The 65,275-nt window shown below is 38.4% G+C and overlaps 2 protein-coding genes across 2 annotated transcripts; one reads left to right on the top strand and one right to left on the bottom strand.

Annotated features, from left to right (window-relative positions):
• Positions 1–17,447: 17,447 nt before the first annotated feature.
• Positions 17,448–59,544, bottom strand: LOC149252853 (cyclin-U2-2-like). Its single transcript, XM_089456731.1, has 4 exons — positions 59,195–59,544; positions 59,012–59,062; positions 58,734–58,879; positions 17,448–17,539 (listed from the first exon to the last, which is right to left on the bottom strand). Exons 1-4 carry the CDS (start codon positions 59,305–59,307, stop codon positions 17,490–17,492), a joined length of 360 nt encoding a protein of 119 aa, XP_089312857.1. The 5' UTR covers positions 59,308–59,544; the 3' UTR covers positions 17,448–17,489.
• LOC149252854 (uncharacterized) lies at positions 24,115–26,382 on the top strand. Its single transcript, XM_089460632.1, has 2 exons — positions 24,115–25,777; positions 25,902–26,382. The coding sequence occupies exons 1-2, from the start codon at positions 24,201–24,203 to the stop codon at positions 26,380–26,382; spliced, it is 2,058 nt and encodes a 685-aa protein (XP_089316758.1). The 5' UTR covers positions 24,115–24,200.
• Positions 59,545–65,275: the final 5,731 nt, after the last annotated feature.

The following is a 65,275-nucleotide window of genomic DNA, read 5'->3' as shown; positions in this document are numbered from 1 at the left end:
ATATGGGACCATACATATAATAGCAAAAAAAATAACAAAACTAACAAAGGGAAAACAAGAGAAACAATAGATAGAGACACTAATTTGCAACCCAAAAATGCATTGATGGCCAACAAAGTAATATTAAATACACACAAAGTGTTCTAAGAAATACAACAAATATCAAAACATTTTATGAAAAATCTTAATTAGAGACCAACTATATTATGTTATGCACTAAAAAGTAAAAATTATGCAAATTGTAAAATCATCAACCCCAAATAGATAAATAGCGAGAACTATTGTATTTAAAATGAGAAATATTTCTTAACAAATCATAAACAAATTTTGTACCAAAAAGGAACTCACCTCTACATCTTTATATGCCTTTGCACTCTACAAAAATCGCTCTCTCATAACAATATTTTAGTAGTTTCGTTAGTGATCCTCCACATTCGATTATATGCATCATATTGCACTCAATAAAACATTTTGAAAAATATTAAATAACACTAAAAATCATTGATCCTAGCTAGATAAGGAGGGAGAATCATATATATGTAAATAGCCGAACATATGTGGATATTTGCACCCCAAAAAAACTCACCTCTACCTTTACAGTCTGCTACAGCCTCTCCCTCACAAGTATATTTCAGAAGTTTAGTTATTGATTTCTCCATGTTACATTGTCTGCTCTGCTACAGCCTCTCCCTCACAAGTATATTTCAGAAGTTTAGTTACTGATTTCTCCATGTTACATTGTCTTCTTTACATCGTGGTCAATAATTAAATAAATGAGAAATAACGTAAGACACCTCAAATTTTGAACACACATATCACCTCAACCTCGTCTTTCATCCACTACACTGTGAAATCATGTGTTGTTAGGACCTACACTAATTTCCCACTCAATGTCCCAAATAGAAATCAAAATAGAGAATTTAATATATTATGAGAAATCATAAACAAAAATAGGAAGCCTTATGAATGATAATATGATAAAGCACATCTTATGTAATGACCAAAAATCATAATCAAGGAGAAGGAAGAACTATAGTATTGAAACCAGAAAATATAAGTCAAAACCAAAAGAGAACACATTTTTTTCCTTTACAGTTTCCTACACCTCTGCAAGTAAAACACATTTTTTTCCTTTACACTTTCGTACACATCTACAAGTATGTCACATAAACATTTTAGTAGCTTTATCAATGCTCCTCCACCTTAAGGCCTAAACTACATTTGCATAGCGCTCATTATATAAATAAACACATCTAATTTAAACATGAATCTTGCACCAAAAGATATCCCACCCTCTATCTTTGCTTCGACCTTTGCTATGGTGCCTTCTATCTCTCTCATAGAAAGATGTTCACTAGTTTCACTAGTGGTCCTTCAATTTTTTTAATCTACATTGCATCTAAATTTCAATAAAATGTTTAGCAACAAATGAGTTAAATAAATATGGGCATGAAACCATATAATTATGTAGTAACAAACAAAACCTTCCCCATACATACCTCCTTCATCTTTGCCCATAAAGAAGTAAATCCCCAATCATACCTCCTTCGCCTTTGCCCAATACATTTGTAAGCTATGCATCAATGTTAAACCCACACTATGGGTTGTTAAAGTCTTCTTCAATTTCTCATGCATTGAACCCAAAATAAAATGTGAATAAAAGAAAAATATAACAAAAGACACAAGGGAAAAAAAAAATTTATCAAACCACAAATTAGCATGGCCATGCTCACAAATACAAAGATATAACAACATCAAAAAAAACCATATGACCAACCATAGAAAAATGCAACAAAAATAACAAAAAGAAAACATAAAAAGACAAATAAGAGGTAGACTTTGCACTGCAACTGCAAAAAGCATCCATGGTCAAACAAGGGCACCCTGCACATCAAAAAATAAATAATAAATAAGTATTGAATAGAGACTAGAAAATATTATGAGAACTATTCAATACACATTAAATATTGTGAGAAATATGCAACAAAATTCCAAATATTTTATAAGAAATCTTAAATACAGAATGAAAATCTTATGAATAATCTTATGCACTAAAAAGTACAAGCACATATTAAGCAAACACCAAAAATCATAATTCCTAAATAAGTAAGAAGGGGGAAGAACTATACTCTTTGCAATAAGAAAGATTAAATAGTAGATCATACATGGATTTCACACCAAAAGAAAACTGACCTCCACCTTTGCCTCTTCACTCTACTACAATGTCTCTGTTATTTCAATAGCTTCATCAGTGATCCTCCACATTCCTTTACCTACATAGCATTATAATCAATAATTAAACAAATGATTAATATTGTAGGATGAAGAAAATTTAAACAAAAACACATATGGGACCATCCATACATACCATCGCAACATAGATTTATATTGCAAAGCATACATCGGTTTTACACCGAATAGGAACCAACAACAAAACTTACAAAAAGAAAACAAGCAAAGAGAAATAATATATACAGACACTTTGTTGGGTCCCTATAATACTAGTGATTACCCCATTACTATTGTAGTTATACCCCTTATTTATACTGTTGTGCCCCTATTACCCCCATATTGTTACTATTGTGCCACATAGAAGCCCACTATTGTTATTGTTGTGCCCTACAATATTATTGTTATGTAGGCTTGGATTGTATTGGGACCACTTAGACTCCTATATATAGAAAGGAGGTATTTTCATTTGTATCATCCAAGAATTGTTCATTTATGTAATGTAAAGGAGGTTGCCCCCTCGAAGAGGCTGAATTCTAAGGCTTTGATCTTTCTTTTCTATCTTTTCTTGAGCTGGTTTCATAACATTTGGTATCAGAGCTTTGGATTCTAGGGTTTCGCTGCTCCAAACAGGTCATCGTGGCATTTTCGCTATAACTTTTTTTCTGTGACGTTTCAGAAGTCGCAAAAAAAAACCCATTTGAAAAGAATTGGCGCCGAACCTTGGGTCTGAATTTCAGAGCTTTTCGCGTGATATTTTCGGCGATATGATCTGAGGAAGTTGGCCTTTTTGCAGACTCCTGAATTACATTCAAAACAGGTGACCTGGGGAAAATCTTCATAACTCTCTCTCTGAGGATCGGATTGAAATTTCGTAAAAGGGTACAGAAAGAGGACGGACTGTAGTTTCTTGTCTGTGTGTTTCAGATTCAAAGGTTGAAACAGTGACTCGTGGCACGTCGTACAAGTTCGCTCTACTGAATCAGTCTAAAAGCAAGTCATTGTGGGAGATTTCACATAACTCTTCCTTGGAGAATCCAATTGGGCTCAGACTTGTGGCATTGGAAAGAGGACGCAGAAGGCTACTACAGGTTGCAACTTCAGAATTGGATGATCTGAAATTACAGAGATACATCAGATTCAATATCAGGCTTCTATAAAGTGAAAAAAGGTGTGTAGTTTTTTTTTAATTTTTGTGTAAGCTTGGTTTAACGGAATTCAAAGGGCATAGTAAAGCATTATTATCGGTAACTGATGCCCCGAGAAAAGAAAATGCAAACACCTAGTAAGGAACCTGAAAGCTCTAGCATGACTCATGAAAAAGAGGAAGAAATGCTACATGATATATCAAAATTACAAGAACAAGTGCAACATATGTCACGCTCACAAAAGCTAACAGAAGCTAAGATAAATGGCGTGGAATCTAAGATGAAGGGCATGGAAGCTAAGATGGATGATTTGAAGACAGATTTGAAGACAAACATGGCAGATTTGAAGACAGACATGGCAGATTTGAAGACAGATTTGACAAATTTTCTACAAGAAATACTTACTAATGGTGAAAAGGTAGTAAAGGAAACTCATGATGAGAACAAAAGAAATGTTAATCATGATTCCATAGACTCTAATGTTGGATCGAAGACTCACCATGTTCCAAAAATCGATATGAGGAAGTTTGATGGCAAGGATCCCGCCACATGGATATTACAGATGGAGCAATTCTTCGATCTCAATAATGTGCAAAACACACAAAAGGTACGTATGGCAACTTTATATTTGGAACCAAATCAGTTTGTATGGTATCAATGGCTTTGTTCTCGTAAACAATTTATCACTTGGGCAATTTTTACGGAAGAATTGATAGCACATTATGAGGATACAAAAAGCAACACTTTTTTTAGCCAATTGATAAGTCTCAAACAAAAGGGTTCAATAATGGAGCACATTGAGGAGTTCCAAAAATTGAACATAAGGGTAAAAGATATTCCAGAGGAGCATAGGATTGATGTGTTCATAGGGTCTTTAAAGGATAATATCCAACATGATGTGCGCCTTTGGGAACCTGATTCATTAGAGAAGGCATTCAGGTTAGCAAGAAAAATGGAAAGCAAAATTATGGCAACTAGGAAGCATACCATTCACAACTATAAAGACGGAAGTGTTGCCCATAGTCTTCCACAACCTACAAGGTTGACACCACAACAATTGGAAGAAAAAAGAGCAAAAGGGCTTTGTTACAATTGTGATAGCAAATACACAAAAGGTCATAAGTGTGCTGAGAAGAAATTATTCTACATAGATTGTGAAGAGGAAGAAGAAAAGGAGCAAGAAAGGTCAAAAGAAGAGGATATATTCCAGGAACAAAGCCTAGATGAAGAACAAATAAATCCGACCATATCTTGTAATGCATTGGCGGGAATTACCACTCCTCAAACCATCAAGATAGAAGGACAAATCAAGAAGAAAAAGGTAATAGTGTTGATTGATTCAGGAAGCACCCACAATTTTATTCATTGTAGGGTAGCAAAAGAATTGAATTGCTTCCTATATCCAGCACCAGAGTGTCAAGTGATGATTGCAAATGGAGGAACAATAAATTGCTCTGGAAAGTGCCATAATATCAAGCTATCCATGGGAGAATATGTATTGACTAGCCCAATGCTTTCCATTCCAATGGGAGGTGCTGATGTTGTACTAGGAGTCCAATGGCTACAATCCTTGGGTACAATAGCTTTTAATTTTCAAGAACTTTTCATCAAATTTTCTGCAGAAGGAAAGGAAGTTGAATTAAGGGGTATTGCAGGGAAACCAGGAAAGATAATCAGCTCTAATGGTATGACAAAGCTTCTAAAAAAGGAGCAAAGAGGTGTAATTGCACAATTATGTTCGCTAGATGTTTCCACATTGGAATCATCTATTTCTCCAGATCTCCAAAAAGTCTTGGACAATCATTCCAAGGTATTTGAGACTCCCAAGGGTCTCCCACCTATGCGTGATCATGATCATGCTATTCATCTGATTCCAGGAAGTGTTCCTCCAAACATCAGGCCGTACAGATATCCCTATGTCCAAAAAAGTGAAATTGAACGTATGGTTGCAGAAATGCTAGAGGCTGGTATAATTCAACCGAGTCAAAGTTCTTTCTCAGCTCCAGTAGTATTGGTGCACAAGAAGGATGGATCATGGCGCATGTGTCCAGATTATAGGGAGCTCAACAAGCTCACTATTAAAGATAAGTTCCCCATTCCTGTTATTGATGAATTACTGGATGAATTGCATGGATCAATTTACTTCACCAAGTTGGATCTTCGTTCGGGATATCATCAAATCAGAATGAAGATTGAAGACATTCCAAAAACGGCATTTAGAACTCATGAGGGTCATTATGAATTTTTGGTCATGCCTTTTGGCCTTACCAATGCACCTTCAACATTTCAAGGTTTGATGAATTCAATTTTCAAACCATTCCTTAGAAAATTTGTGTTAGTATTTTTTGATGATATACTAATCTACAGCAAGTCTTGGAAGGATCATGTTGAACATGTTGACAGGGTGCTACAACTATTGGAGGAGAAACAATTATATGCAAAAAGATCCAAATGTTTCTTTGGAGTCCAGGAGGTGGAATATTTGGGTCATATTGTATCTCATGAAGGAGTTAAGGTAGACCCTAGCAAAATTAAAGCCATTAAGGAATGGAAAATCCCCACATCCATAAAGCATCTGCGAGGATTTCTTGGGTTGACAGGGTATTATCGCAAGTTTGTTAAGAATTATGGGAGAATAGCAGCACCTCTAACAACATTATTGAAGAAAGATTCATTTTCATGGACTCCGGAAGCAACAAAGGCCTTTGAACATCTTAAAGAGGCAATGTGCCAAGCACCGGTCTTAGCTACACCGGACTTCACAAAAACCTTTATTGTGGAATGTGATGCTTCAGGAAATGGAATTGGTGTTGTTCTAATGCAAGATGAAAGACCCATTGCTTTTGAAAGTCGTCCAATCAAGGGAAAGTTTTTAAGCAAAGCTATTTATGAGAAGGAAATGTTGGCAATACTCCATGCACTTAAGAAATGGCGACCCTACCTAATGGGAAGACACTTCAAGGTAAAAACGGATCATGATAGCCTTAAATACTTTTTAGAACAAAGATTATCCTCTGAAGAGCAACAAAAGTGGGTCACAAAGATGTTGGGTTATGACTTTGAAATCATCTACAAAAAAGGGAAGCAAAATGTGGTGGCAGATGCACTCTCAAGAAAGGATGAGGATGTGGAAGCATTGTTGTGTGCCATTTCTATTATCCAACCAGATTGGATAAACGAAGCAAGGGAGGAATGGAAGAATGACGAAGAAGTGTGGGCACTTATTCGAAAGCTACAACAAGATTCCAGTACTTCTGATACATTTAGCTGGAAAAATGATTCGTTATGGTACAAAGATCGCTTATACCTCTGTAAGAATTCCCAGCTAAAACAAAAGATTCTTATGGAATTGCACACTTCTCCCTTAGGAGGGCACTCAGGATTTTTAAAAACTTACCACAGGGTTAAGAAGGAATTTTTTTGGGATGGCCTTAAATCAGATATTCAAAAGTTTGTGGCGGAATGTTTGGTTTGCCAACAAAATAAAGTTGAAACAATTAAGACACCGGGTCTATTACAACCTTTATCCATTCCAAGCCAACGTTGGGAGGAGGTTTCAATGGATTTTATCACAGGTTTACCCAAGTCTGAGGGAAAGAGTGTCATCATGGTGGTAGTTGACAGACTTACCAAGTATGCACACTTTTGTGCATTATCACATCCATTTAAAGCCAGTACAGTTTCTACTGCATTTATGGAAACAGTTCAAAAGCTACATGGAAACCCAAAGATTATTGTAAGTGACAGAGATCCCATTTTCACTGGAAATTTTTGGACAGAATTATTTTCTTGTCTTGGTACTCAGTTAGCTCATAGCTCATCTTATCATCCTCAATCTGATGGGAAAACTGAGATAGTAAACAAATGTTTGGAAGGATATCTTCGTTGCTTTGTATCTGATAAACAGACACAATGGGTCAAATGGTTGCCTCTGGCTGAATGGTGGTATAACACTTCCTTCCATACAGCAACAAAAATGACCCCATTTATGGCACTTTATGGGTATCAACCACCATCCATCACATCATATTTAAGAGAAAATTCTAAGGTTCAGGCAGTGGAACATCACATCGAACATCAACAACAAGTCCTCCAACTCTTAAAGGATAACCTCGTGTTGGCACAAAATAGAATGAAACAACAGGCAGATCAACATCGCAGTGAAAGAAGTTTTGATGTAGGTGATTGGGTATTCCTACGGCTACAACCATATAAGCAAATGTCCCTAAAGCAAGCTAAGAAGGATAATAAATTATCACCAAAGTATTATGGTCCGTACAAGGTGTTGCAAAAGATTGGTACTATGGCATACAAATTGGAGCTTCCTGCAGCTTCTCGATTGCACCCAGTTTTCCATGTTTCATGTTTAAAGAAGGTTATAGGTGACAAGCTCCCAATTCAAACAATATTGCCAGAACTTGACGAGGAAGGAAAAATTATATTGGAACCGGAAGCAGTCACAGAAACAAGAACTCGACAGCTACGAAATCGATCAATTTCAGAGTATCTTATCAAGTGGAAGAACTTATCCGCTGAAGATTCCACATGGGAGGATGAGAATTTTATGCAGAAGTATCCAGAACTACTCAAGCGTTGAGGACAACACTTTTTTGAAGGAGAGGGGCATGTTGGGTCCCTATAATACTAGTGATTACCCCATTACTATTGTAGTTATACCCCTTATTTATATTGTTGTGCCCCTATTACCCCCATATTGTTACTATTGTGCCACATAGAATCCCTCTATTGTTATTGTTGTGCCCTACAATATTATTTTTATGTAGGCTTGGATTGTATTGGGACCCTTAGACTCCTATATATAGAAAGGAGGTTTTTCATTTGTATCATCCAAGAATTGTTCATTTATGTAATGTAAAGGAGGTTGCCCCCTCGAAGAGGCTGAATTCTAAGGCTTTGATCTTTCTTTTCTATCTTTTCTTGAGCTGGTTTCATAACACACTTATCTGAAACCCTAAAATGTATCAATGGCCAACCATATCAAAAACGCTAAAACGTATCAATGGCCAACCAAGGACAGCCTGCACGCCAAGAAAACTATTATGAGTAATATTAAATACACACAATGTTTTGAAAAACATGAAACAAATATCACATCTTCTGAATAATCTTAATTAGAGACTAACAATATTATTATTCTTATGTACTAGTAATGTTTTGAAAAACATGAAACAAATATCACATCTTATGAATAATCTTAATTAGAGACTAACAATATTATTATGCTTATGCACTAGAAAGTACACAAAATGTTTTGAAAAACATGAAACAAATATCACATCTTATAAATAATCTTAATTAGAGACTAACAATATTATTATTCTTATGCACTAGTAATGTTTCGAAAAACATGAAACAAATATCACATCTTATGAATAATCTTAACTAGAGACTAACAATATTATTCTTATGCACTGGAAAGTACAACTTACGTAAACACTAAAAATCATCAACCCTAAATAGATAAAATGGGAGGAGAAATGTGGCATTTGAAATCAGAAGAATTTATTAACAAATCATACACAAATTTTGCACCAAAAAAGAGCACACCTCTACCTTTGTATCTACCTTTATATATGGATATTTGCACAAAAAGAAAACTCACCTCTACTTTTGCATATGCCTTTGCACTCTGCTACAACCTCTCCCTCACAAGTATATTTCAAAAGTTTAGTTAGTGATTTCTCCATGTTACATTATCTGCTTTACATTGTGGTCAATAATTAGATAAATGACAAATAATGTAAGACACTATCATGTTCCTTTTTCTGGTTTCCATTATGGCATGATCAGGATGGAGTTCCAAGGATGGTGGCAGCTAGGTCACAGGAGTAAGTTTACTCTATCAGCGAGCCCAAGGGCTTATGGAGGGGCTTATGGGGTTTTGAAGAGTTTTATGGAGTCCGACAGCATTCGTTTGGCGCATTCCATCATCCGCACAGCTTGCATTTTGTTCTGTTGCATTTCGACAACTTTCGAAAATCGGATTATTATTGAGCTTAACTCACTTAATTATGCTTAAGGTGGCATTCTGGGAGGAATACTTGACGGAATACCTTAGTGTAATAACTCATTGGAACTAGAATGAACAGATCTACAGGAAGAGGTGGTGGAAAATGAATTTCAGTGGCCTGAGGAGGGATGGTGGTCGATTTACCATTTTTCCAAATTAAAAAGGTATTTTAATTAAATAAAAGGAGGGAAAAGGTACTAAGTGATTAAACTAATAATAAAATAAAGGCTTCTAGAGGAGTCCATGAGATCTATAAAAGAGGAGGAGGAGACCATTTGAGGACATCATGGATTGTTGATATTTTTTGTTGATGAGGTTTGGAGAACCTAGTTCCCAGCTTCTATAGCCCCAGGACGGAAACCCTCGGGTTTGTTGTTGGGTGTTGGATGAAAACCCAACACTCTTGAGGAGATTTCACCTAGAAATATCACGGTGCTACAACGGAGTTTTGGAAAGAGCAAGTTTGCAGTAGCAGTAGCAGGTTTGCAACAGTCTTCTCACTAGGTCGTCTACATCATTACTAGGGGTCATACATCATTTTGGTCAAAGATCTATTTTTGGGGTTTGCTTTGCTTGCTTGGAAAGCCTAGGTTCCACTATTCCTTCATGTTGATGTACTTTTTCCAATGGATTAATAAATGGCTCACTTTTTCCAATGGATTAATAAATGGCTCAATGATATTATTGGCATTTATTTGTGTATCAAATTGCTAGTTGTGAGTCTATTTGTGATTATTTTGTTGTTCAAGTTCATTTCTGGTATCTACTCTTTAAATTTTCTATTAGGGATATTACAATGGTATCAGAGCCTTGGCTCAGCCTATGGGTTTTTCAATTGAAGCTATTATTAAAGGGTTTTGCCGAAGATGTCAAAAACCCTGTTCCTGCAGCAAAATAAGAATTTGTTAAAAGAGGCCCAACAAATTTTCTTATTAAATGTGCAACAATTTTTAGTGAGATTGTTGCATGAATTAATAAGAATTTGTTAAAAGAAGCCCAACAACTTTTCTTATTAAATGTGCAACAAATTTCAGTGAGATTGTTGCATGAATATTAATTCTTGGACAAAATTTATTATATGGTGGCCAATAAGGTATAAAGTCAAATTTTAATTTCTAATTGGGCCCGAGGAACTATTCTAAAGGGGTGGCCAAATTAAATTAGTGTGAGCAAATTATTGTGGGTCATGGCAAATTTTACGGGAGCCAAATGTTATTTGTTTGAATTGTTGATTTGGGTAAAAGGAATTCAAGCAAAATTTGTTCCCAAGTCCGAGTCTAATATTCAAGCCGCTGCATCACCGTGAGCACCTCTTCCTTCAGATGAGTTATCTTGCTAAAATTTTGTCAGAGGGTCGTGGTTTATTTCTATAGTAGCGTTCATTCTCCCAATATGACAGAGATCTTGAGCAACTATATCAATTTGTGTTGATCTATTGTTGATTGCCTGCATGAGATAGTTGGTTTATTTCTGTAGTAGCGTTCATTCTCCCAACCAATATGACAGAGATCTTGAGCAACTATATCAATTTGTGTTGATCTATTGTTGATTGCCTGCATGAGATTGAAGTAGTTGAATCATCCTCCGAAGACTGAGATCCAAGTGTGATACCAGATCACGGTACCAAGGGTTATTTGTAGAGGCCAAAGTTTTATTACCGCACTGCAGGTTTAATTATTTGAAAGGCGGCAAAGGTTTCAAGGAGACAACTGAAAGCCGAGAGATTTTTTCCATTGCAGATCGAGGACAGGATTCACGTGAAGCTTAAGCGTGAACAGAGCTCAACATTAACTCCGTCACCAGGGCGGATTTCTTCATAATAAAAGGGAACGAGCTTCCTTAAACTTGTGACTGGGAGAACCATCAATTTCTGGGTTGTTTCGCTGCATTACAAAGACAAGATTACTTGCTATTTGGTGACCAGATTCATCAATTCTTGTGCTTGCTGTGGGACATTCTGGCTGGAAGTGATCATAGTTTCCTAGATGAATGTCAACTGTGTTGAGGTAGGGCGTGTTGGGGCCACAAGTTACTTGTTAGATTGCTTGTTGAATGGAGGGTAAACGTTGTCCCTTGTAGCTCTGCTGGACATACCTAGAGTGTATGGGTATGGTTCATGGGTATACGTGGTCTCTGCTGGAAAGCGTCCTAACTACTGGTGTATATTTGCTCTCATTTTGAAGACCCTTTCGTACTTCTAAAAGAAGTCAGGTTCCTCTATATGCTCAAATGATGTGCTTCCTTACTAAAGACTGATATTACTAAAGTTTATGTGCTAACTAGTTTACTTCAGCAGTAATATGAATCCATGCTCTATTGTCATTTTCAAAGTTCTGCACTTAGACAGTGAATATCAAGAATTCTAGTTTTTATTTCTTTATCATTGTGTGCCATATTTGAAGGAGAAAAATTAAATATACAACTACAGTAATGGATCTTGGAATTGTTTGACCCAAACATGCACATGAAATAATACTTCAAACTTAGTAAACAGTGTAAAAATTGGAAAATTTCTAGCCCAGAATTTATGGGGCTGAATTCCCTGTACGTGTCATTTTATCAGCATTATTGGAGGTGTTGTAGCAAGGAAGCTTAGTGATCAGAATTCCAATCAAATTCTTGAAGACCGAGTGGTTTTATATGAAGGTTTGGACGCCAAGTCACAGTTGGAAGGAAGTTTGATCTGTGGGTTAAAGACATATCTTGCACCTATAGCAGCTTCTCTTTTGAGGCCTGTAGCAGCATATTGACAAGGGATGGGTTGGTTTTCATCATAAATTTGAAGGCCGAATTTATCAGACCAAACTTCCTTGGCAAGGAGTCAAGTACTTGTTTTTCCTGTGTTTGGGCTTGTTGTGCACATATCCTCCAGTTGAACGTTCACCGGTACCTTCCACTGGGATGTAGCAAAGGTTTAAGAAAGAGGAACGAGAGATCAATTGCCTAAAGTCTCCTATAGCAGAGGTATAGGAGAGGTTGTCAACCATTTTGAGGAAATGTCACTATATCTATAATAGGTTTCTCTATTGAGCTATTATAATGCATTCTCCTTTATCAGACTTGTTATTATGAGTAGGTAGCTTCTAGTTTGTTGTAATTCTGAATATTATATGCTATCAAAATTGATGATCTGAGTTTGGTCACACAAACACATCACCGTGCATTGATGCTTAAAGCAAACAAACAAAATAATACACCCATAGTAGCATGCTCACAACATGATTGACGGAATTTGCCTCTGAAAGAGTTCATTACTCAGAAAACCATGGCTTCATAATCACAAATGTTGTTGTCATCATTGGGATAAGCCACGGGAACTCCTAAACAAATTGAAAATATTGAATAATGCAGAAGTTAGTTCCGTGAAATACCATGCATCCAAACAGAGCATCAGACCCTTCTCTAGGAAGGTACATAATTTGCTCCAACGGAGGCATCCAAGGGACTTACAAAAGGTAAAGGAAGTGAGGAATTGGCTTTTTGTACTTGGGTCAGACTTAAACGCTGGAAAATCAGGAGATGACCTCACATTGGAAGAGATGGAATCCTAACATTGCAAGGTGGAGCAATCTGATTACAGTTTAAACTTTAAATTGGGCTCTGGAGCCAACTATGCTTGCATTGGTACAAGCCAGATTCTTGGAGCATCCAGGTGAGAGAATCAAGCTTATAATTGCCTCTTGTTTCAGCGATATTTTGAGGATAGTAGCACCCTTTCCTCCCTATGATGATGTCATCATGAAGAAGGCCTTTCAATTGATTGTTGAATATGATGTCATCATGAAGAAAGCCCTTCAATTGATTGTAGAATGTTATTCAAGGTTGCATGACACCCAGAGCTCAAACTTTGATAGAAGGTGTGTGATCCTAGACACTATGGCCAAAATCAGATCCTACGTAGTCATGCTTTATCTAGCGCAGGATGACCTGATCCTTCAAATGTGCCAATTCTTCTCCACCAACATCATAGAGCATCACCATGAGGTAAAAGCCAACATGCAAGATATCTTATCTTCATTACTAGTTGAAGGTGATGTCATTCACAAACAGTTGCGAACAAAATTGTTAGTCATTGGAGGAAGACAGAGGTTGTCCCACCAGATGCCTATGAGCTAGCCAAAGGGGTGGTTGAGCAAAACTTGAGATTTTTCAGAAGGCAGCTAACCCAGGAGGAGTTGACGACGATGAAGGATACAAAGAGCCAAGCTTGTAGCAAGCATGAGCTGAAAAGGAAGGGTCTTTACTTCATTTGCAAGGAAACTTGGGGGCCTAACCACTCATGCTTGAGTAACACAGAGGAGATGACAGAGGGGGGTCAGGAGGAGATTCCTTCTTACTTTCCGGATGAGGATTCTCCATCTATAGCAGAGTTTGTGGGTATTTATGAGGATACCTTTGAAGAGCGTGAGCAGACAAGTGATGACGTTGACAGCAGCCCACATATGCAACCACGTTTGACAGAGGTGTATGATGAGCAATCGATAGACCCCATGGGGGTCATTTAAGGAGATGAGTTATCTGTGGTGATTCAACATGAGCAACGTATGGCGGGGCATGAGTCATAGGATGATATGCACAGTGTGCGTGACGGGCCATTTGTTGAGAGTCAGCTAGTGGCGCATGTTGAGACCATGATGGAGGAGGATGAGCAGCCATCCTTGAGACCAGCCATTAGCGGGAAGAAAACAAATGCACAGGCAGCCAGCGGGGTTGTCGAAACTTGTCAACAAGAGGTGCTAGAGCCTAACAGGGCAGCTTTGCAGGAGGTTGGTAAACTGGAGGAGCGAGGAGTTTCCTGTCGGACAAGGGAGTTAATGGTGCATCCATATTTAGACCTACCCATTAATGAGGTGCAGCTAGATGCAATGGTAGCCAACGGAACTGTAGTATTTCCAGGCAACAACCCTCTCCAAGAGTACATAGTCAGGGCTTGCAACACAGGTTATCCACTTTGGACTATTACAAAGAGAGACGCAGGATTTCTTAGACAGATCTAGTTGGTTGTCCAGGCAAAGTCACATGATTTAAGCACAGTGTAGCATAGGGAACTTATCCCATATATAGGTGCCTATGCATCCAATCTTTCCCACAAGTCGGATTAGCAGGAGATCATGAGTTGGTATCCTGTTGATGGTGTGATATTCTTAGTCAGGGGCATAGTACAGCAGGGGCACTTAGACATGAGGAGTACTACATGCTCCAGTTGGCAATGAGTTGCAAGTCGACAGCTCTCCAACATTCCATCCCAGCATCAACAGAGTGGGGTTGGAATTGGTTTGTGTCAAGGGTTGGATTGGAGAGAAGTGATGAGTTGGTATTCGATTTTGGAGCAGGAGATAGAGCACAATTGGAGCCATGGGATAGGGGTGATGATGATTGGCCATGGTGGCATTGGGATCCAAGAGGATCTATTGATGGTAGGACGAGACAGAGTTTAGTCTGGGATCCAGGCACTAAGGGATCCGTTCATGGTTGGGTGGCACAGAGGCACGGTAACATCCAGTGGTTTGTATGGGATCCAGGTATTGGTCCTCAGTTGCACGGGACCGCCAGATTGGCTGACAGATATGAATTGCTAGACAGCAAACAATCTTGGGGCGAGAGGATTTGTCATGTTCCTTTCTCTAGTTTTCCTTATGGTGTGATCAGGATGGACTTCCAGCATTGGTGGCAGCTAGGTCACAGGAGCAAGTTTACTCCATTAGCGGGCCTAGGGGCTTATGGAGGGGATTTATGGGGTTTTAAGGAGTTTTTATGGAGTTTGACAACATTCGCTTGGCACATTCCATCATCCGCAGAGCTTGCCTTTTGTTCTGTTGCATTCCAACAACTTTTGGAAATCAGGTTATTATTGAACTTAACTCAATTACGCTTAAGGTGGCATTCTGGTAGGAATACTTGACGAAATACCTTAGTGTAATAGCTCGTTGGAGCTAGAACAAATAGATCTACAGGATGAGATGGTGGGAAATGACTTTCAGTGGCCTGAGGAAAGATGGTGGCCGATTTACCATTTTCCCAAATTAAAAAGGTATTTTAATTAAATAAAAGGAGGGAAAAGGTATTAAGTGATTAAAATAATAATAAAATAAAGGCTTCTAGAGGAATCCATGAGATCTCTAAAAGAGGAGGAGGAGACCATTTGAGGACATCTTGGATTGTTGATATTTTCTGTTGACAAGGTTTGGAGAACCTAGTTCCCAGCTTCTATAGCCCCAAGATGAAAACCCTCGGGTTTGCTATTGGGTGTTGGACGAAAACCCAGCACTCTTGAGGAGATTTCACCCAGAAATCTCACAATGCTTCAGCGGATTTTTGGAGAGATCAGGTTTGCAGCAGTCTTCTCACTGGGTCGTCTACATCATTACCAGGGGTCATACATCATTTTGGTCAGAGATCTGTTTCCGGGTTTGCTTCAATTGCTTGGCAAGCCCAAGTTCCACTTCCTTCAAGTTGATGTACTCTTTCCAGTGGAATAATACATGGCTCAATGATATTATTGGCATCTATTTGTGTGTCAAATTGTTGGTTGTGTCTATATGCAATTATTTTGTTGTTCAAGTTCATTTCTCGTATCTATTGTTAATACATGGCTCAGTGATATTATTGGCATCTATTTGTGTATCAAATTGTTGGTTGTCTATATGCAATTATTTTGTTGTTCAAGTTCATTTCTCGTATCTATTGTTAATACATGGCTCAGTGATATTATTGGCGTCTATTTGTGTATCAAATTGTTGGTTGTCTATATGCAATTATTTTGTTGTTCAAGTTCATTTCTGGTGTTCAAGTTCATTTCTAGTATCTACTGTTAGAATTTTCTATTAGGGATATTAGAGACACCTCAAATTTAAACACACCTATTTCCTTAACCTTGTCTTTCATCCACTACACTGAAATCATGTGTAGTCAAGACCTACCCTAATTTCCCACTCAATGTACCAAACAGAAATCAAAATAGAGAATTTAATATATGATGAGAAATCATAAATGAAGATAGGAAGTCTTATGAATGATATTATGATAAAGCACATCTTATAAATAAACACATTTGCAAAGCACTCATTATATAAATAAACACATTTAATTTAAACATGAATCTTGCACCAAAAGATAACCCACCCTCTATCTTTGTTTCTACCTTTGCTATGGTGCCTTCTATCTCTCTCACAGAAAGGTGTTCAGTAGTTTCACTAGTGGTCCTTCAACTTTTTTAATTTGCATTACATCTAACTTTCAACAAAAGATAAAGCAACAAATGACTTAAATAAGAATGGGCATGAAACCATATAATTATGTAATAACAAACAAAATCTTCCCCATACATACCTACTCCGTCTTTGCCCATAAAGAAGTAATTTCCCCATGCATGTACCTCCTTCGCCTTTGCCCAATACATTTCTGAGCTCCGCATCAATGCTAAACCCACACTATGGGTTGTTAAAGTCTTCTTCAATTTCCCCACCCATTGAACCCAGAATAAAATGTGAATAAAAGAAAAATAGATCAAAAGTCATACAAGGAAAAAAAGTATCAAACCACAAATTAGCATGGCCATGCTCGCAAATACAAAGATATAACAACATCAACATTATAAAAAAAAACAAAAACAAAATAAAACAACAATAGAAAAATATATGACTAAAAATAGAAAATTGGAACAAAAATAATCAAAAGAACACATAAAAAAACAAATAAGAGGTAGACTCTGCACTGCAACTGCAAAAAGCATCCATGGCCAACCGAGGGCACCCTGCACATCAAAAAATAAATAAGTATTGAATAGAGACTAGAAAATATTATGAGAACTATTAAATACACATTAAATATTGTGAAAAAATGCAACGGAGATCAAAATATCTTATAAGAAATCTTAAATGGAGAATGAAAATCTTATGAATAATCTTATGAACTAAAAAGTACATCTTAAGCAAACAACAAAAATCATAATCCCTAAATAAGAAGGGAGAAGAACTATATTTTTGCAATAAGAAAGATTAAATAGCAAATCATACATGGATTTCATACCAAAAGAAAACCAACCTCTACCTTTGCCTCTGCACTCTACTACAATGTGTCTGTCACAAAAATATTTCAGTAGTTTCATCAGTGATCCTCCACATTCCTTTACCTACATGGCATTACATTCGATAATCAAACAAATGACGAATATTGTAAGATGGCTCAAATTTAAACAAAAACACATATGGGACCATCCATACATACAGCAGCAACATAGGTTTATATTGCAAAGCATACATGGGTTTTACACCAAATAGGAACCAACAACAAAACTCGCAAAAAGAAAACAAGCAAAGAGAAACAATAGGTACGAACAATGATCTGCAACCCTAAAATGTATCAATGGCCAACCAAGCACACCCTGCACACCAAGAAAATATTATGAGTAATATTAAATACACACAAAATGTTTTGAAACACATGAAACAAATATCACGTCATCTTATGAATAATCTTAATTAGAGACCAACAATATTATTATTCTTATGCACTAGAAAGTACAACTTATGCAAACACTAAAATCGTTAACCCTAAATAGATAAAGAGGGAGGAGAAATGTGGTATTTTAAATGAGAAGGATTTATTAACAAATCATACACAAATTCCGCACCAAAAAAGAGCACACCTCTACCTTTGTATCTTCCTTTGCACTTTACAACAATCTCTCTCTCATAAAGAAATTTTAGTAGTTTTGTTAGGTAGGCATCCGATCAAAAGATTTTGCAATTGGGTGCTTATGCTTGTTTGTATTTGTTTGTATTTGGGATTTTGACATGGATTATGGCACGACCTAGAAGAAAGAAAGGTTTTAACCATGATCTTGCTCCCTCACCTTAAATGGGAGGTTTTCTTCAATCTTAGTCCAATGGGAACTTCCTTAATGGTCCAATGGGTGTAGAAGGGGTTCTACTTGGGAAGCCTTGATTGAGAATGCCAAGTAGCCAATTCATCACCTTTAAGGCCAAGCAGCAAAGCTAGGGCTTCGTGTGAATTCCTAGGGAAGAGGAATTTGCGGGATTAGAGAGTCTAATGTTGAGGATATAGTTGGTTGCCTCAAAATCAACACCCTTCATAGGAATTCACTTCAATTCTATGCATAGATTTTCTTGCCCTAGTTGTTTGCCCTAGGTTAAACCCTAGTTTGGTTTTAGCTTCAACTTGGAGCTTCTTGAGGGTTTCATGTGCCTTGACCTTGTAGGAATACATTGTTGGAAACCCTTTTCTCTACACCATCACCTTTGGCCATCCAACTATCATTTCACCAATAAAGCCCTAGGTCTTCTGTCACATATTTTAGGTCTCTCTAAGGAAAGTATATAGCCTCCTCTTGGAGGCTTTATGCCTAAATTGTGTCTTTCCATTGAAAACCTTTTGGGTCACCTTGTCCCTAAAACCTTAGAATAATTATTAGGTGACCTATTCATATAAAAGACTCCTCCCATTGTTGAAAGTCCATAAAGAGTTGGGACTTTTGGCTGTGATGATAGTGGACCATCACCCCATTGTTCTCACTTGGTCTAGTATTTATGTAACACACCCCAATACCCAATCTAATTCAACAAGGGTGGTTACCAAATCACCCGAATCTTGTGTTACAGTTACAAGAATAAGGTAAGCATTTTTTTTGCCTGTAGGAAAGCACTAACAAGACCATTGTCGGAAGCAACTTCACATGCTGCATTGTCTTCCTGTAAAAATTAAATCCAAAGCGTGTGATGGTATTATCTTGTCCACGATCCAAAGAACAATGCCTCAGATGCTCTGCGTGAAATGATATAACCTTAGCTCTTCCCTAGCTAGCAAATCCTTCAAGGAACATGGAGCAACTTAATGCAAGTGGAGGACTTCTCAACAATAGAAGAAGCTTGTGCTCTTTTTTGTCAATATCCATTTTGGTTGGTCACCATCTCTTCCTTAGCTAAAGGTTTTGTATTTCCAATGAAAGAGCCAGTGCCCCAAAAGGTTCATCATCTTCCTACAAGGGTTCTTTTGCATGAGTAATTAGCCATTCCATTACTGACTCAAACCAATTTGTGTGTACATTCCTTAGGGCTTCTTTTACCCTTCCCCTTTGAGAATCCCATTTCAACAATTATTGCAATGGTTGAATCATCAAGGGGTGGTATAACAGCTTGCGTGGATGCATTACTGCCTCCTATGATTTTTGTCATCAACTCATGGATAGACATACTTCATTATGGGACAAATTGAAGTAATGAATTCCACCCTGCTCTGGGAAACAGGGAAGATTCCTTTTCCCAAGAACTAACGAGGTGAACCTTGCCCCAAGTAGAATTTCAAAGTAATTGGTGTTTGTGCATTTCACTGACACTTACATATTTTACAATTTACTAATTGAGAGCAATAAGCTCAATAGAGACAGGATTTAATATAAAAGAAATCCAAGCATGGGAGGGAGTTAACCCCAAGCTTAATAAGGTCAATAAGGTTGACTACAATGGACAGAGAATGTAACAGAGGCATTAATTAAAACATTCTCAATAAACACAATACTCAACCATAAGTAGGCTATCCTATTGTACATATGACTGATTTGATACAATAGCTAATATCTTAACTCCATTGTATTCTTGTATTTTTTAATGTCATACACGACACCAACTCAGCCTTATAACATCTAAAGCCCAGCCTGAGACCAACTTCAAGGGTAGGATTTGACATGCATGATCCCAAACGCATATCAGTGCAACACAGGAGGCTTGTATACTATCTAGCCATAGTATGTGTGGTTTACTCATTGGTGAGAGTGTATTGATATCATCATTATCCCTTATTCACTTGAATCATTAAAAAAGATGAGCCTGTTCAAAGTGGGTTTTCCTTCCTTCACTTACCTTCAAGCCACCACTTAAAATTATCCTTTGATCATCATAGCTAGCCTGAAATCCAAACTACTCAGCCAATTCATTCACTGAAATCATATAGAGAGAGCCCTCTCTAAAGCTAGAAGGGCTAGATTCTAGCTTACAAGTGGTTTGTGATTACCTCTGGATTTCCTTCCTATAGCCTAAGGAAATTACAGAGTGCTAACATATTGGCGTCGTTGTCGGGGGCTGAACGGTTTCATCTTCCCCGAGAAAAAAAATTGAAGTTTCAGATTTGGTTGTTGATGGTGAACGACATTCAGAGTTAGGAACGCTGAACCATTCACCTGGCGACTCCAATCAAGCAGAACTCAGATTTTCAAGTTCCACTGGTGTCTCCACATCTTCAAAATGAATTCAACTGCAAGGTATGCTCCCATGAATTGAGATCACATCCCAGGATTTCCAAACCGCATGCCTTGTGTAGATTGGCAGACTTATCTACCAAGGTTCAAAGATGATGACGGAGAGGATGTTGCTCTACATCTGGTTAAATTTCATATGCATGCACGCAAGTTGAAGGTTCAATTTCATGAAGATTGTCTCATGAAGATGTTCATGGCTACTCTGGAAGGAAAAGCGTGGTCTTGGTATGAAGGTTTGCCATCTAGTAGCTTGTATTCACTTAAAGATTTTCATTTAGTATTTTTTGAGAAATACAAAGAATCTCATCCTTTTTTGTCATTTTTTGAGAATCGTTGCGACCATGTTGAGAATTTCATTCAAAATCTAGAAAAATTTTATGGCGATGAAGAGCTCATGGATGAAGAGATTTTGGAAGCTTTGCACGAGAACCCTTTTCATCACAAAGAAGATATGGTAACTTCTCTCTTGCCCAAAAATGAAGTAATCAACTTTCTAATGCAGATAGTTATGAATCAGCTTTCAAGTTTGATGAAAATTTGCAGCAACCTTGTCAGTCTTTTTATGATCAAAAGTATGAGAATTATTTTAAAGAGCAGAAGGACATAGTAAATGATGAGGACAGTTGCCATGATATTCAAGTGGATTCCCGGCAGGCAACAATTTTTTCCTTAGCTGAAGATGAAACTAATCAAGAATTTGATGTAAATGTTCATGTTCATTTTCTTGAGGTCAATGAAGAAATGCAAAAGGTGTATCCTCTTGAGCCTGATCAATGTATTCAACAGACTATTAATGATCAAGAAGAGGAGAGCAGTGAAAAATAAAAGATTGATCTAGAGCGTGTTGAAAATGAAGACTTTATTCAGGAAAATATGCCTCTTGAAGTAAGAAACACAGAATATGTTGAAGACCAAGATCATATTTTTGTTGATATACATGAAAGGTTAACTCTTAACACTGCCATTATACATGATGCAGCGGTTCCATCATATTCATTACAAAGGTCACAGAAAAATTTGCAGCCCTGTGAGGACAGATATAAGTTGAAGTTGTAGGGAAGTAATGTTGCAGATCAAGATTTATCCAAACAGAATTGCAATCTACCAGAGGAGCTAGAATTCAATGTGCATTCCTATGATGATGCTTTTGCAGCGTTCTTGAAGTCAGCTAGCGGGCCCATGTTTTTTAAATCTCATCATAGTTGAAATTGTTAGTGAGTTTTTATGGGAGTTGTCATTCATTAGTTTTCCTTTTTTGATTGGGAGCAAGCACATGCATAGAATTCAACCAATGGATAAGGTGCTTGCATGGTTGCATTGGTTATTTGAATCAAGTAGCTTGTGGATTAGTTGAGCAAGCAATATAGCATGTGTGGGAAGCTATCATCAGAGTTTGAAGCCCGAGGAGAAGGCCCTGAGATTCTAGTGATCTGCTGCCATATGTAAGTTTAGTCAGTCAGTCAATAGTTATTTTTTCAGTCTGTAAATCATATTTTTAGTCATATTTTAAGTGTATCAGTTGACTCCATTGCCCAATGGTTAGGCACATGGTCTGCATTTTTGTTCTTGGTGCCTCACAGGGAGGCTGCCATCCCCAATGTAGTCAATGTTAGGGTCAGTAAGTTTGCATTTGTCAAATGTCTCCAAATGACTCAATGGTTAGTTTGAATAAAGTCGAACTTAATGTCAGATGTTGTCATAAGTTCGAGTGTCACTATCCAAAATGTCGCCATGGGTGTGGTCATCAAGAGGTCTGGTCAAAAACATGAAAGTTGTTGTGAGTTATTAGGAAAAATTGTCAAAGTCTAGAATAATCGAGTCATGAGTTAGGTGTTAATAGTGGGAGTTAGGTGTCAATAGCATGATGCAGCATATTGAGAGGGAGCTGCAGTCTTAGTCACCGCATTCGGCGAATTTAATCGAAAAAATTCGAAATTCGGCGTATTTAATGGACAGTCGAATTTATTCGTTTCAATTCGGCGTATTTAATGGCGTATTCGAATTTGAATGCGTATTCGAATTTTTGTCGAATAAATTCGACATTAAAATCGATTAAATTCGTTTTAATGCGTTCAAATTCGTTTTTCGGGCATGCGTGTTGGTAACTTAGGCTTTAGATTAGGTTTTATTGTTGTTTTCATTGCCGCCGCACGACAGAGACAGAGAGACTACACTGTAAGTCTGTAACACGACGCGTCGACACCTTGACGGGCTCGGGCTAGGGTTTCATTGCCGCCGCAGGCCCGCACACGCTGTAACTTGTAAGTTTTTCATGAAATACATATATTAGCTACCCATTATAAATGATCAAGGCTCTTAGTATGAGTTTGTTTCAATATGAGGATCGAGGCTCTTGCTACGAGTTTGTTTTTTATCGAGATTTATCAAATGCACCCTTCCGAGGAAAAAACAAAGATGCAAATGTATTGTCGTCTTGCTATATAGAGTATACACAGTGAAGCACGAACCTTATTACACTCTTAAAGGTTTGCAGATATTGACGAGTCATACGCTGAAATGAGACAATCTCATAGAAGTTTATACGGATATACCCACTGGAACAGCATCCTAAATAGCTTTGATGAAATAGATATACGGTATACCCATTAGTAATTACCCACTGGAACAGCATCATTCGGGAGCTTTGAAGAAATAGATATACCCATTAGAACATTATTATTCAAGCTCATGCTTTTAAAGTTTTAACTTAATAAAATAGATACACGGGTGTATGCAAGAGATGATTTTTGCTCAGTTTCTTTGTTTTCCATAAGTATTTGCTCATATTGAATCAAAACAAATCTTTGCACTTAAAATTTTAACTTGTAGACCCTATTCGTGTGGAATTTTATGATCTGTAATTCATATCACAGCATTCAAGTTCATCTACGCGGAGGGAAAAGAAGACTGATAAATTTAATAACTTTTGAGCCCAGAAAACTTTATAATTCAGTTTTGAGAACTTGAAAGTTGAGGTAAGGTTCACCGAGGAAAAGGGTTGAATGTGCTAGTAATTGAAGTAACATTTATCTGGAAAAATATTCAGCAGATTAAACGTGGAAGTAGCTGGAAACTAGCATCCCATATCATACACCCACAGTCCACTAGAACAGTATTAAATCAGGCTCATTCTATTCACTCAATAGACAGAAAGGTAGTTTATTCTAGGCTCAATTCCAGGCTCATTCTAGGCTCAAATTTCAATGTATTCTATTACTAATTTACTATATAGAAAGCCTGAAAGGTAAGCCAGAAACAAGCTGAACAGAAAGGTAGTGTCCAGTTCCACTGTCTTTCATTGTTATTTCAACAATCATAACAAGATCAAACCTCTGTAATTTTATGTCAAGCCACTGTTCTGTAATAAATTATAATGATATCAGCCACTGTAATTATGTTCTAACTTCTCACTGTGTTGAAGGCTGAAGCCTGATTTGACTGTGTTGAATATGACTAACGAAAATGTAATTTCAACACGAATTGCAGGCATTTCAGACATTGAACAGACTTCTAAATTCCAATGGCACCCCCAAAGTCAACTGCTGTAGCTTGGACTTTTATCCAAAAAGATGGTTCTAATCTTTCATGTCAGCTGTGTGGACATAATTTCAAGGGCACTTTGACTAGAGCAGTGGATCACCTTCTCGGTATTACCAATGGAAGTGGAGGTGGTGTTGAAGCCTGCAGTAAGATCACTGATGAACAAAAAGCCAAAGTGGATAAAGACCATTCCAGTTCACAGATGCAAAGGCAGAAAATGGTGAATAAGAGGCAGCGAATTGAGAGGGAGATTGCCATGTCTTCCTCCACCATTAATTCAGTTTCAAACATTGGTGGATCTAGTTCTACAGCTCCTCAAGCAAAAACAGGTGTGCCGAAAACATTAAATCAATTCTGGAAACCTGTTGAGAAACAGGAAGTTGATGACGCTGTTGCTGAGTATTTTTATGCATGTGCAATTCCCTTTAATGTGGCGAGGAGTCCATTTTTTACAAATGTAATTAAAAAGGCCATTGATTTTGGGAAGGGCTATGTTCCTCCTGGATCTGAAGCTTTAAGGACAACTTTGCTAAAGAGAGCGAAAGACAGAGTGACAGAAAAGTTGGCTGATATTAGAGAGTCCTGGAAGCTTACAGGATGCACAATTTTGAGTGATGGTTGGTCAGATTTGTGTCATCGCCCATTGATCAATGTGCTTGTTTATTGTCCTCAAGGGGTAGTTTTCTTGAAGGCAGTGAATGCAATGGATCAAGTGAAGACATCAGAATTCATTTTTGGAATTTTGGATGAAGCGATTCAAGAAGTTGGGGTGGAAAATGTTGTCCATGTTGTTACAGATAATGCATCAAATTGTGTTGGTGCAGGGAAGCTGATTATGGAAAAATATGGGCAGATTTATTGGACCCCTTGTGCAGCTCATTGCTTGGATTTAATGTTGCATGACTTAGCCAAATTTCCTTGGGTCAATGAAACAATCCGAAGAGCCAAATCAATTTCAAACTTCATCATCAACCATCGTCTCACTTTGAGCATATACAGGAAGAATGCATCAAAAGAGTTGTTGAGGCCTTGTGATACAAGGTTTGCCACTTTTTATATTACTCTGAAAAGAGTTGTTGAGGAAAAAGCGAGCCTAAGAGCTGTTTTTTGCAGCACTGAGTGGGAGAGATCTACTCTCTCAAAAGAAACTAAGGGGAAAAATGTTGAACAAATAGTGCTCAGTAATGGCTTTTGGGAAAATGCAAACAAGGTTTTAAAAATTTGTGGCCCAATTGTTAATGTGCTCCGCATGGTTGATGGTGACAAACCTTGTATGGGTTTTGTTTATGAAAGCCTTGATCGTTGCAAAGAGGCCATTGCAACTGCTTTTGATAATGTGGAAGCTGATTACAAGGAGATATGGGATTTAATTGATAATAGATGGAAGAAGATGCATAGTCCATTACACGCAGCAGCATGCTATTTGGACCCTAGATTGTTTGGGTTGCCAAGACATAGGGACGAAGAAATCATGAATGGACTTATCCAATCTATTGAGAAGCTAAATCCAGATCTAGAGATTGCAGGTTTGATCAGAAGTCAGTTGAGAGCATACAGGTAAATGTCTATTGAATTATATTCCTTTGCATGCAATTATATGAATCTTGTTGTTAATGTCTTGCAATTATATGAATCTTGTTGTATATGAACTGATTGAGACTCTCAACTTGAATGCATACAGGTTAGAAGAAGGATTATTTGGAACAGTATCAGCAAAGTATGATAGGAGCAAAAGTGATCCAACACTATGGTGGGAATGGTATGGTTCAGGGGCACCAGAATTGCAAAATTTTGCAATGCGTATCTTAGGCCAAGGAGCAAGTGCATCAGCATGTGAAAGGAATTGGAGTTCCTTTGACCACATTCATTCCAAAAAAAGAAATAGACTGTCATCTCAAAAATTAGAAGATCTTGTTTATGTTCGTAGTAATTTGCAGTTGGCATTGAAGAATGTGGCTAAAGAGTCATCCAATTCTTCTACTCCGTGGATCGATCCTGTTCCAAATGCAACAATGGGTGATGCTGATTTGTACATTGATAGTGACAGGGAATTCGCTGATGAATCTGGTGCTGAAGCATCTTGCGGATCCATATCTCATACTGCTCTTGATGACATAGAACTTTTTGATATAACAAGTGGGCAACAGGAACGTCAAGAATAAAACTTGTGTTCCTGTTTTAGAGTTCTAGTTTAGTTTTTGCATGAACAATTTGCTAGAGCCTAAAACTGCCAAGCTAGCTGCTACTTTAAAGTTTAAAGTTTAAACTCTCTTTTTATCTAATGTGGAAGCTGTTCACTCTTATTTGATGACTGTTTACTCAGTACTGTTCTATTCGCTTTGATGGTTACATGGTACATCATATTTTGGTTGGTGATCAAATGGTATCTTTTAGAAATTTTCATTATTTCTTTGTCAATATGGTTGACTCATTAGAAATTTTCATGTGCTACATAAGTTATAACTTGCTGATTTTTCCTATACATTTCAAGCTTTTCATCGAATTATGCTTTGACTCCATTATTAATATAATTTCTAACAATAAGATAGTCTTTATAATTGTATAAATCTGCCCTCTATCTTTAATATACATTTTTTTTTTCGAATTTCTATATGTCGAATTTTATGTCGAATTTTATCGACAAAATTTGAGTTGCCGAACTTTATTCGAATTTCAAGGTCCTCGAACTCGAACTCGAATTCGAACCTGGTGACTAAGGCTGCAGTATAGATGCAACAGTGACAATGGCAATGTCATGGGCAGCAGTACAGATTGCAGTAGCGCAGTGGATGAAGGGCAACGGGCCGAGCATCAGCAATGCAGAGGACCAATGTCGTGGAGCAGTGTGATACTTCTGCTGGGAAGTATTGTTATAGCACATTCCTCACCAAGAGGAAGTGATGAATTTTGGGTAGCATCGGATGTGCTCTAGCTCCGAAATTTTGTGGAGGGGCTAGAACACATGAGATCTCCAAGACCCAGAAATCGTTTGGAGAAATTCCACCCGGAGTGCATGTTATTCAAATAATTAATTATTTGTAATGGTGCCTAAGTTAAAACTTATGAAATTAAAATAATTAAAGTGAATTAATGTAAATATGGGTGAGAAGCTTAGAGATTAGGTCGCAGGTGTTGATTTCTCAATAGGAAAAGTATAAAGGAAGGCTTGGGGTCGGTTGGAGAACACACACAGTGAGAGCAGCACTTGAGCTAGATCGAAATTCTGGGGCGTGGTTTGCTGAGAATTTCGGAGTAAGCTTCTAGTGCAGAGAGGGGCAGTTCGGCAGCGGGACTTTCGTCCAAGGCCGAGAATACATAACAAATAGGCAGTGCAGCACCAAGGAGAGACAATGCAGCTCCAGGAGGGTGACGCAGAAGCAAGAGGGGTTGACGCAGTCACGCAGAGGCAACGATGGGGTTTTTGTGAGGCAGATCGGGCATCAGTTCAACAGATCGATTTCTGAGTCGGGAAGGCTCACTAGGAGGGTGACGCAGCTCCTAGAGGAAGTGACGCAGTTCCAACACAGAGCTGGGAGCAACCATCGCTGCACAGCACTGGGGACAGTGCAGTCACCTGTGGGGTTTGTTCATCCAGTTGCTGGATTCGCCAAAATATCCGTCTCCAGATAGAGGTACTTCTGCCGAGTTTATTCTCTGTTGGGTGAGCTAGATTTGGCACCCTAGTTGTATTCAGAAATCTTCTTAATAATAAAACCCTCATATCTGTTGCACCGATTTTCCTGCATTGAGTTTTTCCGGGGACGTTTAGTCCCAAAATAAGTGTGTCCTTTGTGTGATTGTCTCATTTATTTTTTAGTACTTGATCTGTATATTGGTGTAGGCTGTAGTGTATTTGCATTAATATTTTTTGAATATTTCTGAAAATAAATTTTTAAAATGAAGAACACAAGTAGGTAACGCAAATCAATTCACTGCAGTAGGATTTCTGGTTTGTTAGATTCAGAAATTTTCACATGGCATCAGAGCAATTGCAGATCAAGGAGGATTGAAGCCATCAGCGAAATGACAAAGGAAAATCTGTGCGTGAAGACAGTTGTCCTGATAGACAGCGCAGTTTCAAGCCAAGATAGCAGAGGAGGGGTGACGCAGTCACCAGGGTTGGCTCACGTAGAGCCTGTGTCAGCCTGATTGGGTGACGTTGTTGCTGCAGAGGGCAGCACAGTGGTTACTGGGCCAGGGCGAAGACTGTTGAGTCTCGTTTTTCCGATTATCGTGGCTAGAGGTGCAGCGCAGATTTCATCTGGAGTTGCTGGTGGGGTGTTGATTCTGTTGGTGCAGAACAGTACCTAATGGGGCAGAAGCAGAGGGAATCAGTTCCTCAAAAGATTTCTTGCCAAGAAATCTAGATCCGAGTTTTGTTGGGGCAGCAGCGAAAGAGGGAGAAGAGAAACAGTTCGACATTCATTTGAGCATAGATGGTCGTTAACGGACTGAGGGATCAGGACAGGTTGGATGGAGCATCCAACTTCGTCATCTGGAAGGCCAGGATCCTGGCAGTTTTGGATTTAAATCGCATCAAGGATTATGCCTTGAGGATGGTTGTTGTTCTGGTTGATGCTGATCATCTCAAGAAGTACGAGGAGGCTCAGGCAAAAGCAAAGTGCATGATCTTGGACGGGGTCAAAGATCATGTGATCCCACATATTGCTGAGAAAGACACAACAAGGGAAATGTGGGAGGCCTTGACCACATTGTACAAGGGAACTTCCATTCAGTGGAAGATGTTGCTTGAGAGTCAGTTGAGACAGTTTCAGATGCAGAAGGGAGAAGAAATCGATCCCTTCCTTCTCAGGTTGCAAAGGATCCCTGACCAGCTAACTTCTGCAGGGGCTACACCAAACGCTGAATTTATGGTCAGGACAGCTCTGAATGTAGTCACTGAAGACTGGGAAACCTTTGTCCAAAGCATCTTGGGCAAGGCTTCTCTTTTGAGTTGGGAGGAGATGTGGGCAGCTCTTCGATAGGATGAGATCAGATGATGGACCAAGGCGAGAAGCAACAAAGGGATCAGAATCAATAAGGAGGAAGAGGAGGATGCAGTTCTCGCATCAGCAGGACAGCAAGGGCAGCAGAAACGAAAGGACCTATCCAAAGTCAGATGCTTCAAATGTGGAGAAATGGGTCATTTCGCCACGCAATGCCCTCGGAAGAAGGGCAAAGAAGAGAAGTCTGACTCAAAGGTTGCTCCAGCGCAAGCTGACAAAGAGGACGATGATGATTGTGCCATGAATGCTCATGCACCTTTAGAGAAGAGGTGGGGCGATATTGAGCTGTAGTCAGGAGGACTACATGACGGGCAAGATCCTTGAGGTGCCCAAACTCTTGGATCACATATGGCTATGGGAGCCCTTAAAGACAGTAGCAGAATGACGGGAGTCAGTTGGTGTGAATGATGATGGAGCAACAGTGGCAGAGCTAGAGTGCCAAAGTCTAAAGCAGCGCAGTGGAGTGTTGCAGCAATGTGGAAGGCACAGAGCAGATACAACAGCAACGTAGTAGCATCAGAGGGTCAGCACAGATTAGCAACAGAGGTAGCTTCAACGTCAAGGGGCATCCAGACTGACCAACATGTCAGCTTTTGGGTTGGATTTTCAGTTGCTTACTTCTCAGCAACTGAGTTGCAGTGGAGCAGCTAGCAGTGTCATTGCTATGGGCAGCATGATGAAGAATATTGAGAGGGAGTTGTAGTACAGATGCAGCAGTGACAGTGGCAATGTCATGGGCAGCAGTACAGATTGCAATAGCGCAGTGGATGAAGGGCAGCGAGCCGAGCATCAGCAACGCAGAGGACCAATGTCGTGGATCAGTGTGATAATTCTACTAGGAAGTATTGCTAGAGCACATTCCTCGCTAAGAGGGAGTGTTGAATTTTGGGTAGCATCAGATGTGCTCTAGCTCTAAAATTTTGTGGAGGGGCTAGAACACATGAGATCTCCAAGACCCAGAAATCGTTTGGAGAAATTCCACCCGGAGTGCATGTTATTCAAATAATTAATTATTTTTAATGGTGCCTAAGTTAAAACTTAGGAAATTAAAATAATTAAAGTGAATTAATGTAAATATGGGTGAGAAGGTTCTAAGTGACAAGGATCAAGTCTAATTTAATCTTAGCCATTGATTGGAGATTATATCACAGTCGTTGATTTCTCAACGGGAAAAGTATGAAGGAAGGCTTGGGGTCAGTTAGAGAACACACACAGTGAGAGCAGCACTTGAGCTAGATCGAAATTTTGGGGCGTGGTTTGCTGAGAATTTCGGAGTAAGCTTCTAGTGCGAAGAGGGGCAGTTCGGCAGTAGGACTTTCGTCCAAGGCCGAGAATACATAATAGAGAGGCAATGCAGCACCAGGGAGAGACAACGCAGCTCCAGGAGGGTGACGCAAAAGCTAGAGGGGCTAACACAATCACGCAGAGGCAGTGCTGGGGTTTCTGTGAGGCAAAACAGGCATCAGTTCAACAGATCGCTTTCCGAGCTGGGAAGGCTCACTGGGAGGGTGACGCAACTCCTAGAGGAGGTGACACAGTTCCAGCACAGAGCTGGGAGCAGCCATCGCTGCACAGCACTAGGGACAACGCAGTCACCTATGGGGTTTGTTCATCCAGTTGTTGGATTCGTCAAAATATCTGTCTCCAGATAGAGGTACTTCTGATGGGTTTATTCTCTATTGGGTGAGCCAGATTTGGAACCCTAGTTGTATTCAGAAATCTGCTTAATAATAAAACCCTCATATCTTCTGCACTGATTTTCCCGCTTTGGGTTTTTCCGGGGACGTTTAGTCCAAAAATAAGTGTGTCCTTTGTGTGATTGTCTCATTTATTTTTCAGTACTTGATCTGTATATTGGTGTAGGTTGCAGGGTATTTGCTTTAATATTTTCTGAATATTTGCCTTAATGTTTTTAATTTTTTTTGTTGTAAGATATGGCTATCATGATTCACTAAGGATAGGATGCATTATGGCATCATAGAAGCATTAAAATCAAGAGCTCATGATCATAGAGAAAAATAGTTGAAATAGAAGTCTATGATAGTCACCCTTGGAAGGATATAGCTCTTGGTAACCTCATTAGAAGCATAAGTGGTACTTATGGGAAAAGAAAAAGTCATCTCCTACAAAAGCTCATCATACAACAGTCAATAGGAAACATTTGTTGGATGAGGATACTCAAGATCCTCTATTGGAATCTTCATCAGAAGGTTCACCAATCAAAAGGAAGCAAGTGTTTCATCAAGAATTCCATCTTGTGGGAATTCTTGGGATGATGGTATGATGACAAAAAAAAGGTGAAGAAAATCAAGGGATTGAAGTTTTTTCAATCAAGGAAGTTGTTGAAAGAAGTCTAGATGACCTAAAGGAAAATGAGGTATGTATGCTTGTATTCAATATTGTAGAGTCATGTCATATGGTTGCAGGTAACATGGATAAATGCTCTATCTCGAGAGCATGATCAAAAGAAAGGATCTCCTCCTTTGAAAGGATGCAGGAAAGCATGGGTCACACATTGTCTAGATAAAATCAACATAATATGTCCTCATATGAAATATAAGGTGGTTGACAGTGATTGGAGGAACTCTGATTAAAAGTTCCTGGGAAGAGAAATGCGTGAAGAAAGAAGGAAAGAGATCGTGGAATATGCAACCATGAAGAAGGAAATCAACATCCGAGAACTAGAAGATTTGACTAGGATATCTCCATGAATGATATGATGACTCTGATGAAGTCTGAAAAAGAAAGAGACCCTTGACAGTATATATCTTTTGGAGATGTGTCAATGTGTATGTAGGATGCTGATGTGAACTAGAAGATGTCATGATGAAAGACCATCACAAAGGTAATTTTGATTTAATGTCCATTCCTTATTTTTGAATGATATTTGGATGGGCTTATGCAGGGCTGCCAAGGAAAGAGCTATGAATATCTTCCACCACTGATGTCCATGTAGTAAGATGAAAGATCCTTAAGGAAACATGGCATGAAGAAGGCAGCATGGCATGAAGGAAGGCCAGATATGAACTGATGGATCACTTTCCGATGAAAGGTATAATGACATGACTAACTCATGGATAAAAGTGATATATGGTCTATGCCCTACGAAGAAGTCCCAAAACATGAAGACTCCTGAATAAAAAAAAGAAGTTCATGACATCGTGAGGAGTTGTTCTTCAAGCAGTTGGTTGTCCCATCATCTCCACCTAAAGAGTTGTTGTAGGTCCCTAATTAAGAGGGAGCCTAGAAACAAGTTTCTAACTCAGTAGAAACTTGGAAGAAAATTCCTAAACCAAGAGGGAGCTTAGGTACATTCCTTCTATAGGAATGAGTACATTCCTTTATTGGAATAGGTATGTCCTCCCTAAGTTGAGAGGGAGAGATAGACACGTCATTCTTGTCTTCACTTGGGAAGACAGAATGGAGGATTGGGTAAACATTTGGCACCCGATGCTCTTTGAGGATGAGTTAGGGCATCCAAGATAAGGGTAGTCGTAGAGGACTAATATTCTTTGAGGACTGGGAATCCAAGATAAGAATAGTCCTGGTGGAACATACTCTAAGAGAACCCGGGTGGGGTATGTTCCGAGAGAGACGATGAGGGTGTCTATACATCATTGGTCTCGCCAGCATTGAGCTCAAATCTTGTGGAGAGATAGAGTTGTTAGTCAAGGCCTTGCTATATGACTATTGGTTGATATGATGCTATACAAATGGGTTACCAATCCAACTCTTCTTATGAGAATTCTTCAGATTGAGAATGTACAAGTACTTGGTGTGGATTATGAATACCACCCTAGTTAAGAGGGAGTGTTGAAAAGTGTAACTAGGTTCGGTTTTCGTAATGAAATGTAATTATGATTTTATGTAATGGATGTAAAGAAGAAAAATAAAATTATTTTTGTAATGCTTGAATCATGGGTATCATGGTCAAGGAATTTTATTTTTAGTTAAGGCTCCCATTGTGAGCCTTTAGGATGAGTCATTCAATGTCATGTATGGAAGACCCTTATTGGGCATGTTACCTATGTAAATGAGTCATTAAGAAATCCTCCAAGACCAAGCTCAAGCACCTCCTTCAAATCAGCCTAAAGATATCTCTAGAAAGGCATGTCGGCCTTGGCTCTAGGAGATGTCGAATTAATTGATGGGCAGATCACTATAAATAAGGCAGCTCGACTTTCATTTGAACATCACATTTTCGGTCAAGGCAATCTGAGTGAGAAAAGGTGTGAAGAAGTTCGATCAAGGGGTCAATAGAAGCCTTATATCCAAGTGAAGGAGAAAGATCTATCAAGATCGAAGGGAAAAATCGAAGAAATTGCGGTCTGTTTTGGGAAAAGTTTGTCACATGTGCGAGGAAGGGTTAGGGCATACACATATTGCAAAGAAGTCGAATTGCAGAACTTCGAGAGTCCGAGTTAAGGCAAGAAACTTATCTATACTTCATGCCAAGTTAACATAGAGATCCTCTCTAGTTAAGCGAAGAAATAAAGGACAAAATTTACCCTAAATATGTCACACATGCGAGAAGAATAGTCCACTGCAAAAGGCTGAAAAGTTCAGATCTGTGTTGGAGGAGTGAAGGCTAAACATTGAAAAAGAAATTGCAGCTAAATCATCAAAGGATTAACTTTCACTTGAAGTAAGTTGACTTGGTCTTGGAGAGGTTGTTGAGTCAATGGTCTTGGTCTTGGTATTCGTCAATTGAAGTCTCTATAAGAAGAAGAATTCGTTTGGGTTTTGGTTAGGCGAAGAAATAAAGGACAAAATTTACCCTAAATATGTCACACATGCGAGAAGAATAGTCCGCTGCAGAAGGCTGAAAAGTTCAGATCTGTGTTGGAGGAGTGAAGGCTAAACATTGAAAAAGAAATTGCAGCTAAATCATCAAAGGATTAACTTTCACTTGAAGTAAGTTGACTTGGTCTTGGAGAGGTTGTTGAGTCAAGGGTCTTGGTCTTGGTATTCGTCAATTGAAGTCTCTATAAGAAGAAGAATTCGTTTGGGTTTTCCTCTCAAGTTGGAGAGGTTTTGGCCCTAGCTGATCACCTACATTTTGTGTCTCTTATCTCTTTATTGTTTATGCATTGGTCGTTATTTGATGAAAAAGAACTCAATAATAATCTAAGTAAAGAGAAGATCCTAATCTAAAGAACTAAAAAGCACTCACAAGCAGTTATCATTAGAAGAGAAATCACCTAATCTTGATGCCCTAGATTTCTCAACATTGTGCACCTCTTACACATTTTAATGACTCATCATAAAAAGATTCTTATTACACCTCTTTAATGCATAAGTTACACTTCTCTCCTAAATGCATAAGTTACACTCCTCTCCTTTATGGCATAAGTTACACTCCTGTTTTGGCGTATGTTACTCCTCTTCAAGGCATAGGAGTTACTCCTTCATGATTTCAACCTCCTTGCCCTTCCTATATATTTGTGCCTCTCATCCTCACTTGACACACTCACTTGTGCTTGTGGAAGGAGAATTCGAACTTGAGAAAGAGAGAGTTTGAGGGTCTAGAGGAAGATTGAGAGAGAGAGAGAAAGAGAGTCTTGAAGAGCAAGAGCAGATCTTGGAGAGCCAAAGTGATTTAGTGTTTGCATCAACTACTACTATCAGAGATGTTTAGATTTGGGTGAACTTCTTCATTCTGTCATTGTACTTTGTATCTCTGTTGAACAATTGATTTCTAATAGAAGATGAATCTGGTTGGGTTTTCCCCTTGTGGGCAATTGGGTGAACTTCTTCATTCTCTCATTGTACTTTGTATCTTTGTTGAACAATTGATTTCTAATAGAAGAAGAATCTGGTTGGGTCTTCCCCTTGTGGGTTTTGCCCTGGTCATTGACCTAACTTCTCTGTGTCTCATTAGTTCTTCGTTGTCTTCCATTGTAAAGAAGGCAATGTTTAAATTGGTCTCCAAGACACCAGGTGTGGTGGTCATACACACTCATTGTGACATGAGTAGACTGTAAAGGACTAGACCAAAACAGGAATACATGCTAAACCAAGTTCTAGAATTGGGAGGGGACAGGAGAGGGATGCTTAGAGCTACTCGAAAACTTCCAATGCATCACCAATTGGGCAAGAGTCACACATTTTCTCAATGCATCATTAGTTCCACCTCTTCTAGCGGGGAAATCAATGCTCTTGCTTGTCAGGGAACATCTCCCTTCTACATCTACCATGTGGGGAGTAGGTTATGCCACTTGGAATTATTTCTTGGGGCATTATCGCCTAGCTCACTGTCTTAATGACATTTGTAGAAATTCTAAAAAACAGCCACCTCATTTTAAATGAGGTCGTGAATTTATCACACATAACCTCTTGGGCAATGTTTGCATGACAATATCCGAATTTGTTTAAATTAAAATAAAGTTTGCTCAATTCCCATTTAGAGGAATCATGATAAATTGTAACACCACAATGCCCTTATGTTTTGGGATAATAAGGATAATGATGTGCTGGATGCACTTCTAACAGGTGCATCCTGCCGCTATAAGGGAATGCTCTACTCTGTTATCTAGATCAGGTTGCTTAATATCCTCCTTCCATGTTAACAAAACTGTGTATGTAGGATGTGCACACACAGACACACAAATATATTTATATGTGTAAGTAAGGTGGAATATTTTATACAAGAGAAATATCAGAAATAGTGGACAAAAGTGGATAGTGTGACAGTGAAAAATATGGTATCCATGCAGTTGAATGTAGAAGACTAAGGAAGCTATTAGGCACTGCTTTGGATGAAGGGAAATGCCTATTGCTATGCTGTTTATATTGGCATGGCATTTGGGATTTTCTTTGATACTTGAGATGGAAATAATCTTAAATTTTAATAGGTTGCTGCTTGCATATGATGTTTAAAGAAGATTTTAGCAACTTATTGGATATGCCATCTTTACTAAAAATAAGTTAAGTGAACCATCGTTGTGTGTACAAATCACAAGATGATATAATCTATGGCTAAAACAAAAGAGCCGTTGCCAGCAATAGCCTAGGTTGCACACTTAATCATACAGCTTGACATATCTTTATCCCAAGCAGATTTTTAATGGTCTGATGTAGAGGTTGTGTAGGGTTGATGTCAATTCTGTTAATAATCGAGTCTTGCCATTATCTTGCTAATACAACAGCCAGGAATTTCAGACCATACGATTAGTTGTCCTCAACGAAATCTACAGCAGTTGTTGCACGTTCATAGCTGGGTTTACATTCCCTGCCCTTAAACTTTGCAATCCATGCCAACATTTGACCTTGTCGTTACATGACTGGGGTCATTACATTTTGTTTGGAAAAAATGGGGGCCGGTGAAGCCCATAGCTTAGACAATATACTCAATGCTTATTGAGTACCCGATTTCTCAACGTGGTTTCAGAGGTTTGAAACAACCACTTACAAATGTGGAGTATGTAAATGATTCAATAATAAATTTCCAGAGCAATTTGGTCACCGATCAGATTTCTATGAGGTTTTCCATCTTTCAAGAAGGTAGTTATGTTCCAAAGATCAATTCCATACCAGAGAATCCACAAGGTTATTATAATGGAGGTCAGGGACGCCATTCTTTCCAGGTCCTAAAAGAATAAGAGAAATTGCACATGCACCCACACCATGATTGCCTGCACTATTTCCACCATCTGACTTGTTAGAGGTGCTGCCTCAGTAGTGAAAAAGACTTGATTTAGTTTTTGGATTGTCGTGAAATATAATTTTTTCTGGAATATTTTAACATGGGGCTCAAACACTTAGTTACATGTTTCTCCTTGATTTCAACTGATACATTACCTACATATAAAATTGAAGAGGGGAATCAATCATTATCACTCTGAACATTTCACAGAGAAAAAAAAAACAAAAAATGCATAGATCAATAAGCCAATCGAGAGTAGCACTGATTCATCCACCGACAAAGTCTTGAGTTCTTTGCAGATATCCTTGAAACTGTAACAAGACCAGTATGGAGTCATCCACCTAAATGTTCTTGGGCTTTTTGCAGATACCCTTGAGATTAGAACTAGCAACTCAAAATGTCTTGTGGTGATCTTGCCTAACTATATTAAAATAGAACCAGCAACAATTCAATTGGAGAAGAAAAACTCCAAAGTAAGTTGTTTCTAGAATGCAATAACAACGCAGCCCTGAACAGGAGTCTGGCCCAACTGATCGTTTAGCGTAATTGAAATAACTTGCCTTATTTCTTCAAGTTAGGGTCCATTAAGGCCTTACCTAAGATCTGTGAACGTAGCAATACCAATTTTCCTTATTACCTCTATTTGTATGTGTCTTGCCTCTAGTAAAGAAGTAAACACGCAAAACATTTAAAGTTGGAAAAAGCAGTGTTGTTAAAATCGCGATAAAATCGCGATTTTATCGGAAAATCGCGATTTTTTCCTCTGCCCGATCAAATCGCGATTTTTATTCGTAAAAATCGCCACTTTTTTTTATACCGATTTTTATCGAAAAAATCGCGATTTTTAAGGAAAAAATCGTGGGGGCTTGGGACAGCTTAGTTTTATAACTTTTTTTGGGTTTTTTCATGCAATTTTTTTGAAAGAAACAAATAATTTTTGAGTGGGGCAACTTAATGATCAAGTCTATGCCCTAGTATGGATATGCTATTCATGGTAATGTTAAATTCTTAAAGTAAAAGTGACATTCTCCTTAATCTTCATTTTCATCCTTTTACTTAAATTTTTAACATTACCATGAAATGACTCAGGATGTTTGAGAGTGGTTCCAGCCTCATTGGATTTCATATGGAGAAAGTAGAATTTTAGATTTCATTTAAAATCCAACAGACTTATCAGTTTTTCAGGATTTTAGGATTGGGAGATTGTAATGTTTCGAGGTGACACCATCCGCCCAGCCTACCCCTGCCACCAGTAGAGGACGTGGTCTACCTCCTATAGCTCCTACTTCTAGTTCTTCAGCTTCTAGAGCACGTCAGACTCCACTGCCATTTCCACCAGCACAGGCACCAGCTTCTACATCTAGAGGGAAAGAGAAAGCTGTGCCATTTTCTCGCAAGAGGGGCAGAGGAAATCAATAGGATTAGACTTTCATTTTATTGCATATGACATTATGACATGATGAGATACATTATCATATTTTTTGTTGATATTTTGAGGCTGAGTTGGACTTGGGACTCAGGACTTACTATTCAGGACATGATTCAATGTTATGTGTGATTTTAGCACTAGAAATGATATTAAACATCTTATATATTAGTTTTTTTATCATATTTATGTGTCAATGTATTTATTTTATGTTGTAGATGGTTTAGATATTAAAAAAATTGAAAAAAAATGAATATTTTTGTGCCAAACGCTTTTTTCCCGCTTTTTTCCCGCTTTTGTCGATTTTTTCCGCTTTTTTCCCGGCGCCGATTAAATCCCGATCGCGCTTTGTGCAACATTGGGAAAAAGTAATTCCATAGATTTAACATGTTCATGAACATGCTAACAAAAAGAATGCCTCTTGAAAAGTTCAGAGTGGCAGTAGGTTGAGAGAGCTTTGATAAGAAACCATATGTCATATGGTGCATGGCACCACCGCAAATGGGTGATAAACATGGGCTATTCCTCTTGAGATCAGTTGCTTAAAGCTGATTCACGCAGTTTTCATGGATGGAATCACCACAGACTTGTTGCAGACATGAAAAGTCGTGATGAGGACAAGTTAAAGTTTACGGAAAAGAAGATCAATGAGAATTTTAGCAACTATTCAGCATGGAATAACCAGAATTTCTCAAGATGCCATGAAATGCTTTTGAGTAGAATAATCTTAGATACATAAAACTGTGCACAGAGGTAAGGCTGGTGAATCCTTATCCTGGTGTAATATTTGGAATCTAATAATCAAGTACCCAACAAAACAATGTACACCATACAATTTAGTAGCTAGTCCAGTTCTAAGGTACCCCACAGCAACCAAAATAGTTCATCATGACTTCCTGTTAACATTGCCCCAAATAGACTCTGAGCAATGGGGTTTCAGTATACTTTATCAATTCTGGCTGCAGTGGTTCACTAGATTTTTTCCCCATGGTCATTTGATGATGTTATACAAGGGAATGCCATCATTTTTTTTTCATAGAGATTTATGAAACAAAAGAAACTTCCCCCTTGAGATGCTATTTATGGTTGTCAATACATAGACTGCCATTCTGTCATGGGATTAAAGGTTCAGGTGGGATTTCTTGTCTATTCCAGGATAGCCTATTGCCCTTGATATGAATTATGGGACCCAATATTATGATAAATTCTTTTGGGTATCTGTCAAGAGAAACCCTCCCTTGAATCAACTTTATGTTGCAGGTTGCAGCTTGCTACTTTCATCTGGTATTATTCTTATGCCTTGACAATAAATGGAGTCAATCTCTCTGTGGACTTGCATCTAAAACTCATAAAGTTCTTTGCAGAAGGGGATATTCTCTTAATTAGTGACTTCAATACTGGGACTGGTCAAACTCAATGATATATTTCTGTGATACCGTGGTAGTTACTTGCTGCTCAGAGAATGTTTGACTTTGGCTATTAGAGGGATCAACCAGCGGGAGCGATCTCATGAGAATGAATTGCCTCATAGCCCCTTATCTATTTTGTTGACAGTTGGAGTTAGTTGGACTAGGAAGGCACACTACTTATGTTGTTGCTTAAAAATTTGTAGAATAGGTTCTTAGCATAAATGTGGCACGCTACTTGAGTTAATTACTTGGAGAAGCATGTTCAGCTATTCCGAGATAATTAATGTGAAATACAAGCTCCTCTAGCAAATCCTGCTTGCTGCGCCATATTTGCCAACCAATTCCAGCATAGAATCATTCATTCAAGACTTCTAGACACTAAAAGGCCAGAGCATCAGAGGGTAAAAAAAAATTGGCTCCTCATAAAAATAGTCTCTGGTGCATTCAGACTTGGCATCAGGACAGTAAGAATAAAAAAATATGGGTTAGGTGCAATTTCCTAGCTTCATTACTGTGCTTGTATTCTTCAGCTTTATTTCCAGACTTGGCAGCAGGCCTTGATCCACCAAGGCAGCATTCTAACAACATACTTTTGTGTCAAAGCCAAGAACACTTTCCCCAACAATGATAAACAGAACAGGAATCAAACATTCCCCCTTAAACTGGGTTAGAGTCTGTGGCCATTGGTTATACCATTTGGATCAGGCACCCACAGCAACTAATAACCATGTGCGTGTTTACAAGGATAAAGGAGTCACTGGAATTGGGTGATATGTTCCTCTTCTTGCCAACATGCCAATCCTATGTAATATATTTTAGCTGTTACCAACGTGTGTGCCCTCATATGCTGGTGAAAATAGCCCCTTCCAAGTTTCTGATATGGAATCTAGTGATAGTGAATAGATCTCTCTAGAAGGTTAGTTCATATATAATAATATTATTCAACAGAATCCATATCAACATATTGTCTCTGCATATACAAATCACAACCATACATAGTCAGGCAACAACCAAATCCATCACTTGGCACATAGCCCTAAAAACTCATTTGCACCCTGATGTCCAGTGTTGGAACCTTGATACCACTTGTAACACACCCCAATACTATAACCAATCTAATTCAAGGAGGGTGGTCACCAAATCGCACGAATCTTGTGTTATGGTTACAAGAATGGGGTAAGCATTTTTTTATTTTTTTTTGCCTGTAGGAAAGCACTAACAAGACCATTGTTGGAAGAAACTTCACAAGCTGCATTGTCTTCCTGTAAAAATTAAAGCCAAAGCGTGTGATGGTATTATCCTGTCTAGGATCCAAAGAACAATGTCTAAGATGCAAATTCGTGTTATGGTTACAAGAATGGGGTAAGCATTTTTATTTTATTTTTTTGCCTATAGGAAAGCACTAACAAGACCATTGTTGGAAGCAACTTCACAAGCTGCATTGTCTTCCTGTAAAAATTAAAGCCAAAGCGTGTGATGGTATTATCCTGTCTAGGATCCAAAGAACAATGTCTCAGATGCTTTGCGAGAAATGATATAACCTTAGCTCTTCCCTAGCTAGCAAATCCTTCAAGGAACATTGAGCAACTTAATGCAAGTGGAGGACTTCTCAGCAATAGAAGAAGCTTGTGCCAGCTCCTCTTTTTGGTCAATATCCTTTTCGGCTGGTCACCATCTTCTTACTTAGCGGGAAACATGGAAGATTCCTTTTCCCAAGAAGGAATTGAGGTGAACCTTGCCCCGAGTAGAATTTCAGAGTAATTCGTGTTTGTGCATTTCACTGACACTTGTGTATTTTACAATTTAGTAATTGAGAGCAATAGGCTCAATAGTGACAGGGTTTAATATAAAAGAAATCCAAGCATGGGAGGGAGTTAACCCCAAGCTTAGTAGGGTCAATAAGGATGACTACAATGGACAGAGAATGTAACAGAGGCACTAACTAAAACATCTCAATAAACACAATACTCAACCATAAGTAAGCTATCCTACTGTACATATGACTGATTTGATACAGTAGCTAATATCTGAACTCCACTGAACGCATATCAGTGCAACAACAGAGGCTTGTAAAATATCTAGTCATAGTATGTATGGTATACTCATTGGTGAGAGTATATTGTCCTTTGAAATGGCAGGCTGTATTTAACACTCATTGTGCTATTAGTCCATATCAACCTACCATGCATACTCAAACTAGAAAACAATCCAGGCATGTTTGATTATCATAGTCAATGCATCAGCCCGTATTGTGGAATTTAGTATGGGCACCGGAACATAGCCAACAATTCTCCTCCCAACCATTGACAGGCTGCTATTGCAGTTGTCGCCCCCGAGCTCATGAAGACTATCCCAATGACCAACATTCAAGGATTCCAGAGATCTAATCTGACATCCACCCTTTTGGCATAGTCGTGTTCAGATACAGGGAGTCCAAAGGTCTAATCTGACCTCCACCCTTCTGGCATAACAGTGTTGAGGTACAAGGATTCCAAAGATCGAACCCGATCTCCACCCTTCTGGCATAACAGTGTTTAGGTACACAGAGTCCAGAGATCCAACTTGATCTCCACCATTCTGACATAATAGTGTTCAGGTACAGGGAGTCCATAGATCTAACCCAATCTCCACCCTTCTGGCTTAAGAGTGTTAAGGTATAGGGAGTCTAGAGATCCAACTTGATCTCCACCCTTCGAGCATAACAGTGTTCTGATACAGGGAGTCCAGAGATTAACCCAATCTCCACCCTTCTGGCATATCAGTGTTCAGATCCAAGGAATCCGGGGATCTAACCCGATCTCCACCCTTCTGGCATAACAATATTCAAGTACAGGGAGTCCAGAGATCTGACCTGATCTCCACCCTTCCGGCATAATAGTGTTCAGGTACAAGAAGTCGAGAGATCTAACTCGATCTCCACCCTTCTAGCATAACAATGTTCAAGTACAGGGTGTCCAAAGATCTAACCTGATCCCCACCCTTCTGGCATAAGAGTGTTCAAGTACAGAGTCCAGAGATCCAACCCGATCTCCACCATTCTGACGTAATAGTGTTTAGGTACAAGGAGTCTAGAGATCCAACACGATCTCCACCCTTCTAGCATAAGAGTGTTCAGGTACAAGGAGTCCAGAGATTTAACCCAATCTCCACCCTTCTGGCATAACAGTGTTCTAGTACACGGAGTCCAAAGATCTAACCCAATCTCCATCCTTCTAGCATAACAGTGTTCAGGTATAGGGAGTCCAGAGATCTAGCCCAATCTCCACCCTGCATAGGGAATCTGAAGTCTACTAACCCCCTCATCGAGGAAGGCTAATCCAGGGCAGTCAATGGCCTCCACCCTTTAGCCAATGAGGGGTTCCATAGGTAAGGCCTCAACCCTCAATCAATTCCAGATCTACTTATCCATTGATCATAAATTAACCAACCCTAGTTCAGGAAGCAGTACCTGGGCATTCACTTCAATAGATGCAATCACAAAAGTCAGTCAAGTTGTCTCGTTGAAATCAAAGCCCGATATCCTAGCTACTACAATGAAAAGGCTATACAGTTGTCTGTCCCTACAGCACAGTGTCTCAATGATAGTTCCAACAGGGAACAACATCAATGCAATGACAATTGATTTAGATGCACACACAACCGGTTTAGAATCACAACAGTTGGTTTCTTAAGTTAAGAAAAGACGTGGTTTGCCCAACCAAGCCACCTACACCATTGCAAGCAAGCATTGCAAAGCTTGTTGAGTTGAACATGTCCTAACTATAAAATCCCTTCCTGGAGATTCCACGGTCTTGGGAATTTTCTAGAGTTTTATTGTTAATTTTCTCAGTGGCAGGTTATGTTGAATAGTTTGACTGTAGAATGTTGTAGGTACCCCCCTTTTCTTCACAAGTTTGACTTCATAATGAACACTATGAACCCTAACCATCGAACTAAGCTCTCAAGGTTTCAAATTTTATGCTCAATGCTTCTTCCATATATTCATGTGAAACGTAAATGCATTATATTTCAGACCCAGAAAAATCATACATACTGGTATTTGGAGATGTCACCCATATCATAGTTCCTACTCATATAAAACTTGAATATAAAAGAACAGAGAGGAAAGATGGCACCTGGTATTAGATAGCAACTCCACTGTATTCCCAAAGACTCATAAGAGAAATGCCTTGTTACAAGCCTTTGTAACGTCCAGCAGCAAAAACGCAGCTCTAAATTGAGAGAGGTGAGGTTTTAGCAAAGAGTATATGCTGTCCATCAACCATTATGCAACCCAGGGAGGTGAAAATACTTCGACCGACAATGGAATATGAAGATTAGCCTTGATTAGAGATTCAAATTGCCTTTCTACAAGCAAACTAGGCCGCTAGCATATACAGCTAAACACCAAACATAAGAAGACACTTCAACACAAAATTTCGGCCTTTATTTTGGCTATATAGATCGACCCACCACCAGAAATACCTTAAGCTTGGAATCAGTAAACTTGTGCTACTAAACACCTTGAACTCGTCACTTTTTCTTCTTTAAAAACTCGGTCGTAGTTCTGGGAGATTCAACCATCAAAATCTAGGGAAGAAACTCGTCCTTTCTCCCGCAATGAGATGGCTTCAAATTTTGAGTATGCCTCCAACCTTCTGCACTAGGCCCTCACAGAGAAGTTGGCTCACCCTTTTTTGCTTGGTGTTACAATACGCCTAACCCTGCTAATGCATCTTTTTCCTCCTGCGCTCCTACTGCCAGTTCTCCTCCTATACCTTCTCTTCCTCCACCGTTTTTTTTCTACTCCTCTCCTCACTCCCCTCTCTCCTTTTTTCTCCATTTGAATCCCCTTTTTTGATTAGTTAGGGTTCCCTCCCTAGTTATCCCCAACTTGTCTCGCATTAAAAACAAAAACCACCAAAAAAAAACTTGAGTGCAAATGGAGTCTTCAAAGGCCAAGTGTAGTTATTTTCCTTAAGTTCACCTTAGCTATATATAATCTAAAATAACCAACTACATTCACATTAGTCACTTGTGAAGTATAAAGTAACCAAATACATACATTTTCTTGATATAGCCATATAGGGTTTACAAAAACCATGTACATGACTTATATGTATTTACCTTGTTTCCAATTAATAACTAAGCATTTAAGCATGTTCATACATACATATATGGATAGGCACATATATTAACTCTTCCATATGTATACACTGACAACCAAATAATTACAATGATTCTACCAAATGCAAGGTGATCAACTGAATGTACCATGACTGGGACCATCAACACAACTTCTACCTACTTGCAAGATGACTAGGGTTATTACAGTTTGCCTTGCACAATTCCCCTCTACAAGGCCTGCTAGATTTTGCGGCAACATTTTTGGCATTGTTGCCAGGGAGGAAGCAAGTCTACATTCCCATAGCTTGAAGCATTTAGCTTCTTTCATTCGAAGAGGGAAAATATCTAACGAGAAGATAGATCCTCTTCTGGCAGCTCCTAAACCAACCCATTCTAAATCCCCGAAAGGTCCTCCTCAAAGAATCATAGCTCTAAGGACAAGGAACACTACTAAAAGAGTAGTTAACATTGGCACTTCCCTTGTCAAACCAACTACCCCTATAGCTAGACAACTCTTTGGCACTAATCCCAATCCTACTATATCCATGGGTAGACCTTGGAATTTCATTACCTTTAGGCCTTTAGACTTCAGTAACCACCCTGATGCCCCTCATCCTTTGTCTGATAAATATCATGAGTGGATACCCATGTTCAATGGCACCAATGTCACCACCACTAAGAGACATGTTCACAATTTCTATTGCGCAGTGGGTTCTAGGCATATTGAGCATGACGATATTATCATGATGCTCTTTGCCCTCTCACTTGATAGTGATGCTAGGGACTCAAATTTTAGCCTACCCCAAGGAAGTATCACTGATTGGGATACAATCCATGATACATTCAAAAAAAGATTGGCAACAGAGGTAGATGGAAGCATGGCCCTTGATAGATTCCTATCTATAGCAAAAATTAACAAAGAGAATGTCAAAGAGTTCACTCAAAGGTTTGATAGCCTTCTTAGGAAATTCATAATAGGTTTAAACCCTCTGAAACTATCATCCTTGATAGGTATATCAAGGCTTGTCGAGGACATTTAACTTATGTCCTCAAGGACAAAAACCCCAATACCCTAGCCAACGCCAAGAAGATAGTGGTCGAAGTTGAACAAAATGTGAATGTTGCACCAATTAACATGTTCAATTACCACACAGTTAGAATTGAACCTAAGGCAAAACCAATCTCTCAAATTGACCCTATCATTCAAGCTTTTGCCCAAAAGATAGAAAAGTTTACCACTGAAATCACACAAGGTCAAAAGGCTCTTATGAATAGAATGACTGCATTAGAAAGAAAGTGAGGGTATAGGTCTAATTTTCCATCTAAGAACCAATTTAAGAACAAATCCTTCCCTAGGAAGACCATCGAAGGAGATCGTAACGTGCAACAGAATGTTCTGAAAACTCTTGCTCAAACCAACCTGGTAGGGCAAGGAGGGTCACTTTGGGATCAATCTTCTAAGGAGCCTCAAGAGGATATTCCTTATGAGCAAGATGAAGAGGAGGAAAACCCTGAGCATATGAATATAGTAGGTGAAACTCATCCTTTCAACATCTTTCTTGGGGATTCCTACTTTCACTCAGAGCCTAGCCAAGCCCAAATCAATGCCAACCAAATGGATCATGTCCTAGTTGTGGAGAATAGTGGGAGATTTAGGGGTCTGCAATACTCTACAAAGAATAATGACCAAGCCCAAGCAAGCTCTAATCCATCTAAGGGAAAGATAATCCCTGAGTGCAGCCTCAAAGCAAACCCAAGTCGAAACCCAAAAATGATGAAATTGAATTAGATGTTGACATGGGTAGTGTTTTGGCTACGTTTAATGTGCAGGTTTCCATTAAAGAGATGGCTAAGCTTCCTCCCCATAGGAACCAAATCAAAAAGGCTTTAGGTCTTGATGATGAGCCTAATGGCCCACCCGTCTTATTACAAAATGTAAACCTTAACAAGAGGAATGAGAGTCATTAGCCATTTTTATTGCCCATAGTGATTGATAAGCTTATACTTGCCCATAGTGATTGATAAGCTTATACTTCACAATTGCATGCTTGATTCAAGGGCATCCGCCAATGTCATGCCATTGAAGGTCATGCACCAACTAGAGTTGGGAATCACTAGGCCATATGAGAATGTGTGTGGTTTTGATTCTAGATCAATTGCCATCGATTGTCTTATCAAAGATTTAAAGGTCTCTCTGGCAGCTAACAAAGATATGTTGGTGCTAATGGATATTGTTGTCGTTGATGTACCTGATGCTTGGGGGATGATACTATCAAGGAAGCGAAGGGCCTCGATTGGTGGACAATTGCAAATGGATCTATCACATGCCACCATTCTTGAGCCTGACGGTACCCCATTTGTCCTCTATAGGGAGCCCCAACTCTCAAGTCATATATAAGATGTGGACCCCCTTCCATCTCCCACCCATCGTAGCCATGGAACTATTAGTGAAAACCCTTTAAGTAAACCTTCAAAACCTATTAAGCCTCCCACTTCTCAAGAATTTTGCCATATCAAAAAGCCAAATCCAAGGCCAACCATTCTTAAGAAGCAATGAGTTCAAAAACCAAAGAGATATTTCCAAGTTGGGGATCTTGTTTTGATCAATAAGGACCTTATTCCTGTCAAGATCCATGGGAAAGTAGGTGTTGGACACTTTTACATTGCCAAACTTGATGGTGAACTTTTTTCTTCACTGGTGAAAGGGAGCCGCCTCACCTTATTTATTGGAGATTGACTTTCAGATACCAAGCATGGTAGTGTAGGTGCATTTCATATTGTGTGAGCATGCTAAATATCATTCATATCATGTATCATATAGATTAGCTCGCATTTAGATTGGATTTTATTTTCTGTAAGGACTTATACTCTCATATAAAAGATGGGCAATACCCTACACCAAGAGCACATGCTCCCAAACAAGTTTGATTGCAACAAGCAAGTTACAGATCTGCAATCCCAGGGATTGTTGGAGTTCACATGAACTCCCCGTTCAAGTACATGGATCATGCGCTCTACAGTGAGCTCATGTCCCAATTGGAGGCAGATGTTACCCATCAAAATGGGTAACCCTATAGAAGAAAAATTTGCTCCCATCATCTCTTCCAGTCGGCCAGCCAGCAACTTCTGACACCACCAATAGTCGATGATGATGTGCCATTTGTACCTACACCACATGCATTAGTCATAAGTCACCCATCTGGTAAGAGCACATGAACGAACGTGAGCCTCCAATCAAAAGGTGATTTATTCATTTTGCAATCGGGTGCTTATTCTTGTTTGTATTTGGACTTTTAAGATGGATTATGGGATGACTTGGAAGGAAGAATGGTTTTGACCATGACCTCGTTCCCTCACCTTAAATGGGGTGTTATTATTTGATCCTAGTCCAATGGAACCTCCCCTAATGGTCTAATGGGTATAGAAGGGGCACTACTTGGGAAGCCTTGATTGAGATAGTGCAGTCCAATCAATCCCTATTCCATACTTACCATTTTCCATCTTACGTTACAAGTACTTCTTCCACTTCCATTCTTCAGGTTCAACTTGTTGCACCCATTTTTTCAACATTTCAAGGCAGCAAGATCTGGGGACTTTAAGGAATTTTTTCAAAGTCAGAATCATTAGCCAACAATCTGTTCTGTGTCATTGTAAACCCATTCTGCAAGTTTGTAATGAAAATAATGCTAGTAAGACCGTGTATCTATGTAACAACCTAGTTGGCGACGAATTTCATCCTAGAAAGTTTTTCGTCTCACTGATTCGTCTGTGTTTCTAAACACGGATGATTAGCAGAGTTTTTCCCTCCAGCCTCACCCCAAAGCTAGGGTGGAATTTATCGTTTAAGTCTTTAGGTGAGTCCTAGTGTTTTAGTCGAGTCTTTTGTAAAGTGATTTGGAAATAATATAAGCTATTTGGCTAAATTATTTTATTATAGATCACTTGGTCTACTAGATCATAGTGTCGCAGAATTGGGTCTACTAGATCATAGTGTCGCAGAATTCAGTAAGTATTTTGAGGGTCTATAACAAACGGGTATCCCCCCTTTGAGGGTTGATTTCGTAAAATCTTATGTAAAAAATATTTTAGCGCATGGTCCCTCATACTTAGACACCATGGCTAAAATATTAGAGGGTGGAAAAATAATTAATCCCCTCATGAGTCAATTAATTAATTTTTCTGGAAAAAATATAATAAAATCCTAAGCCATAAAATTAATTAATTAGAGTCAAAAATTAAAATGTTAGAGAAATAAAATTCTCCAAGTGGAAAGATTTTTGGTCTAAAAGAAATTAATTTTTGGAGGTCCCCCACCAAAGCAATATTGGAAATTTCAAGAAAAATTGGACCCTTGGACCTTGGTGGTTAAGTCGAAGTCAATTTTTTAAGAAATTAGCTCAAAATAATTATCTTAAGCGAATAAAAAATGGTTTTAATGAGAAATTCGAAAATTCCTCAAGAATAAATATTTTTGACAATGGAGATTAAAAAATCATCAGAGTTTTATCAACGGTCGAGATTATTTTGACGGGGATCAAACCAACTAGCCGTTATTTTCCACTTGGAAGAATTTCTCTATAAATATAAGGCATGTTGCTTCTATTTTTCATCTGGATCTTGAGCTCTGGTCTAATGTAACTTTGTAAATGCTGGTGTAAAGCCATTGTCTCGCTGGGAACGTTTTGATCATCATAATAAAAGACCTTGGGGTGCAGTTCATGGTGTCTTTGTCTCGCTGATTTGTGGTATGTGCTAGGTATTTGCATTCCTATATTGCACTTTAAATAATAATTAAATCGTTATTTCATTGTAGATGATAGGAACAATCTATTGGTAAGTTTTGGGCTTATCTTAGGTGATCTGATTCATTGTATGTTCTAATGGTTTCTTCTTGAGAAAATATATAGAGTTTGCAGGTTCCCCGGCCATTGGGCTCCAATTTCACAAGCTGTGGGCACAAGCTAACCATGTTTGAATTCTGAATATTTTATGTTTAACATTTATCTTTCGAAATACATCTAGCCATTACCAAGGTCTATAAAATTTCTATTCTTCAAAAGTCTTTTTAAACATTGTACACTTGTATATTTTGTAACTATATTTTGTATAGTAATTTTTTTGTAAATAAATTTTATTTTTCTAACCCTTGTTTGCAGTTGGGGTTTGGGGTTTTGGGATGTTTTGAATTTTTGTATATATTGGGGTTTTAGGCACTTGTAAATTTATTTGTGCAAGTGAGATCCAAGGAAATTTGTTGGATTAGAGCTAGATCTAGGCCCTTGAGGGTAAGATCGTCTCTAGAATTTTTGCAGGGCCAGCTATTGAAGATTTCGCAATGAAATTGAAAATCTAAAGCAAGATTCGAATTTTGGCGAGGGTTTCAATTTTTTTCAAGGCTCCTAGGCCCGACGTCCTCCTTTTCCCTAGCTTTCCACCCTTCCAGGCCTCAGTATCAGCCTTTTTTAGCCTCCTAGGGTTAGCAGCAGGGATCTAAAGGCCTCAGCCTGCCTTTTGATCCCTTGTCATGGTGTTTTTACGCCTTGGTAGGCCTAGCTATGGCCTCTAGGCCACTCGGCCTTCCTTCCAGCCCTCTGTCTCCCCTCTTCTCGGCCTACCCTGCTTCTGTCTAGCCCTTCTCTTCCCTACTTCCTCCTCGTTATCCCTTTGTCTCCTCTTGTCGTGGGTTTTAGGCATCTAGGCCTCCCCTAAACCTTTTTTCACAAGCCTCTTTGAGGCCCCAACCCTAGGCCACACACCCTTAGGGCCTCTCAACCCCCTTTTCAAACCAAGGGGCAGCCCTCTTGGGCATGTTGTGAGCCCCTTTGGGCTCCTTCCCTTGTGTAGTAGGCCTTTGACCTTAGCCGCAGCCTCTAGGAGGCTTGCTGCCCCCTCATTTGCCCTCATCCCTTTGTCTCATTTCCCTCCCCTTGCCTCTGTGGGTAAATTTTGATTTTCTGAAGCTAATCATCGGTGAATATTGCAGAGAAGTTGAAAATTTGTGTTTTCAAGTGCTGGAAAAATTTGGCAAGTGATCTTCAAGGCGTAAGGCCTTTGGTTTGACCTCTAAACCCTCGCTCATTTCATTGTTTTACCTCAGCAATTTAAATAACTCATAGCAGTGGTAAAAAAACACATTTAAGTAGCATAAAATTCATATCTAAGATCCCTAGCACATTGTTGAGTCATTTAAGCAATTTAGGCATTAATCTCTTGGCATAGATCTAGTTGTTTAATGACTGTTATCTCTACATAAAAAGTGTAATCAGATCTGATATAACGATGAAAAGTGCATCTTAAGAGGGCTAAGATATCATAATTTCATTTGGGTCCTTATTTTTCATCTCTGGCTAAGTATATGCTTTTCATTTTGCATTTGAAAGAGCTTTGAATTAGAATTTACATACTATTGTCCTAAAGGGTTTAATAATTGCTCATTTGAATGTGATTGGGACATAAGTAACATAAAAACTTTCCTTGCTCATGCTCTATAAATCATAATTGTTCTTGTTTCATGGTTTTATAGCAAGTTGGCTTCTAGTTGTTTTAAGTGCACTAACACATTTGTGGTCGTGACTCTAATAAATTCCTCATAAGATCACATCTAATAGTTTCACTCTAATCTTAGATCACATCGTGTTGAATGGTTCAAGTTTCTTTGGTGCATCATTGAAATAGCTCTCTCTCGAGTTGTATTGAGCATCTAATCGTCTAAAGAACTTTGCTAATCTCAAAAGGAATCATTGGATAATAGCTCTTTTTCTCTTTTGCCATCATTGGTTTGTGGTAATTTTAAATCCTTGGTATATTGGCATTTACCTTGTCTAAATATCTTGAAAGGTTTTTAATCTCATTGATCATCTTAAGTATTGGCACCTTGTGTTGGCTAAATGTCATAATTGGTTAATTATAATTTATTTGGGTGAATATCTGTGGGGGTATCTTGAGCAAATTATATCATTGGCATATCTTGTTTATCGTTGGCAATTGATAACTTAGCACATTCTCTTGTGGTTAAAGATCGTCTCTTAGTTTTCATTAATAAGTACTTATTGTCATAATTTAAAGATTGAATCATAACTAAGTACTTAAACTTAAACAATCTTAAACTCAAGAATCACTCAATCCATCTTGCATTGCATCCTGAGTCTAGCTGCATTAATAATTTACCTCCAAGCATAAGCTTGGTTGATAGAGATAATAGGATAACCCTTTCTCAATTTAACTTGAGGGACTCAGCACCTCTTTAGTGGTTAACACAGCGACCTTGCAGTGGTTAGAACCACAATCTCTGCAGTGCCGGAGGCATCGAGTGAATAGAGCCTAACAGAAGGTATCGTTAATCAAGCTTTCGTTTGCTTCCTGTTGACCTTTGTATCACAACCTACTCTAGAGACTAGTTCCGAAACAGTTAAGAGGAAGGTTACACCTAGAATAGGCATCTAACTTAAAATTAACCAAGATTTTGCATTTCACCTAGTTGATAAGATATGCACTTCATTCAGGTTAGTTGAGCATTTAAGCATCAGTCGTTCATCCGATTACTTGACCTCTAATTAATATAAAGCAAGAAGTTGACTTGATAAGGCACTGGTCTCACATTCAAATCTAATCTAATTGTTAAGTCTTGCTAAAATTAACCAAGTAGCTAGGCCATTCATTCATGTCTCCCGGACTTGTTGGTTGCCAACTTGTCTTCCATCTTCACATTTCCATAAGGACTACCCCCATAGCCTGTTGTTGGGAGACAACTAGAACAGAGAGGTCAGGGATCAGAGTGACAGTCCCTGACCTGAGTCATTGTCGCAGTGCTTGTACAATCTGAGCGACAACACAATTAACCATTGGTTCTCTAGGATTGGCACCCATACATCCTCATACCTAGGTAGGGCCCAAAACATTGCCCTAAGAGGTTGATGCAGCTAAAAGAAAAGGAAAGAGCAAATAATGGCCACAATGTAAAACAAAAGAATATCAAAATGCAAAAATATGGTTGGGACATACACATTAGCACATGGGAAAAAGCCTAGCATGAGCTCTACCTTACTCATTATGGCCATCACCTAATTCCTGAGCACATGTTGCTCCTTCACGCCGTAAAGAAACCCTTGATGGGCAACAAGATGCCTCATCATTAAGGAGGTAATAACTATTATACATCATACAAAGGAAGCTCTAACCCTTTGAGATACAAGCAATAATACAAAGAAAAATCAAGAAATAGTAAAGGGCGCATAAGAGGGGTTAACTCATGCATCCATGATTGCTCCCTCCTCACACCTATACACCAAGGATGAGGATCCCCATCATGCTAGTCCCTTTGACCATCGCACTTAACCATGAAGTCTTCTCCCCTCTATTCCATCATTATTATTCACTAACACATGACCATGGCAATTAACCATGAAGTCTTCTCCCCTCTGTTCCATCATTATTATTCACTAACACCTATCGATTAAAGGTTGGACCAGGGAAATGTTACTTCCCCTTAGAGGCTGAAAACGCCTAATAGGGTTATCCATTAGCCACTCCTGCCTAGGGAGGTAACACCATTACGAGTTCAAAGCCTTAATTTTCGAAGGAAAGCCTTATTTGAAGTGTTAAATAGCCCTTTTCTTTCAATCTTGGTTCACTTGGATGCAAAAAATGATTATTGTACCTAATGACTGGTTGCTTTCACCAGACTTTATGTTCTGATTGTCAACTGGTATAGTAGCCCAAGTCTTGGGCACCTTAATCACAAGTACCCAAGGCATTGGAGGAACATATTGACACCCACAGGTGAGGCGTTGAGAGCCTTGGGTCTCTAAGCCATACCAACATGATTTTTGCACCCATGGACACCTCTTGCACCAAGATGTTCTGCCACTTTGCAGGGTATCTGATGATTCTTCAATATGAAATACACTAAAACCCAGCATGCCCATGGTCGGCCACGGGACTCTTAGAGATATAGAAATTGATCCATAGCCTATATGACGATGGTCTCACCTTCTGAGCACCTAGAAAGCCCTCAACGTTGGAGCAGATGTGGGCACATTACCCTGTTGGAAACTCAAGAGACCACATTCTAACCCACAAGGTGAAATTTGGGGCCGACAGAGAGATTTTGACATAAATGTGAAGGTAAACCTTCACACCATGATTTTAGAGAGCTTCTACACCACTCATTGCACTCTAAAGCCTCAATGCATACCTCATATAGCCCTACGCATGGAGGACATCAGCATTCGGCTCACACATGTGGGCATTTCACTTGATTTTATATTTTGGCTAATGGGTTGGCTTGTAACCCAATTTATTATTGTAATTTTACTTGAGATTTAGGGACTTTTAGGCTAATTAGGCATTGTTCCTCCTCATATAAATAGAGAAGATCATCTTGTTTAGCATCATCACTTAGTCTTGGATATTTTGACCTCTTGAGATTTTTGGCCTCTTGTTCTAATGGGAAAAATGTGATCTATGAAGCGAATTTTGTCTTGAGCATTTGTTCTTCTCTTTGGAGAAGTCACTTTAGATCAAGAATTGGCACTAATAAAAATTGAGCCAATTTTTTACAGTCATTTGTCATTCTTTCGGTGAAGTTTCCACACTATAACAACAAAAGGAGGTCTCACATCCATCATTTCAGGTACTTTTGTACTATTGACATTTAAACAATCGTCAAAATTCTGACCATTGTTATCGTTTGATATCCGACATTGCATCGTTGGAGATCATCGTCGACAGTTGTTATTTTCATCAGATATCCGATGAATTTTCATCAGAATGTTCGTCGGATATCCAGCAAATGTTTCTCAGAATGTTTGTCAGATATCCAATGAATGTTTGTTGAAAGGTTCATCAGATATCTGATGAATGTTTGTCAAAAGGTTCATTGGATATCCAATGGATCTTTCATCAGACATCCGAAGGATATGGGTCTGTCAGATATTTAATAAAAAAAATTACAGTCTCAGTTGGCTCTCTATCTCCATATTGAGAAAGGGATCTTTTGCACCTACTCCCATTTCAAGTAATAAATTGGGGTTCAAGTATGAAGTACCTTGGCTTTGTTCTCAAACCAAACGCTTATTGGATTTGTTCTCGGTGGATTTCCTTAGTTGGCACATTGACCTTATTAAATGTGTACTTGAGGCAAACCTGGTATATTGGTTTTCTTTGTCATATATTGCTGTGGGAATTTTGGAAAAAATCAAAGAGAAACGTTTCAATTTTTTATGGAAAAAGAATAAAGGAAAGAACTCAATACCTGTGTTACAATGGGATAGACTGGCTAAACCAAAGATGTTTGGAGGATGGAGACTGCAGAATACACATTAATTTGGCAGGGCCCTCACAACAAAGAAAATTTGGACGATTATTAAAATGATGGTCTCTGGAAGCATGTTATTCTCGCCAACTATATTGTCCCCCTGTTGATAGAAGATTGTATAACGGTAACAATCAAACCTACTGCTAATGTATCTATTACTTGGAAAGTCCTCGCATTGGCCCACCTTGTTGAAAATTGGCTTTGCCAGAAATTTGGCAATGGAAGAAGTATCAGATTAGGGTTTGGTTGAAATGTAGGTTGTAACTTGTGAGGGTCGACATAGATTATCAGAGATTTCTTGGTTTAGATGGTCCAATACTAGAAGAGTGATACCTTTTCATCAAAAATTTGCAAAGAAACGTCATTAGCTGGACATGGATGAAAACTTTTTGGTCAAAAGATCCTGCAGGTGGAGATTAAACTGCCAAGTTAGGAATCAGGATACTCAACTAGTTTTTTGGATGATCCAGAAATGGCTACCTGGTGGTGGAAGCCTGTTTGGATGCTCAGAAGTTGATCCACAAGTGGCTACCTGGCAGTGGAAGCCTGTTTGGAAGCTCAAAGCTCCTTCAAAATCTAGGATTTTCTTCTAGCTTGATTTAGCAAACAAGATTCTCTTTTAGGATGTGCTCCAGAGGAGATCATGGCAAGGTCCCAGCTTCTACATTCTTTGGAGGAATAACGGAAAATCTGCACAGCATATTGTTACAAACTGCCCATTTACTAAGGAGGTACAGAAAGAGTTTATAACTCTAACAGGAGACAACGGAAAGTGAGAAGGAGAATACCTCACTAGTGTACTTAAATTCCAGGTGGAAAACACTTTAGTTGCAGATCATAAGGCCCTTCCTTGTATTGCAGCATGAAGAAAGGAATGCCACTATTGTTGAAGAACACTCTTTCACCCCTTTCTATAAAATTAGGTATTGTTTATGATGAGATTAAATTGGTTCCAAGCCCAAAGCCTGTGAGACAGAATGGGACTTTAGAAATACACATAAAGACACCCTAGAGTTTCTTTGATGGTAAATGTAAAGGAAACCCTTGGGGTGTGGTGCAAGGGGTGCTTTATTTCTTTCTCACTCTCTTTACTTCTCATTCACATTGGTTCTTGGGCAGGGCTCAAATAATTGGACAGAACTGAAAGCCTTGGCAGCCTTGTTAAGAACTGCTATAGAGCAAGTGTTGAACTGCTCCAAGTCTTTAAAGTTTCAAATTTATCAATTGATTGGATAAATGGGAAAACAGAAATGCATAATATCTGCCTCCACCCAGTGATGGAACAGGTCAATCTTCTCAAAGGAAATTCCAATCAGATATCATTCACTCGCATATATAGGGAACATAATGATCTGGCACTGGGCAGACAAGCTTTCAAACCTGTGAGTTCATGTTGCTGAAATTTTCTTAAAAATGGCAGTCGACAGGACAAATGGGGACCAGCCCCAAGAAACTTGGGCTTCTCCTACATAACCTTGATTTTCACTGTGGATCAAATTGACAATAGCACCAGTCTTCTCCTTTCTCTTTATAGCATGTTCTGGAGGTGTTCTGCTTATCTCATGATAATAGCACTTTTTTCATTTGATCTTTCAAATAGCTTTATTTCAGCATTATAATAGGCGTTTTTGATATGTATAAAATAGAATCATGCTATACAGAATGTTGGTTTTAAACTTTTTTTGGACAGTATTAGGGACAGTTATGGTCTATTCAGTTTTTGTTCTCAGAAGCAAGTATAAGATGTAACTTCTTTAATCTTGAATATAAGTGTCAAAACCGGTGCCACGTGTGTCAGGTTAAGGGACATCCAACATACATACATCCCCCAAACCATTCAGAGATATCTTCCATTTCAGTATAAAAAAATTTAGGTGATATAAAGCAGATGCCTCTGTGTCAGGTTAAGGGACATCCAACATACATACATCCCCCAAACCATTCAGAGATATCTTCCATTTCAATATAAAAAAGCTTAGGTGATTTAAAGCAGATGCCTCTGTGTTCAAACTTCAGATAAGTTATAACATTTTTATTAGAGCAAGTTTCTCTATTTTCTATAGCAGAATTTCCAGGTGCTGGAAGTGCTTCCTGTTTGATAGTCATATTGGAATCATTTCCAGACCAATCTAACCTGTCAGAATCATTTCTAGTGACTAGATCCAGTGCCAGTTAGATCAAAATTGCCATTAATTATGAATGAGCAACTCAGATGATTATTCTGGAGACATTTGGTGACTACCAGATTCCAAGCCATATCAAAACCAAGGTCCAAAACTACCAAGGAGGGATCAATTTTGGTTCCTTCGTTGGTTTCCAGCTAGGTTACTCATAAACAAAGCAAGAAGAATATTAAGGTTCACTGGAAAATGATGCAACAGGACGAAAGAAAAATGAGAATCCATAATGTTTCTCACTTCACATTAACGGATAAGAAAACGAAACATGAAATATGAAAGATTGAAATCTAAGGTATCACAAAGATGGCAGGCTCAAATGAAATCTATAAGAACAGAGTTAGGTTAGCATGCATCTCAACAAAGGCAATGGAGTAGTGCCCCTTCCACGTAATCCTAGGCAAGATCATATGGCGCGCTCCAATGCAAGGAGTCCACCACTCATGAGTCCTACCACACAAGGTCAAGGAAAAGAAACTCTGAATTGATGACTTGCTACTCAAAAGAAGCATGGAGACAGGAACAAAGGACAGAGGAAACCTATATGTGTCTCTACGCTCTACTAGAGCTACACTATCTATTAGTTCTATGACGTCCAATCTAAGCTCTGGGACAAGAGCTCTTCAAGAGTCTCTCAGAAGAATGACAACCTGTCAGGACGATGTCGAAGGATGTCGAGAAGAAGTTCAAGACCTTACCAATCTGATAGCTAAAGAAGTATGAATCTCTCATTGTCATTTCCAGCCCTCAGTAGGCTACAAAACAAGATTGAAATGATCCACCTGGAAGAGTCTAGAAGCGATGGACAACATAGGACCTATTGCTTGCACCACCAGAAAATTGCTGCACCTGATTGGTATGTCTGAGTACATCCCTAAAAGGGCTGAGATTTGTGCCCTAACGCTTTCCTCATAAAAAATGATAGGCATCTCTGGTCTGGTTATGGGAAAAAAGAAGTGAGGAAGATTCTCAAGTTCCTGTAGAAGGTGACAGCACTTCCCTTCAATTGTGTAATAGATGGACATCATAAGAGGTAATTGTGACAGCACTTCCCTTCAATTGTGTAATGCTCATCATATTGTTACGAATTGGGTGACAGCCAAAATTATACAGCATAATTTTGTTGAGCATGAGATTTTAGCACTTGGAAACCTAGTGAAACCAATAAACCAACTCTTTTAAAGACTTGGGGTGAACATGTAAGAAATGTGCAGGTGAACCATAGACCCTAATTCCCTTAGTTACTCTATCTGGAAAAAAAAGAAAAATAATCAAGTACCAGTGGGCCTTATAGATGTTGATTGACACATGGACGGAAAAATGCAAGCCTAATAATTAAATAAGAACACAACTAAACACCTGACAAACCTTGATCACTTCTAGATCTTCTGGTTATCCAAACATGCTCGGAAAAGAAACATTTAAATACCTGATAGAAAGAATATGAATTCTGGAAGATTGGTGGACTTGCCATGCGCCATTCCAAAACCCATCAGAAATAAGAATTCCATCTCCATTCTATTTATTTTTTCGCTGCTCACGCTCCTACCCGCGTAATACGAATTCCTATAATTTCTGTTCACAAAATGAAAACCGATATTAAAATTTTGAGACTGAAGAAAATAATGGGATTTATAAAACTGCTGAAAAACAGGAAATAGAGAACGTAGATGGTAATTAAAGTATTGAATTCGAGAATTCGCTTACAGGTGTTCGAGGAACATGACGGTGGTGATGAGCAACCTGTTCCTATAATTTCTGTTCACGAAATCAAAACCGATATTAAAATCTTGAGACTCATGAAAATAATGGAATTTATATAACTGCTGAAAAACAGGAAATAGAGAACGCGGATGGTAACTAAAGTATTGAATTAGAGAATTCGCTTACAGGTCTTCGAGGAACATGACGGTGGTGATGAGCAGTCTGTGGGCATTCACAGACGTAATGCGGAATTGCGGATGGAATTGAATGAGGTCGTCGGTGTAAGCATAGGTCGACATACTTCTCCAGTCCTCTCCAGATGCCGCTCTATAGAGATGTCTGGCACCTGCCTCTGGAAAATCCCTTTTAGAGGAGCAGCATTGGTTTATTTACAGAGATATACAGAATGCTAAGGGTACTGCCCTTAGCTAGACAACTCCAATTGGAGCGAGCAGGATTTCAGGGTGGTTCCTGTCCGAATCCTTAAAGGCATTAAGAGCCCAGAGGTTGAGCTTAATAGCGGTAGATCACTGTAAGTTTTAAGCGCACAGCGAGCCACACCTATTCCAAATGTGCCAGATCACTTAAAAAATCGGAAGTGAAAAGCTTGTCAAATCTCCAATTTAAAACTTACAGCCAAAAAAGCATGCCATCTTTTAATCCCATCTTTTTAATTAAAGATTAATACGTTGAATTTATGGTATTTTTGTTTGATGAAGCATGTTTTAAGCGCACAACAAAAGCCACACCTGTTACAAATGTGCAAACAAAACTAAAAAGCTTGTCAAAAACCTTACAGCCGAAAAAGGCATGTCATCTTTTAATTAAATACTCCCAAATCCCAAATTGGGGAAGGGAACACCGAAGGCGTTTATGTGTTTTTCGAGGATTGGGTAAATCTGAATGGATGTATGATGGGAGAGTGTGCTGTGGAGGGTAGTTAAATACTTGTTTTTAATGGAGTTTTTAACAATAATGTTGTGTTGATATATAAAGAGGTTATGTTAAAGACTATTGGATTAGGAGGAAATGGAGTTTCATTATTATGTATCGATATTTTTGTGAGTAATATGCATAATTTAATTAAAGGTTGAAAACTATTGGTTTATGTAAGATCTATAGTCTAAAGTGCACAAGAGAGTCATCACCTCAATAATTTGTAAGAGTCGGTGACTTATTGGCTCCCAATGACAAGATGTCAAAAATAGGGTTCCAACCACAATTCATATGAAATTCATCCATAAAAGGATAATGAGAAACCTTAGAATTGAGTTAACTATTGAAGCACCAAATTTCTCAGGTACTCTTTATATTATTTCTTATTGTAATCAAACTATTCACAGAATTTCATATAGAATATTTAGGACATGAATAATTGAATAGATTTGTGCCTTTTGTATTTGTTATAAAAGTATGAATTTAGTATGAGAAAAAATACTATGAATAACTATGTTTGTGGGCTCACAATCAAGTTATTTGGTCAAATTGTACTTGAGACACATTCTAGGATACATTATTTTGTTGTTCAAACATTTTCTATTAAGGAACATTGAAGAAAGCAAAGGACCAATGAATGAAAGTAACTCTTCTTAACTGTAATTTTGCAATCATTTTTACTTTCTAATTTATCAAAAATGTTAAGAAGTGATTAGCTTGTGAATGATAGATAACACATCCATCTCACAATGAAAGGGTTTAAATTCTATAACAAAGCTCAATTTCTTCACTTATTCCATAAACAAATATTTACCATAGAGAAGTGCCCTTTGTGAAATAATGATACATATGCAATGTTCCACAAGTGTGGTGTTTGAGAGAGGATTTGTGCTTTCCTATAATTTCCAATACCACCACCCTAAATCTATACATGTCACACTTCTCTATTACCCCTTATAATGTAAATATAAAATATATTTTTTTATTATAAAAAATTCTAAATAATAGTAATTTAAAAAGCAAGATGAAAGAACATAAATCCCGTGATAAAAAACTCATATTATGCAAATCACTCCACTATATTGATGTTAAATATTGTTTAAGAAAAACCTTGAAAGAGATTGTGAAGTCAAAAATGGTTCTTATGCATTGGAATGAAGGGGTCCATTGGATGTCAAGACACATCACTGATCATTAACAATTCTACATCAAACTATAAAAACATCACACATACTCATGAAAACACTTTGATTATATCTATTTGATTAATCAAAGAGTTCAAAAACCTCAATGAGCCTTGAAATGCTATCATTTTTATGGTTTAATCATGAAAACAAGATTGAAAACTTCGTCATTTCCTTCTCAATTTCATATCTCACAATTGGACCAAAGAATTGGGTTTCCACAACACCATAACATAATAAGTTCAATTGACACTAATACCATATTAAATTACGGATATTTACACTTCATCTCAAATTACTAAAGTGAATAAGGAAAAGTATGTCCAAATCACTTGAAATGAAATTACATTAATGCATGTCTCTTTTCTTCTTGTGGTTCCCTATCTCCCCTCTGGAAAAAAACAAGGTTTTATTGGGTTCCAGTCTTGGCTCTTTTTCATACTTGGACCATTTACTCCTCCTTGTTGTCTGATTTTTGGTATGCCACCTGGGTTCCCATCCCTGTATGTCATTGGTAACCTACAAGCCTCTTCTAGTACTCTACTCCTATGTAATATGGTTGTTCTCCTCTCTTTCCTTAGAGAAAACTGTATTTTAGGCTCTCAACCTTCCCCTTGTGATATAGTTGACCTCGAATTAAATTCTTCATGTCTGTGGAAGTTGGGATTCGTTGGCCTTTTTCTCTTATTCAAGTGGCAATGAAGATTCACAAATAGACTTATTCATGTTATGGGGGTCACCCTACATGCTTGTTGTGCTCCCATCAAGAAGAGACCTTGAATTTGGATATCATGGAAACTAAAATGAAATTACATGAATAGATGAACCTCATCATCATCTTAGAGGAAGAATACAAGAGCTCAAAATCAACATGGCTCACTAGGCAAATGAAGTTGACACATTACGCCAGCAGATTGAAGCTCTTCAAACCCAAAATTCTTCCAGGACAAACACCAATGCTAAGTCTAGTTCCTCTAGTAGACGCAAAGGAACTATTCTCCCAGACCTCAACGGGCCTTTAGTTGAGGATCCTAACTCTCTCTTGGGATGAGCTCACCTTCTTGGGCAGTTTTGTAAATCATTATCATATCAACACTTTGTTTCCGTATGTCTTCAAGTTATGATTTTGGTATCAGTAGACATTTCCTCTCTAGAGGATCAATTTGTAAGAGCAATCATGTACTCCAATTCCTGAGTATATGCCACATCTAGGCACAGATTTTAATACAATACTACTAACTTATGTGTTAAAAAAAAAAAAAAAAAAAAAAAAAATCACTTATCTCATTGAATGTATTAAAAGTTATTTTCCTAGATTTGATGAACAATATTAATTTGGAACTTTGATGAACAATATTAATTTGGAACTTTGATGAACACTATTAGTCTGGAACTTCATAAAGAGGTTTTACCAATGCATATTATTCCTTTTATTTATGATTATTAAGCTTGTTAAATAAAATGCAAAAATATGGCATAATCTTAGCTTGAATGTTCAAAGCATAAATAATGATAACACTAAAGCTCCCCATATGGTAGCAGTCAACTTATTTGAGTATATAACATGGAGTGGATCGACATGAAGAATGAAGTGTAGGTAATTTATTCATACCCTATCCTAAATATTGCGTTAAAGAATTTTGGATGAATAGTAGATGCACTATAGTAAATTTATGTTTTGAATATTTTAACAATTTAGTAATGAGATGAATGGGTATGTAGTTTTTTTTGAAATGAGCTAAATGTTCTCCTTCTTAGTAATTTTATAATATAAATGGATTAATGGATAAGTAGTGTGATGTATATTATGAATGGTTATAACATGTAATTTATCATAATAAAATATATTTCCTAATTTTATTTGTCTATTACATTTATCAAAGATGTTTTTTAAGGAACAATTCCTAAGCAAATTATAGTTTTTTTCACTTACATTCTATTGTACTTTCATTTTTCATTTCCTAAGTATTACATCCCGGAGCAGTGGGGTGTAGAACATAGCAAAGATTAGACATGTTTTCAGAACAATGGATGAGCACGTAAAAGTCGAAAACCTGGAACTCTGAAATCCTGCTTCTCCTCATGAAACTAATTATAAAAGGCTCCGGGGACCAGAGATCAGAAATTTGTCAATTGTCGAAGTCAGGGGCATCTATTGATAGAACCCCACAATAGAGAATGGAGGCCTAGCAATCTTGTATCCTCGTAACTTTTTGCTAACTTAATCCTAAAAAAAGTCAAGATTGCATCATTCACAGTCAGGGACCAGGGATTTTCTCATTCGACATACATATGGAAACACACTATGGAGCAAAGATAACGTCAACAACTGCTCAATGGAAGTTGAACACATGGCTAACAATTTCGAAGTTTTCAGGAACATGAAGGACCTAGATATAAACGACATTTGGAACAATCATGGGTCGACACGTGACTTAGCGAGCATCAATATTGCGCCATCCCAGTCGTAGACCCCGGAGGAGTAAGAACCCCATTTCTAATGGAATTCTAAAGGGATTTAGGCTTCCAAGCTTTAGGGGGCCAGGGTGCTTGAGCTACCGAGTTATAGCTCAGTGGTGACAAACACTACTTCTAGTAAGGGGAAGCCACCAAATGGCAGTGAATTTTCCACATGTCACAGTTATCAACGAATAAAGAGCGAACATTTATTAAAAGGATCATTTCCCATCATAAAGCAATATCACTCGAAAGGAGTTCTGGTAGTTGGACAAATGTGGTTTTTAATCCAACGCTACCCCCCAAAAGGTCAGAGTCAACAAAGCAATATCTACAGATCAATGGTCGTTATTAATTCCGGGGGCATGAGCCTTCACTCCAACTCCACCTAGGCACCCCACTAAGAAGATTAAAAGGGTCAGCCACATGTCAGGTCAACGTGCAAAGCACGTCAACGGTGAGGACCGTTATCAAGCGAGCTTGTCAAGAAAGCGCGAAAATAAATCGATGTATCTCCTTTCCACCCTTGTCCTTCGCCCAATCTAGTTCTACCACGTATCTTCCCTGCACCATCTAATTATGTTTCCTGCCTAAAATCCCCATGAACCAACCATTGTAATATGCATGCTGATTGTTGTAGTTTAAAAAACAAAAACAACTTTTCTATTTAAAACACTCTCATGCACAAGCCACTCCATGTTTTAGAACCTGAAGTCGTGAGTTATCCTTGACTGGAAACCCATATTGCAAGAGCTTTGTTGCACCATCAGCTTTCAACTTCCTCTACTCGCCAGGTAATTCCTAGGTACCATGTTCCTATAAAATTGGAAACCATGATTAAATTAAAAAAGGACTCATCAAAAATCTCTAAGCAACAACAACCAAAACCCTTGGGCCATTTCGAACCCCTCATGGACACTGAAGGGGAAATTCATGACCCCTTCTGCCCTCTAAATCTGTCTCACCTTCTTTTTGAATTTTATGGTTGTTCTCTAAACAAAGAAGACCCCTTTTGTGTTATTAAGTCTGGGCTGTATGAAAATTTGGAAGCCCAAATTTCTACTGCAGCAACTGATTATGTTTCTTCTATTTGTTAATTACTGAACAAAATTATTTATTGTATCCTACAGTAAACACCAAAACTAATACACTACAGCCTTCACCATTTAAATAAAATGTGGAAGCAAGAAACTGAACAAGAAAGAAATACATCACATCTAGACAGTTATTTTTGGACAAATGTCCCCGAAAAAACCTAGTGTGGGAAAATCGGTGCAGGAGCTGAGGGTTTTATTATTATGCAGTAGTAATTATGAGTACAATTTGTTGGATGCCCAATTGGTAATCCTACATAGAGAGAAACTGGACAAAACAAGTAGTGAGATGTTCTCACCCTATCCCTGGAAGAATCTGACTATGATCTCACTTGAATAGAAGCTCTACGTCCCTTCTGCGCAGAACTGCATCAACCCCACACAGTCTCTGCGTCACCTCTGTTAGGGATTGTGCTTCTCCTCCTTCTAACCCTTTGCTGACCAGAAACTTTGATTTCCAACCTCCCGATCTCACAACCCAACTCTCAGCTTCTAAAACTCTATTTCCTCAATAGGAATTTGATCTCCCTTTAGGCTCTGCACTGTCACTATGTCAACACTACGTGGGTCAGCACCAACCTCTCTCTAGACGTCGT

This window comes from Pinus tabuliformis, chromosome 7 (assembly GCF_031772625.1).
Source record: "Pinus tabuliformis cultivar Carrire ecotype Pingquan chromosome 7, CPIR1, whole genome shotgun sequence".
NCBI lineage: Eukaryota > Viridiplantae > Streptophyta > Pinopsida > Pinales > Pinaceae > Pinus > Pinus tabuliformis.
The sequence above is the reverse complement of the archived record's forward strand: the minus strand, read 5'-3'. Positions and strand labels throughout refer to the sequence as shown.

Coding starts and splice junctions, on each gene's coding strand:
- LOC149252854 (XM_089460632.1), top strand. CDS start 24,201: ATGGCACCCCCAAAGTCAACTGCTGTAGCTTGGACTTTTATCCAAAAA. Junction 25,778..25,901: donor AGTCAGTTGAGAGCATACAG/GTAAATGTCTAT, acceptor GAATGCATACAG/GTTAGAAGAAGGATTATTTG.
- LOC149252853 (XM_089456731.1), bottom strand. CDS start 59,307: ATGTCGACCTATGCTTACACCGACGACCTCATTCAATTCCATCCGCAA. Junction 59,063..59,194: donor GTCATGTTCCTCGAAGACCT/GTAAGCGAATTC, acceptor TTTCGTGAACAG/AAATTATAGGAACAGGTTGC. Junction 58,880..59,011: donor GTCATGTTCCTCGAACACCT/GTAAGCGAATTC, acceptor TTTTGTGAACAG/AAATTATAGGAATTCGTATT.